Here is a 72089-nt window from a genome sequence, read left to right on the forward strand (position 1 = left end):
CATTTATAATTGTTAGGAGTTAAATTATAAATGGGCTTAAGCTTATGACTACACAGGATGGCTAAAAGTTGAGCTTTGCTCGTATTATTTTTTGATACTAAACTTCAAGTTAGCACTAAAATTTAAAAATAGCTCTATTTTCTTCCAATTTTCTTATTTTGGCAAAAATTCAAAAGTGTTATGGCAAGTACGATTTTTAAAATCTATTTTTATTACATCATTTTGGTCTATTTCTTAAACGTTTCTAAAAAAAAAAATTAAATTTTTTATTTTATGTCATTTTTTTTTTATATTTTCATTTTGAATTGTTTTGAATTTCTTTTTTTCTTTTCTTTCATTTTTCTTTTAGGAATGAAGCCAAAGATCTAGCGTTTCTATCCTACTAGAAAAGAAAAAAAAAATACATAGAAAAAATAAAAGAAAAAAAGGCAAGCGAGCATTTACAATTGTTAGCAGTGAAATTAAATGTAGGCTAAAGCTTATGAATACATAAGGAGGCCAAACGTTGAGCTTACCCAGTATTATTCTTTGATACTAAAATTTAGATTAGCACTAAGATTAAAAAAAATAAATATTTTCTTCCAATTTTTTTATTTTGGCAAAAATTCAAAAGTGTCATGGCAAGTAAGATTTTTAAAATTTATTTTTATTACATCATTTTGGTGCTTTTCTTAAAATTTTGTTTTTAAAATAAAATAAAATTTTTTATTTCTTATCTTTTTTTTTGGATATTTATTTTTGAATTATTTTGAAATTCTTTTTTGCTGTTCTTTAAGTTTTCTTTTAGGAACGAAGCCAAAGATATAGTATTTCAATCCTATCAGAAAAGAAAAAAAAAATAGGGAGAAAAGAAAAAGGAGAAAAAAATGAGACAAATAAAATAAAATAAAAATAAAAGGAGAAAAAATAAGAAAGGGAACAAAAAAATAACAAAGAAAAAAAAGGAAAGAAAACAAAAATAATTTTTCTTATTGTTTTTTTTTCTTTCTTTTTTTTTTCTACTTTTTTTTTTCCTCTTGTATGTCATTGTTGGAACAATTGTTGTTATCGAAGTGATACAATTTATAAGTTAGAAACGTATAGTAAAATTTCAATGTGGGACTAAAACAGAAAATACTTTTTTGTGCGGCAAAGGCACGCGAGCATTTACAATTGGTAGTAGTGAAATTAGATAGGCTAAAGCTTATGACTACACAGGGTGGCCAAAAGTTAAGCTTAGCCCATATTATTCTTTTATACTAAAATTTAAATTAGCTCTAAGATTAAAAAATAGCTTTATTTTCTTCCAATTTTCTTATTTTGATAAAAATTCAAAAGTTTTATGGCAGGTAAGATTTTTAAAATCTTTTTTTATTACAACATTTTGATGTTTTTCTTAAACTTTTTTTTTAAAAAATTATTTTTTTATTTCTTGGCTTTATTTTTGATATTTTCTTTCTGAATTGTTTTGGAATTCTTTTTTTCTTGTCTTTCACTTTTCTTTTAGGAATGAATCTAAAGATCTAGTGTTTCAGTCCTATCATAAAAGAAAAAAAAATAGAAAGAAAAGAAAATGGATAAAAAAATAGAAAAATGAATAAATAAATAATAAATAAATAAATAAATAAGAGAAAAGAAAGAAGAAAAGGAAAATAAAAAAAAAAAAAAGGAAAAAAAAAAAAAATCTTATATGTTACTATCAAAGAGATACAATTTATATGTTACTATCAAAGAGAAACATGTAGTAAAATTTCGATGTAGGACTAAAATAGAAAATACTTTTTGGTGCGGCAAAGGCACACGAGCATTTACAATTGTTAGCAGTGAAATTAGATTGTGCTAAAGCTTATGACCATACATGGAGGCCAAAAGTTGAGCTTAGCTCGTATTATTCTTTGAAACTAAAATTTAAATTAGCACTAGGATTAAAAAATAACTCCATTTTCTTTCAATTTTCTAATTTTGGAAAAAATTCAAAAGTGCTTTGGCTAGTAAGATTATTAAATTATGTTTTTATTACATCATTTTGATGCTTTTTGTAAACGTTTTTTAAAAAAAAAAAAATGAATTTTTTATTTTTTGTTTTTTTTTTATTTGGATATTTTCTTTTTGAATTGTTTTGAAGTTCTTTTTTTCTTTTCTTTCACTTTTCTTTTAGGAATGAAGCCAAAGATAAAGTGTTTCAATCCTATCAGAAAAGAAAAAAAAAATAAAGAGAAAAGAAAAGGGAGAAAAAAGCATGTGAGCACTTACAATTGTTAGTAGTGAAATTAGATATAGGCTAAGCTTATGACTACATAGGGAGGCCAAACATTGAGCTTACCCAATATTATTCTTTGATGCTAAAATTAAGATTAGCATTAAGATTAAGAAATACAACTATTTTCTTCCAATTTTCTTAATTTGGAAAAAATTCAATAGTGTTATGGAAAGTAACATTTTTAAAATTTATTTTTATTACATAATTTTGGTGGTTTTTTTAAACTTGTTTTTTTTAAAAAAAGTTAACTATTTATTTCTTTTCGTTTTTTTTGGATATTTATTTTTGAATTATTTTGAAATTCTTTTTTTCTTTTCTTTCACTTTTCTTTTTGGAATAAAGCCAAAGATCTAGTATTTCAATTCTATCAGAAAAGAAAAAAAAATAGAGAGAAAAGAAAAAGGAGAAAAAATGAGACAAATGAAAAGAAAAAAAAAAAAAAAGTAGAAAAAATAAAAAACGGAAAAAAAAATAACAAAGAAACAAAGGAAAGAAAACAAAAATAAATTTTCTTATGGTTTTTTTTTTTTTCCCCTCGTATGCCCTTGTTGGAACAATTGTAATTATCGAAGTGATACAATTTATATGTTAGAAACATATAGTAAAATTTCAATGTGGGACTAAAACAGAAATACTTTTTGGTGCGGCAAAGGCACGTGAGCATTTACAATTGTTAGCAATGAAATTAGATATGGGCTAAAGCTTATGACTACACAGGGTGGCCAAAAGTTGAGCTTAGCCCGTATTATTCTTTGATACTAACACTAAGATTATAAACTAGCTCTATTTTCTTCTAATTTTCTTATTTTGATAAAAATTCAGAACTGTTATGGAAAGAAATATTTTAAAATCTATTTTTATTACATCATTTTTGTGGTTTTCTTAAACTTTTTTTAAAAAAAATTATTTTTTATTTCTTGCCTTTTTCTTTGATATTTTCTTTTTGAATTGTTTTGAAATTCTTTTTTTTCTTGTCTTTCACTTTTCTTTTAAAATTGAATCTAATGGTCTAGTGTTTCAATCCTATCAAAAAATAAATAAAAAATAGAGAGAAAAGAAAATGGATATACAATGAGAAAAATGGACAAAAAAAAAAAAAAGAGAAAAGATAGAAGAAAAGGTAAAATAAAATAAAAGAGGAAAAAAAAAAAAAATTTCTTTTCTTGTTTTTTTTTCCGTAGTATGTCCTTGTTGGGATAATTGTTAATATCAAAGAGATACAATTTATATGTTAGAAACATATAGTAAAACTTTGATGTGGGACTAAAAAAGAAAATACGATTTGGTGCGCCAAGGAACACGAGCATGTACAATTGTTAGGAGTGAAATTAGATACACGCTAAATCTTATGACTAGACACGGTGGCCAAAAGTTGAGCTTAGCCCGTGTTATTCTTTGATACTACAATTTAAATTACCACTAAGATTAAAAAACCTCTGTTTTCTTCCAATTTTCTAATTTTTGTAAAAATTCAAAAGTGTTTTGGCTAGTAAGATTTTTAAAATCTATTTTTAATCCATCATTTTGTAGTTTTTCTTAAATGTTTTTTTAAAAAAATAATATTTTTTTTTTCTTGTTTTTTTTTTGTATATTTTCTTTTTGAATTGTTTTGAAATTCTTTTTTTCTTTTCTTTCACTTTTCTTTTAGGAATGAAGCCAAAGATCTAGTGTTTCAATCCTATCAAAAAAGAAAAAAAAATTAGAGAGAAAAGAAAAAGGAGAAAAAATGAGAAAAAAAAAAAAAACAAAAGAGAGAAACAAAGAAGAAAAGGAAAAAAGAAAAAAAGAAAAATAAAAGAAAAAGAAAAAAAAAAAATAATACATATATATATATATATATATATATATATATAATACTATTTATTTAAGTCAGGTTCTAGTTGGGTCTACATGGACCTAAATCCGGACCCAACTTGCTAGGTCTAATTTTTGGAGCCATACATGGGCCCAAGTCAGGTCTAGTCATCAAGGCGTCCCTACCCTTCATGGCCCATGTTCTCCCATATTGCTTTTCGAAAAGCATGGGATAATATATATATAATTTAAATATTAACACTATTCAGGTCGGGTTCGAGTCAGGTCTACATGGACGCAAACCCAACCAACCAGGTGTAACTTTTGGACCCATACATGGGCCCAAGTCAGGTCTAGTCACCAAGGGCGTCCCTACCCTTCATGTCCCATGGTCTCCCATATTGCTTTTCGAAAAGCATGCGATAATATATATATATATATAATTTAAATATTAACACTATTCAGGTCGGGTTCGAGTCGGGTCTACATGGACCCAAACCCAACCTACCAGGTCTAATTTTTGGGACCCATACATGGGCCCAAGTCAGGTCTAGTCACCGAAAGCATTCCTACCCTTGAAGCCCCATGTTCTCCCATATCGCTTTTCGAAACGCATGGGATATGAGCACCTCTAATTAAGGCCATGTTGGTGTGTGAATCGATGAGGATAATAAGCTTGAATCTTCCTATCACTGATCATGCGAAAGGGTAAGATGCAACCCCCTTACACTGAGAAGGTACATCAACTCACGAGTCTCAGTAATGGCTCCATCAGGTACCTCACCAAAGGCATTTGAGGAAGCCAGGTCTTTAGGACCACCAATGGGGAAGGGTACTGCACGTGTAAAGAAAGAGTCACCACCAAAAAGGCTTCGTGCTTGGCCGGGACTGTGGAAAACGACCTTCTTTCCAACAATCCTACTGAACTGAAGGCTTGAAACTACTACAATCACACATTTATCCCATGGCCAAGGGAAGTAAGCTGACAACCACCTGCAAACATAACGGACTGGGAACGCGGTCCTGAATTGACCCGGAATAGCCTCCTCCTCTTCAGTCGATTCACGCCCATTTGCAAGCTTCATCAGCTTCCCACGAGCAATCGCCCCCAAGCCCTGGTATATGCTCTACAAAACTAGCTGAGCTAGGGCATACTGACGCCCTTCGACCCAGGGAGAAAAAAATTGCAAAAGGATAAGACCAGGTAGGCTACAAAATACATGCAGTCTTTCTAAGGCCTTCACATTGGAAAAGGCCTTGCCACCAATGACACTGTAGTCCAGCTCCCCCTCATCCTTACAGGTCCCACGGATGAAAGATTGCCACTTTATGAAGGTCACATGGCTGTAATCTTCCTCTGAGCTGAAAAGTTAGTAGACCTCAAATAGTTCGCGAAGCCTGAGAGGTGGTGTTTTTCTATTCACCAGATAGTCGCCAAAATCACCCCATAACTAGGTACAAACTCGTCATAAATCTCTCCCAACATGAGCAAACCACCTGTGAAATGGAGGTTGAGAAGGGAGAACCGTGCCTCCCCATGATCAAAGAGCCAGGAGTTACTCACATAACTCTAATAACCCGTCGAGCACTGGTAGGCTGAGAGCAAAGAGCATGATTTAAGGCAATCCTCATGATGATGTAAGAAATTAAACGTCCAAAAACTGTATACCCTAAGGTATTGGTGCTCACCTTCAAACTTAAGGCCATGGGGAGACCAAACCAGGCCTTTACCCTTCATCATCCTCTTCCCAAGAGTGGGGAGGTCCACACAAGAACATAGTTGCGGTGAATGAAATAAAACATGGGCACACCATCACCCTCCATGACGGACCCTCCGTCCTTGGTCTCAGAAAGATGGAAGCGGGCACTTTCACCCATGAAAGTGACACTTAAAAGCCACTCTATCTCACAAGCCGGGGAAATATGCTTAAGCTATTGGCATCTCGCAAGAACAACTCCGATATAAGTATCGGTCCCCACTTCCTCAGGCGTAGGAAGATTTCCAATGTCAGGGACATCACCTACAAGAATTCAAACGAAAGTTCGTGTCATATTATGGATTTCATAAAAGACGTGACATTGACCAATGCTTACAAAATTTTTGCTGTAACTCCCCTAAAAATGGAGATATGTCAGTGTAAAAGGTTCTTGGCTAGCCCGTCACCCCGGAGTATTAAGAGGTAGTTATACTAGTGGGTCAAGCCCAACCAAGAAGTGCCCTAGAAGATCCCCCTTTTTAATCAAAGAAGCATAAAGAAATATGGAACAGCATGAAAACTATGTAAAAGCATATAAAAGCATGAAAAATCCTACAAAAAAGACAGAAAAGGGATCAAGACAGCTTACATCCCTCGGATGCTCGGGAAGTGCTTGCCATGGGACCCGGATTCTCCAAAGGCTCACTAAGCCCCTCAAAGGCTCTCCCCTATCTCTCTCTAAGGTGCTCTTGTTGGTGGTATAAATCTAAGGGGCTAGAAACACAACTTAAAAAATTCGATTATTTGAAACTATAGGGTTTTAATTACATGAATCTTTCAATACAAAACCATAATACATAAATTTCAACCCACAAACTTGGCTTATGTAATCTTTAATAATAATAATAATAATCAATAGGTCCCTTTATATGTCCCTTACACAAAATACAAATAAACTCAATACAATGTCCAAGTGCTCATAGTGCTTGTCTCTACAATGCATTACATGACATATACCTAAAATTCCTTATTCTTTAAAAAATTACATGTTCACTTCTTCTTCAATCTTCATCCTCATCAAATACCACAAAATTATACATTCACTATATACTTGATCATGATAAGCAAATATGATTTTAACTTGCATGGGTAAAACAACATGACAATAAAGCATATACTACAATGTTATAAGAATAATCATATTTTTCATATAGCATCAAATCCTCCAATCATGAATCATTCAATCATTATAAATACATTTAATAAGCATGCAAGCAAACATGGGGGCAAGCCATATGTCGAATCCCTTGTGCTCGAGTCACAAGCGGATCTTTTAAGAACTTAATTTATCTCATTGTCTAAGGCACAGGCGATAATAATAACTCAAGCAGATCAATCCAATAAGGAAAGCATATGATCACTTTAATTCAATTAATGGGGATCAAAACATGAGAGAGATAGGTATCAAAATAACCTTACAAAGATTGAGAGAAATATCACACAAAACAAGGCTGATATGGTGAAACTACTATATGTGGTCCAAGTGGCGCCACACAATCCTTTAAATGCGCAAAAGTAATGACAATAAATTATCTCATATTGCCCTTTAGCATTTACAGAAACATTAGTCCACTTAATCATTATTAGTTTCAAATAGTTCACTTAGCAATGATGAACAACTAGGGACATTTTTGTCATTTCTACCTAAGTTTCTTACACTTATCAAGTAACATAAATACCTCAAATTGTTCCTCATTAAGACCTAAAGAGTGCGCTTTTTATTTCTAACTCTGAACAAAGGCAATTAAAAAAAAAAAATTTATTTGTTATTTTAAAAAAGTAACTAAATAAAATTAAAATAAAAAAAATAATATCTTATATTAATTGAGATCATTTGACCTGCTTAGTTATTTTGTATGGATTCAACACCTTAAATAATACTTCGCCTTTGTTGATATTCTCAATTTTCAATGGAGGTAAATTAATTTTCACGAGTAAACTCCAATTCTCAACTTGACTTTAATTTGGTAAATTGAGATAAAAGGCACGTCACGACCTTCATTATTCTTTTAACATTCCACCTCAAAACCTACTCTAAAAGTACATTATGATCCTTTCCCTTTTACGTCAGCTAGAAATAAATTTGACACAACTAAACAAATGTGCAATGGTGGACATTGGGGACCAAATGTTTTTTTAATCCCTAAAATTCTAATGCAACATAGCTATTTCCTGTAATTAAATAACTCTCGTATCTAGAAATCTACGAGTGAAAAAGCCAAGAGCTTGTTTGGTCTAAAGGTGAAAATCATGAGTGAGTTGATTCTATAAAATTTTTGACCAGGACAATACTTTACCTTTTAATGATTGACATTCTACACAAGATGAAAAGCATTTCCCAAAGTAAAATCAACAACATTTTTGTTGTGCAATTGGTAAACTAAGATATTGTTGGGTTTGGTGATAGCTATATCACCAAACCCATATTTTTTTCTAATGAGTAGGGTATTATAGAAAATAAAAAATTGACTTTTTTAAGAAGCAAAAAAGTGATGTCTTTTTAAAAGAGTGAAGGAGGACATAATACCCATCATTTGATGGTCACCCCTTTGAGGATTATGGGAATGGATCTCCAATATAGAGATGAGTCTCCAAGGGAGCCTCTAAGAAATGGACGGTATTCCCATGAATTTTGGCCTGGTTAACTTCCACTATGGGAATGGATCTCTAGTGTGGAGATGAGTCTCCAATAGAGAGACATGACCTCTTTGAGAGGGATAGTATTCCCATGAGTTTTGGGTTGGTTAACTTCCACTTCTAGAGACAGGAAATCTCTATGTTATTCACAAGGTTATCTTTCTAATAGCGATATTGAGGTGGAAAAGATGATGTTGATCGACGGTATTGCTCGGTCTGGAGAGCTGGTTTAGAAGGGAAGATCAGTGATGGTCTTTTACCGATGTTTAGAGATACATATTATTTCTTATAACCCATAATTGTAATATTCATTATGATAGTGGGTTTTTAGTTGTCGAGGCTGTGGATGTAGCCTTACGGGGTGAACCACGTAAATCGTGTGTTGTTGTAGTATGCTTTTTATGTTTGCTTTATTTCTCGCACTCGATTTATAGTTGTATTTATCTACTTCGTATTTAGCCAATCATGTACATGATCTTGGTTGGGATCCCGGTATTTGGAATTCCCGGTTCTACAAGCTAGGGGTTCATGAGATCCCTACAATTTGTATCAAAGAAAAAGGTGTGCACGAGGCTAATGTTTGTACTAAGAAAAGGAGGAATGACAAAGTTTTATGCATACATGGTTTGAGGTGAATAAATATGAAAGCAAAGTGTATGTGAAAATTCCCAATGGAGGCAAGTGAGAAGAAATCAAGAAATATTCATGGTTTGAGGTGGAGAAATATGAAGGCAAAGTGTTTGTGAAAATTCTACAATGGAGGCAAGTATGAAGAAATCAAGAAATTTATTCAATGAATGTTGTCGAAGCAATTATGGTGATTTTCCTATCAAGGTGGAGATTGTTGGGTTTGGTGATAGCTAAATCACCATACCCATATTTTCTTCTAAATATTAGGATATTGTGGAAAATAAAATTTTGACTTTCTTGGGAAGTAAGAAAGTAAAATCTTTATGAGAGAGTGAAGGAGGACATAATACCAATCATTTGAGGGTTATCCCTTTGGGGATATGGGAATAGATCTCCAGTATGGAGATAAGTCTCCAAGAGAGAGACAACCTCTGAGAGAGGGGCAGTATTCCCATGAGTTTTGGATTGGTTAACTTCCATTTATAGAAAGAAAAAATCTCTATGTTGCTCTTAAGGTTGACCCCTTTGGGGATTATAGGAATGGATCTCTTGTATGGAGATGAGTCTCAAGAGAGAGACATGGCTTCTGAGAGAGGGGTCATATTCCAATGAGTTTTGGGTTGGTTAACTTCCACTTCTAGAAAGAGAAAATACATATGTTGCTCTCAATGTTATCTTTCCGATAGTGGTATTATGGTGGAAAATAAGATGTTAATCGACGGTGTTGCTCGGTTCGAAGATCGGCTTTAGAAGGGAAGTTCGATGATAGTCTTTTAACAATGTTTAGAGATAAGTATTATTTGTAACCCAACGGGGTGAACCACGTAAATCGTGTAATTTTGTAGTCTGCTTTTTATGTTTGTTTTATTTTCTGTACTCGATTTATAGTTATATTTATCTACTTCGCATTTAGACAATCATGTACACTATCTTAAGTAGAATCCCGGTGTTTAGGATTCCCGATTTCGCAAGCCTAAAGGTTCACGGGAACCCTAAAGATATGAGGCCCTATGTAACTCAGAATTTAAGAAATTCTATCTTTCTGCCCTAAAAGTTATATAACAAGGTACTCAATCGACAAAAATCTCTCTCTCTCTCTCTATAATATATATATATATATATATATATATATATATATATATATATATCAAAAAGTAAATTATGTACCTTTCCGGTTCATGTAAACATGAAGAGTGACATTACAATCTTGAGTCAGAGTGACATGACAATCTCAAGTCAATATGCGATGGATCACATGACCCTTTGATTTTATTTCTCCCTGAAAACGTTACTCATCACAAGTTACGATATTAATACATAGTTATATCACTTGAATCTCTAATTAAATAGTTATATCACTTGAATCTCTAATTAAAACACACTTAGAACTTGATTTGTCTAAAGCTGAAAAATGGGAGGCCGGTTCCTCAATCACACCATTAAAAAAGGGGAATCATAAACTTAACATATGAAAATTATGCATGGCTAGTATGTGACATAAACTCAGAGTTTATGTAATATGATGGGAGCTCCATGTTGTGGTTGTAAAGTAAGCTGCTGGCATGGGGCGTGTGTATATAATGGTGATAGATGGAAAGAGAATTTCATCAGCACCATGGCGAGAACCATCTTGGCCTCGATTAAGGCAAAGTTTTGTCCAATGCAGATTCTAGGTCCCCCTCCAAAGGGGAAGAAAGCAAATGGGTGTTTAGATGCTTTTGAAACTCCGTCGGAGAACCGGGTAGGTTGGAACTCATCTGCATCATCGCCCCAAAGTTCTCTGTCATGGTGGATCATGATTACAGGTAGGGCGAGCTCAACACCAGCAGGGAAATCTATGCCTCGAAGACTTATCCTTTTGTAGGTTTGCCGGAGAAGAAGGGGCCCTGGTGGGTAAAGCCTGAGAACCTCATTCAGGATCATGTTTACCTACAAAATTCATCTGTCCTTATGAGGGTTGCCATATAGAAGAAAATCAAATACTTTAACATGAAAGGATTACAACCGCAGTACCTTTTTAGGCCACACGGAGACTATGAAGAGAGAATAGCCAAGAGTGGGGCCGTTCTCCCTACAAATATAATTTTGGAGAGAGGAAAGATTATTCTTGAAGGGGCAAGAAAAGAAGAAGTGCTATGGAAATAGGTTGAATCCATTAATTGTTTGTGTAAAAAATTATAGAAAAGCCTCTATAAATAGAGTTGCTATGTTTAGAAATTGCAAGGTGAAAGGAAGTAGAAAATCATAGAGTATGTGTGGAATTGTAAAGAGCCTATGAGGTAAATCTCCATTCTCTCCTATAAGTTGTGGACATAGCCTCTCTCAATTTTGATGATGATCTGATAGTATCTTAATGCATGAATATAATTTTGAAGGGATCTTTCCTCCCCCAAATAGTAGGGAATTGTCTTCATTGTGTCGAACATCGTGCTGGGACCCATTGGCCCTCGGGACTCGGCCGAGTGACCTTTTGGCCCTAAAAATGAAATTTACAACATTGAAAATTTTAAAAAATAAAAAATATGTAGTAAAAGTAAATTGAATCTAAATACCTTTAAAAATTTAAAACAAGCTAAAAAATATTGAAAAATACATTTGAAAATGCCGATTTACAGTTTGAGATACGTCAAAATCTCCAAAAAACTGATGAAAATATAAAAATAGTGATTAGGAAAAAAAAAACATGCACCAATCTTTTCCAAATACAAAAAGATTGTAAAAGAATCATATATAAAAAGATCACAAAACAATTTCTAAATTTACTTCTTTTGTTAAATTTTTATATCCCCAAGTAGTACATGAAACTCGGGGAACTCGGTCTTGCTCGAGTCCTAGTGGACTTGGACGAGTCATGACACTCGTGTTGAGAGCTAAACTCTCCCGAAAGTGGTGCCCTGGCTCCCAATTTCTTTCTTTGCCATTTGGGACATATTAAACACCGAAAGCTCCATGAGATATTGTGTGCCTTTTCCTCCGCCCATAATCTATATGTTTGAACATATTAAAATTGGGGAAGTGATTTCATGTCACCAGTAATATAATGAAATTTATACTCACGCTCTCTTTATGAATTCAAAATCATTGTATTCTTTTTTAACATTGTTCGTTTAATGATATTGGACAATGTTTGTTACTTGGGCTAAAAGATACTTTCTTGGTGGTGTTTTCAAATTTTATTTTCTTTAAATAGTTTATTGGAATGAAAAGAGTGTAAATTTAAATATTGGAGTCAAACAAATGGCCTTAACCAGATTTTTAAAAATTGTTTCATTATATTACTATACAACCGTTCTATGAAATCACTTCCCATTAAAATGCCACGTGTGTTATCAAAGCAAAGTAAAAGTTTCCAAAAGCAATATCAGAGTTAACAATTTGACTAGTCAAGGAAATTTTCATAATTTGAGTAAAATAATTCCACTTCTCTTTTTTTTTTTGAATTAGCATGAAGTCCTTAAAAAATTTATGTAAGTTATATGGATTATTTTGAAAAAGAAAGGAATAAAAATGGGCTCATGAGTACTGTTTTTTAAAGAAGTATTTGAAAAATTGAGTTGGACAAAATGTAAAGGCATTCCAAGAAGACAAAAATATCATCGAGGGCATGAAGAAGAGGAAAGAGGAAGGAGGAAAATCAACCATTCTCATAGTTGGTGATGCCTTGAAAGAAAGAAATGCACAGCAGGAAAGCTCATGCTGCAGTTTGGATAAAGACTCTGTGTCCATGACGACACCATGCTTGCTTTTCGTACTGCAGAAAAATAATTATTGGTCGAACCTATTTTTGCCCAATGGGTACATCTGCTTGCAAAAAACAAAGTCATGGAATTTCTTTTGAAAGGTTGAATGATTTTTGGAAAATGTTTTTCAAAAACATTTTGGAAGAAGAGTTTTATAGTCACTAAAAAAGATCTCAAGGTTTCTTAATTAGAAAAAAGTTTTGAGAACTCGTGGGAAATGTATACTACAAAAGCCAAATTCATGAAAGAGCTCAAAGACTAATAAATGTTTGTGCATATCAATATAGTAGAGAGGAATTATATTTTCCCAACATTGTTGGATGCTCCCAAAGGGACAAATGCATACAAGCATGGAATTGTAAGAGGCTCTTGAGGTACATCTTAATATCTCTTTTATGGCCTCTGATTGTAGCATCTTTTGAATTTGATATTGATCTTAAGACCATAGCATCTCTCAAATTTGATGTTTATCTAATAGAATAATATGTTTGTGCATATCAATATAGTAGGTTTGTTTTGTTCAGTGCATGGATGTTCTTTTGATTAGACGTTTCTTCTACAAAATAGGTGGTGTTACTGTCATTGTCATGTTGAGAGCTAATCTCCACCAAAAGAGTGCCTAGCATCTAGTTTTTTTGTTTCCTTATTAAAATTAAGAAATAAACCTAAATCTCCTTGACGTATGGTGTGCCTCCTCTCATATTCCATTTGCTTTTAACAAAATCAAATTTCCTACATGCTATTTGAGTAAAGCCAATTTTTTCTAGCTATTCTACATGTCCAACAATTGGATTGGATTTCTCTCTTTTTTTTAATGCATTTTTCACGGTGCAAATTGAAGACTTGAGCATGATTTTTTCATGTACTTTCAAGGTACAAAATTGAAGATTTCTTTGTAGTTAGTCATAGGTTGTGCAGGTCATAGCCCGAAAATTCACAGTGCTAAAAGTACTCCATGAGCATATAATATTTTTCCATACTCATGCAATTTTCACTTTTCTTTATATCACTTATGGGACAATGTTAGGGAATTTATATCAAGTAGAGACTTATTATAGATGTTAATTAACATATATAAAGAAAGACCAGCAGTATATATACTGCAGGATATGATCGAAATTTCACCTCGACCACATTAGAATGTCGTTAATAGGCTAGGGTAGCCTTATAATTCTTGATTGAAAGGTGGGATGTAAGCCTTGTTTAGAGATGGTTTCCATGTTTTGCATTCAAAAAATACGATTTTCTTATGCTTTATTTTCATAATAAGGGGAAATGCTTTAATTCATTTTTTTGCCTTCAATTTGGAATTCATATTTTTTTAATACAATCATGGCATGCAAATTGATATATTTGATGAGCCTATTTTGTATCAGTTTTAATATGATATTTGTTTGGAATTGGAAAACTCGAACTATTTATATATATATTAGAGTTCTTGTCTCTACTTTAATATGGAAAATAAAGTAGGCCACCCAACCATTATCTTGAGCAAAAAAGTGAAAGGATCTAGCTTTCCAGATGAAATAAAACCAAAAGAAATTGGAGGTTTGGGGTACTTACAATTTTAAGGTGAGACAATTGTTCAAGTGTTGGCAAATAAGTGTATTGTGATCCAATGACTTGCATAACCTCATCTCTCGCCCTCTGCTGCCACGTGGGATGCATCGACAACACCACCATTGTCCAAGTCAATAGTGTAGATGTGGTCTCTTGTCCAGCAAAGTAGAAGAGTTTACACTCCTCTATAACATCATCCAGTGTCAGTTTACTTTTGTTATCATTGGTGTTGTTTGATTCTAATAATAATCCCAGCAAGTCATGGTTATAAAGAGTCCCACTTTTGATTTCCGTCTCTTTCTTTTGGATGAGTTCTTGGATGATGCCCCTAACCTTTTTGTGTATCTTCTTTCTTCGCATGTTTTTTTCTGTGGGCACAAACCTAAAAACGACTCGTGAGCCAAATGTTCCAAATAAAGAAAAGAAAGTAAACCATGCATTTTGTAGAGTTGTCAAGCCCCATTTTGTCTTCTTCTCCTCCTTAGTAGTAGACACTACAGATAAAATTGGAGCAAGAGTGGTGGCTATGCTCCTCTAAGAGCAGCTACACTCTGTTTTGCAGTAGGCTCAGGAAGGAGGGGGCTTAAGGGTTCTTTGGATGCTTCTAATTTTTTTCATTATTGAAAACAAAATAAAATAAGCTCCTTCCTCTCTCATTAATAGACACACATAAAATAAAAAGTGTACGGCACCGTGGTGAGAGAAAAATGAAGAGTAGTGCCTAGTATCAAATGACATTAGTGTGAGACATGTATGACCCTAGAGGTGGTATACAAACACACGCACACACATGTACACACACATACATAGAGTCATCATCATCATCCGAGCCTTATTCTAACTATTTGGGGTAAGCTACATGAATCTTTTTCTACCATTCTGCTCTATCAAGGGCCGTATCCTCAATCAGACCATAAGTCACCATATCTTTTCACACTGATTCTATCCATGTATTTTTGGGCCTTTCCCATACCCTTTAGAGCCTTCCACTTGACTCAAATCACCGTTCCTAACTGGTCCTTTCTAAATTGACTTTGCACATGACCAAGTCTATTTTCCCTCATTTTATCACCTATTGAAGTTACCCTTAAGTTCGCTCACATTTGTTCATTCTGAATCATAGCTACCGGAATCTCTTTGCCGACCATGAAATTATGGATTGGAAACCCGATTTGGCAATTTCGTTAAGGAATCTTCTTCAAAACCGTATCCCAGAGCCACAGAATCTCGATTCTTTAATTTAAGAATCTCCTTTTCAATACATCTTTAGAATTTAACCCATTATTTGTAGAAATTTGTTCCCAAATACATCGGATTGTGACTCCAGCAAAGATTGAATTTTCAGTCCACGTCGAATGATACATGATTCTACATGTAATGATTCATGTTTCGTTAGGATTTTGAATTTAGGATCTACAACGTGAGTACATCGGTTCATAGATGTAGGGAAGTGCGATTCAATCAATTAGGAATCTTGCTTCCATATCTTTTAAAAATATATACTCCTATTTTGTCTACATAATCCTATTTTGTCTATATAATAAAGTGAAAATTACAATTTGGAAATATATCTTTTAAATATAATTTTCCTAGTTGATTATTGGGCCCTAAGTTCAATAGTCAAGGCAATCACTTTAAAATTATTGGGCCCTAAGTTGGAGCCAGATATGGATTCTAAAGTCGACAAGGCTCAATGTATGGGACTTCTAACTGCATATAATTCAAATCTCAATTCCTAGTAGGGTTCAAATGCATTCATTCCATACTAATGTAATTTTCCATTTCAACCTGGCATGGATCTCATCTCCGTATACCTCAGAAATGCGATTCCAAAGATGTTCAAATCACTATTCTAAATATCTCTATTCAACATATGTAACAAACTCGATCCCATAGATGTTGGAATGTCGATTCCACATATCAATGAATCTTGACTCCTCGAGTGTTGATTTCAGGAGTTGGGAATCTCGATTCCAAGGAGGACGGAATCTCGATTCCAAATATGGATGAATTTCGAATCTATCTTGGTTGAGATGCGATTCCAGAAATTTGGGAATCTCGTTGCCCGCAATTCACATTGTATGGATGTCAATTCTTAAAACAAGAATCTTTTAGGTAGCCACGATTTTACGATTCCGCTTCCTAAAACGATTTGGGTTCCCAATCATTTCTGACATCTATGTTTTGAACTCTAATCCTTCCTTATTTTGCCATTCATTCATCTCAAGATCCTCATCTCAGCTGTACTCGTTCCATAGATTTATCATTTCTTGATAGCCCAACATTCCTTCTTTTAAAGTAAGAATGGCCTTATGGTTGTACTATAGAACTTTCCCCTTCAGTTTTATTTGTATGCGCTGATCACAAAAGACTCAAAAGCACATCTTGAGTTCGTCCATCTAGCTCTTATTCTATGAGTAACATCTTCCTCAATATCTCATTTGCCAAGGATTATCAACCCAAGATATCGAAAATAATTATTTTTTAGGTATGCATTAGCTTTCAATCTTAACTAATTCCTTGTTTCTACTCCTATTATTTCTAAACTTACAAATTCATATCTTTTTCCTTAGTCCTATTAATTTTAAAAGCTTTAGATTCTAAAGCTACACTTCAAAGTTCTGCATTTGCATTAACATTGTCTCTAGTCTGGTTAATCAAAACTATGCTATACCCAATCAACATACATTAGGGGACTTCATCCACAAATATTAGGGGACGTCATTCACGAATAACACACATCCTATAGATGATGCATTAATGAATATATGTGCACATACACTGACACATACAGGCGCATATATGGGGAGTGATTTTATTTCACCATGCCATTATTAATAAGGTGTAGTTTGTATAGAGCTTGGTTCTAAACAATCAAATTAGAGCCTACCTTCAAACAATGTTGAGAAATGTGATTTCAATACTGGAAACCATTGTGATAGCCTTAAAATATATTTTCATCTTTATTTATAAAGTTTAAAAAATAAAAAATAGTGTAGATGGACAAATCTACGAAAACTTGAAAATTGACCGTCCGAAAATGCATTACAAAATGCACTATTTCCAGAATTTGAAATCCATTTTTTTCTGTCCATGCATCTTGATTTTGTAACATTATGACCCTAAAAAATTCTACACACCCACTCTCCATCCGAACAATCATCTAAATAAAATAAAATTTAATTTGCATACTAGATATTGATAAAATGAGTCATTCTCTATCAATAAATCTAGACCATCCATTTGGTGAATATCAAGATCTAGACATTCACGAGCTTAAAATAAATTTTTTCTTTTGAGGCATTCTTCATTTAATGATAATAAAGCCATCAAAAATCTTGGAAAGGAAAAAAATTGCATCTAAGGTCTAGATTTAAGCATCACACCAAAATGGATGGTGTATGTTAATTAGGATAGAAAAGCACTTTCTAGAGTGTCTTTAACGTTTGCTTTTTTATGATTGTTTATTAGAATGAAAAAAGTGTGTATTTGAAAATTGGGCCAAATAGTCCTATCATGATTTTTTTTAAGATTGTTTCATTATATTAATATTGAACAATTTATACTATAATTTCAATGTAATATAATGAATACAGTCAATGCCAAAAAGTAAAGAAGAAAATTCAACCAAATAGGTCACTATAAGTCGCTCTTTAGCAATGATTCTGGATCGTCCATCTAAACGACATTGATAACTACGCCTTTAACAACTTCGAATCATTTTTTTCCAAAAGTGTTAATTTTAATATCTTTAAGACCATCTAAAAAAATTGGGATAGAAAAGAATCCCTCTAACGTACCATGAAATGGACCGTCTATGTATATTGGGTTTAAAGCATAATTTATATGGTAAATTTTCAAATCTTCTTTTTCTTTTTCTTTTTTTTGTTAAATTGTTTGTTATATTGAATTGAACGTAAATTAAAAAATTAAGATTAAAGAAGTTCTCCCAGCATGGTTTTTGAAGGTATGCTTGATTATATTACTGAAAAGCAATTGTACACTCCCCATCTATCTATATATATATATATATATATATATATATATATATATATATATATATATATATATATAGAGAGAGAGATGATTCTACTTATAAGGCTAGAGAGAGAGAGAGAGAGATGATTCTACTTATAAGGCTACATACATAAGCATTAGGAATGAATAAGAATAAGCAATCTAACGCACACCTGAATCCAGGAATATAAATTATACGAACAGCTTGGATGCATAGATCAGCCTGCTCTTGTTGAAGTTCAAAGATGCGCTTCCCTTCTTCGAAGCTGCTTCCAAATGCAGTCCGAGAAATGACGTCCACGGTAAGATTTTGCAACTCCGGTAAGACATCAATTTCAAAATTACCGTCCTCTCCCACTAGCTTCTCCCATCTCTCTACCATCTCCTTGCAACATCGAGCAAACTCTGGTAGCATACCCTGTTAAAAACATAGGAAGATGACACATGAGCCTGGGACATTTTTCTTGATAATTTCAGTGTATGAGGGTTCAAAAGGAAAAGTATACAATGAAATTATTTATCTTTGGTACAAGGTGGTCAAAATTAATTTAAATTATTAGATGTGAAACATAAAAATTTTATCAAACTTTGACACATCAAAGCTATTAAGTTCTACATCTTATGGTTATAAGCAATTATGACCTTTAGGGATAAAAGATAAATCGTCTCATTATATACAATCCCCATTCAAAAACTATTTTTGTGATGTGGTGAAAATTACTTTTTCCATGTTTGCATTGCAAAGGCTATATAGAAAAGATGTACTGTTGATGTTTCGTATTGGCAAAGAAGGGAAGCGAGGTGAAAAACAAACCTTGAGTTTCTCCATGTGAAAAGCTGGATTAATGATCCTTCGTTGTCTCGCCCATTTCTCCCCTTCCGCAAGCGCAAGGCCCTGTGCCAGTAGTATTACTAGTGGATTTACAGGTGGTTTAGCGAAGTGACCAAACTTGTCGGAGAGTATGTCCTTGATGAGCTCTGTGTCCATTATTATCACTCTTGGTGTCTCCCCAAACCATGTCACGCATATCTTTCCTGCACAATTTTACCATCCACTAACTCACCACACAAACACTTCAAAAAAAAAAAAAAGGAAAAGGAAAAGAAGAGAGAAGAAAAAAACGAGAGCAGCCTTAAACGATGTATTGAGAGAAGAAAGAAAAGCTTGTTGCGGTGGGGTACCATAATTTTGAACCGTTTCAAGAAAAAAGGGGAAGATCCTAGGGACAATCTGATGCGAATGGCCCATGGGCTTGGAAATGGCTTCTTGGTTAAGCTTATTGATTTCCTTGACATTTCCATACAGGAGCTTGTAAGGAGGTCCCCTAATCCCTTGCTTCTCCAACTGCTTTCCAAGAACTCTTGGTCTCCACCAAATTGCATACCCTACTTTCACAGTAAAAACCCATGAAATGAAAACAACACAACAACAGATAAGTAAAGCAGCCTCCATTCGTTGTTCAGTGAGAGTTGTTCTTCCTCGACCACACATAACATCATTTTATGTGCTTTGGATAAGGAGTGGCGTCCAAGACATGAATTCTTTGATAGGAACATACACGACTTCCAGTTTCACATGGTTTTGACTCCGTCCAAAGCGTTGTTTTTTCCTACTCCTTTCCTTGAAGCAAGCCGCTAAAAGAGGAAAGTGGCCTGCTATTTCGCCCCCATGTCGTACATGCTAATGCATCTTAGCTTAATTCAAAAAAATATGTCGGCATGCAATGCATGTGAGCTTAATTCAAAAAAATATTTGATGGGTACTATATACTACGAGACCTTTTATCTTTATCACAATCAAGCCACACGAGACCTTTTATCTTTATCACAAGCAGGTCACAATGGCTATTAGATGGTTTACGGTGGTGTGTCACCAAATTTAAGAAATTTTATTTTAAAAAGAGGCCATTTACTTTTAACACTAAGAACTCACAATCACTCTTTGCATGTTCAATATTCAAAAAATAAATTTTTAAACTTTATGGCACCCGAAACCATTTAATTTAAAATCTAGTGGTCGTTGACAATTGTGACCTCCTTGTTGCAATGATAATTGGTCTCATATTATGCAATCCCAATATTAATCATGTTAACAATCAACAAAAAAAAAGTAGAATAAATTAACAACGTGTGGGGAGGGCCGGTGTCATCATGAAAGAGCTAGGGGCAGCATTAAAAAATGTGGCCCGACAGCTAGACCCCTTTAGCCCAGAGGCTGAAATTGGCCCTATAAGCAAAGGGCTTCTTAAGCCTAGTCTGGCCCAAGCGGGACTTGAACCGGCTTTATAGGCATGAGGGCTAGCTCGGTTACGGTTTGCCTGGCCAGGCCTATATAACCTATAATACCAAATACAACAAAGTTAGTATTCACAAAATTGTCATCAAGATATAGACAAAAGAGAAGGTTTATTAAAGCCTAGTCAGAAATCTAAACCCTAGAAAGGGAACAAAATTCAAGTCAAGATATGATAATTAGCACCAATGTTTAAAAGAACAAATTAGCGACCTAGATCGTCGGTCCTAAAAACTCGTTTGGATCGGCCGTCTGGATCGGTAAATCAGTCGGATCGGCCCAAACCAATTTTAAAATATTTTAAAAAAAATCATTAAAATTTTGTAAAAATTTATCTTTTAGCTTAAAAAAAGTTTAAAAAAATAGGGGTATTGCACTATAAATTTTTATTTTTTTACAAAAAAATTGTAAACAGAACCGGTTCATATCTAATTATTTGCTGTCTATTATATTGATTTTAGAGTGAAAGTGAAGATTAAAATACAACTCATTGTAATAAAGCCTACTGAAAAATCTAAACATTCGGATCGGCCCAAATCAACCTTAAAACATTTTTAAAAAATCCTTAAAATTTGGTTAAAATCTACATTTTAGCTTTTCAAAAAAAGAAAAAGAACAGGGTATTGCACTATGGGTTTTTATGTTTTTACCAAATTTTGTAAATGTCGAGAACCGGTTCATATCTAGTTATTTGTTGTCCATTATATTTATTTTAGAGTGGAAATGAAGATTAAAATACAACTCATTGTAATAAAGCCAAGTGAGACCATAAAAAGGGAACAAATTTTAACATAATTGAGTCAGGATATGATAATTAGCACCAATGTTTCTAAAACCATATTAGTGACCTAGATCGTTCATCCTGAAAACTGGTTTGGATCGGCCGTCTGGATCGGCGAATCAGTCTGATCAGCCCAAATCAACTTTAAATTTTTTTGAAACAATTATTAAAATTTTGTAAAAATCTATTTTTTTAGCTTTTCAAAAAAAAAACAAAAAGTAGGGGTATTGTATTATGGATTTTCATTATTTTACCAAAAATATGTAAACACTAAGTACCAGCTTCATATCTAAGTATTTGTTGTTCATTATATTCATTGTAGAGTGAAAGTGAAGATTAAAATGCAACTCATTATAATAAATGGATCTCTTTATCTCAATTTTTCATTTTACTTTTTTGTATTCTTATAATCTGCAGTACTAGTCGCGTTCATGAAGATAAAAGGTATTACCTACTCATTTCTCTTTTTTTTTCTTAACATGAAAATTAATTTATAGAACTAATTATTTATTTTAATTTATATATATATTTATTGTTATATTACTCTAGACGTGTCATATTTAAGTTATCTCTAAAAGTATCGTATTTAATTTTTCTTTCTAGAGGCATTTTTGCTCTCAATTTACACTTGCATGATGTGGTATTTAATTTTTCTTTCTAGAGTCATTTTTGCTCTTAATTTACACTTGAAAAATGCCTCTCTTCAATTGAAATATGCTCTCAAAATTATATTCATTTGAAAAATGCCTCTCTTCAATTGAAATATGCTCTCAAAATTATTCAAAATACATTGTTCGCAAGTCCTTATTTGTTGCTTTAAATGTAGGAGAAATGTTGTTTTTAGTGCATGGTCTCTGTTGGAAACCACGGTAAATCCCTTCTCATAAGCATCTGCGTGAAATTCACCACTTTCGTTTCCATAATTTTCGTTTCGTAAATGAGAAGTTCCTATTTGATAAAGCCGAGAAAGATCCCACATCAAAGATGTGGGATGGCCTAGGGGCCGCAAGTCCTTATGAAATGGGTTAAAACTTTGGGATTGTAAATAATGAGACTATTTACCTTTGGTAGAGTCTGATAAATATAATGGAATATGAATTCAGTGGGAGTGTAGTCTTTCATGGAACATACTAAGCAAATAACATTTACTTATACTGGACTGATTATATTTGCTGATACTGAATTGATTATATGTGCTGATACTGAACTGATTATCTAGGGATAGAATTAAGCCAGTTGGTTGCTGATACTTATCTGGGGATAGAAAACTATCTAATAAGGGTTTTAATAAGTCATCGGTTAGGAAAAACTTAAATTATCTGGGGATAGAAAACTATCTAATAGGAGTTTTAATAAGTCATCCCTTGATGAGGTCGGAGTTCCTGTATGAATAAGCCGAATGGATGAACTAAGTCAGTCAGTTCCGATAAGGGTTTTAGTCATTCCTTGATGAGGTCGAAGTTCTCGAATGAGTGAGCCGTATGGATGAGGTCGGAGTTCTCGAATGAGTAAGCCGAATTGATGAGGTTAGAGTTCCCGAATGAGTGAGTCGAGGGACAAGTTATGCTCGAATGAGTGAGCTGAGGGACTGCCCGAATGAGTGAGCCGAGGGACTGAACGACATATACCAAATGAGTGAGCCGAGGGACATGTTGTGCCCGAATGAGTGAGTTGAGGAACTACCCGAATGAGTGAGCCGAGGGACATGTTGTGCCCGAATGAGTGAGTTGAGGAACTACCCGAATGAGTGAGCCGGGGACATGTTGTGCCCGAATGAGTGAGTTGAGGAACTACTCGAATGAGTGAGCCAAGGGATTGCACGATATGCATATATGATAGTCGTTTTGAGAAAGCTAACCACCTTTCGGGATAAATCATTTTGAGAAAGCAAACCACGTTTCATTGCGAAGCTTATGCATGTGAAAGAGATACCCTTACGTGCCATATAAGATGTGGTCGCATCAGAGACTTTAGTGACCAACTAATGAGCCCATCTATGGATTGTGGTTTGAGAAAACAAGTGTCGACTGTAGCCCACAGTTGAAGGTGGAGTGCCCCAATGTTTATTTATTTAATTTTTAGACCATATGAATCATTTTCCCATAGAATGAATTTAATTATGTTTTTTTTAACGATATATGATTTTTAGAATTGGTATTTGAATTTTTTAGATCTCTGTATATTTTATTTATCAAATTTAGATTTATAAAAGATTGATTTAATTATTTAAATTGAGCCTTAAGAATTTATAAAAATTATACAATATTTTAATTAATTTGATTATTACATGGGATGCCTGTTTGAATACATTTTTCAACGCCTTGGTCCCTGATGCGGAATAAAGAGGAAGCAGGTCAATAAAGCCTACAAAACAATGAAATCTCGACAGTCTCAGAATTGCTCCAAAGCTGGTCAAGATCTTCATCAGCACTCTAAAAATCCACCTGCCAAGTTTCATCGTGATCAGACATGTTTAATGCAGCGAACACAAAGAAACAATTTTGGAAAAATTGGCCTCGAACACCTTGAAATGAACCCCGTAAAATACCGAAGAGTTATGAGTAAAATATCGAAAAGGGGTAGGCCGCACACTATCCCCGTGTGGCCACCTTGCACCAAAACATGATTAAAGTGGTAATTTTTACAATCACGGGCAGTGACTTTCAGGGCCCATATCTCACTTGAACAGAATCAGATCGTGCTCAAATTTGGTGAGCGTGTTCGTTTTGTCAGACGAGCATTTTGATATATAGTACGCCACGTGACTATGCCCGAGCAAGGAGACAAAATAGAAAGAAGTTGCTGATCCGTGAAGAAAATTATAAAAACTTCAGCAGCAACATGCCTCACTCAGGCAACGAAATCATGGTACTCATGTACCCGATCGACACGAAACGAATTACATTATGTGCGTAAGGTCTGTGACTACCTCTCGTCTGAATCTCAAGTATGACGAACGGTTGGATTTCACACATGAAGGCGTCGAAGCTGCTGTAAATTCCGGCCATCTTTTATGATTCTAGCCCAAAATTCAAGACGACAAAATCTTCATTTGGACACGAAATCAAGTTGCATTTGTTGCAATGTGATCGGGACGGCATGCTCAGTGTGATTCAGCGAAGAAAATGAAAAAAGACATCAAGGAACGAGCACTTTATCGATCCAAAGTTTTGAAGATTTAAGCAAATTTCAAGTCTCATGATCATGGCTAAAAAACATGATTCATGGCTCAAAGTTGGTATCAAAACGATCACCATTTCGAGCCCTACATGAAAACAATCATCTTTCGATCAAATAGGTATCGGAACAACCCCGGATCAGTCATGAAAGATCACACAAGTTCTCGGGCAGCAACAATGACTGTTCTAGAATTCCACATAGTGTTAGGCAAAGACAAAACAGTCTTGTGCACTCATTTTTAGAATTTCTTTTAATTCAATTAAATTGTAATTATATTCAATTTTAGGTAGTTTTTAAGCATCCACCCATGTTTGGGCCCAATTCTATATAAACATGCAAAGCCAAATTGTAAAGGACATTCGGTTCATTTCACAGAAGCATCTTTAAAGTTTCAATTTCTTCTTGAATTTGTGGGTACGTCTAGGAGAGAGAGATGAGACAGAAGAAAAGGGTCGATACCCTTTGGTAAGGTAACTTTCTCTCTCCTCTTCCTTTTCTTCTTCTTACCTCCCCTCTTTCTCTCTCCTCTTCCTTCTCTTCCTCCCACCTCCCCTCTTTCTCTCTCTTCTTCTTTCTCTTTCTCTCACCTCCCCGCTTTTCTCATCCTATCTCTCTTTCTCTCTCTTCTTCTCATCCCTCTCTCTTTCTCTCTCTTCTTCTAGTCCCTATCTCTCTTTTTCTCTCTTTTTCTTATCTCTATCTCTCTTTCTCTCTCTTCTTTTCCTAACACGGTCGGCGATGCTCAGCGCCATCTAGGTCCCATCCTCTATTCCCTTCTTTTAATACAGCCGGCGAAGTGCAGCACTGACTATGTCCTCTTTCTCTCCACTGTCTCGCACAGTCAATGAAGCTCAGTGCCGGCTGTGTTTTCTCTCTCTTCTCTGTCTAGCATAGTCAGTGAAGCTCAGCGTCGATTGCATCTTCTCTCTTTTCTCTGTCTAGCATAGTTGGCGAAGCTCAACGCCGACTGCATATTCTCCCTCTTCTTTGTCTAACGCAGCCGGTGAAGCTCAGCGTCGACTATATTCTCTCTGTCTTCTTTATCTAACACAGCCGGCAACGCTCAACGCCGATTGTATCCTCTTCCTCATCTCTGTCCACCACAGCCGGTGGCGCTCAACGCCGACTGTGTCCTCTTCCTCGTCTTTGCCTAATACAGCTGGCTACGCCTAGCGCTGTCTGTGTTCTTCTCTCTTCTCCTCATTTTTTTCTTTTTCTCTTCTTCTTTCTATTCTCTTCTTCTTCTTTTATCTTACTTTATATTCTTTCTTTATGATTTTCATTCTTTCTGTTATTCTTTCATTTGATTAAGATGGGTTGAGATTAGCTTATCGTGGTAATCTTGTCGTTTAGCCGTAATATTGTTGGGTTAGAATTAAAATAGTTTTTTTGAAAATTTTTATACTTTCCTTTAAAATATATTTTAGAAGGCCAACAAAATTAAAATATTAGGGTGGGGGTTCCAAGACACTCTCGCCCAGTGCTACGTTTGAAGTGGACAATCGATTCTTGGGGGGCAAGGAAGCAATTTGTTTTTAGACAAAATAAAAGCACCGATTCGGTCCAAGTGCTTGATGCCCAAGGCATTGAAAAAAAGAGACCTACACAAAGGTGTCATGAAATAAATGCCCACTCCTAATATTAAAATAATAGAAGAATTGAAAGCATTTAGTCCTACACCCCATAATTGGAAAGTAACAAATAGGAAAGGCTGTTTAATGGATGGTGCACAAAACGGACAAGACAACGAGTCCAGTAGGAAAAACAAACGGTAGATATACTATGGTCCAATGGACTATAGTTTATAATTCTCTAAACGCTCTTAAAAGTAGGGGTGGCAACGGCGGGATCCATACCGCATAGTATTCCGTTTAGGTTTTGGACCTAGACCCAATCTTTCGGGGCCAAAAATTGGACCCATACATGTACCCATTGAGTCTCAAGTCTGATCAGGTCCATTGCCACCTGGAAAATATGAGCTATGTTTTTTTTTTTTTTGTCCTTTTTTTTACCATCATATATCCATATTATTGGCAATAAGGTCACAATCACCCATCATTAGATTTCAAACCATTTAATTTGTCATTTAATAGCTAAAGATGACTACAAGCTCTTATTGTATACGATCTTTAATACACCTAAACGAATAGAGTTTAAAGTAAAGTATTTTATCTTCAACCGATTATGGATTCAGGTCGGGTTCGGCTGGACCCAACCAAAACCCAAATAGTGTTCAAGTCGAGGTTTTGGACCCCAACCCAACCTATCGGGATCTACGGAATTTTTTTAAATTTAATAGCCTTCCTTTTTTACTTTCTTCTTATTTTTGGATTATTTTGCACTTAAGAAAAACAAAACGACTAAACAAAGTTTTCTATGAGAGAGTTATAGAGAGTTATAGGCTCGTACGGCACTCGATGTCTATAAATACTTCTTCTTCCTTATTTGAGTGAAGCAAGCAAAATTCAAAATAAAAAACAAAGCTATATGCAGATGGAAGTGAGTGCTAAGCTACTACTGTGTTTTCAAATTAGTGTTGCCCTTTTGGTGTCATGGGTGGCTCTCAAAATAGGGTATGCCCTATGGTGGAGGCCTACAACCCTCCAAAAGTACTTGGAAAAGCAAGGGGTTAGGGGTCACCCTTACAAGCCCCTGTTTGGGGACCTAAAGGAGAACAATAGACTTTTTGAAGAAGCCATTTCCAAGCCTATGGATCTTTCTCATAGGATTGTTCCCCGGATATTTCCTTATTTCATCAAAATGGTGGAGAATTACGGTAACCCACATTCTCAACTTTCCTCTTAGTTTTCTAATATTTAAAGATTTTTTTTTTTTTCTTTTTGGGTAATTCAGTGGGGTAGGCATATCTCTGCTTATTTTTTCAAGTAGATTAGGAGTTAGCTTTTTGAAAATGTTAGTAGGGTGGTGTTAGTGATGAGCACAAAAACCACAATACAGTGATTAGGATGTGGGGATGCTACGGCCGCGACCTCAGCTCTTTTTTCATAGTTAAGGCTTTGTTCACAAAGAGCTTCAACTATACCCATCATCTTTTTTTTTTTATGGTGTAGTTGGCATGTAGATGCATCCGTAGCTGTAGAGGTAAAGTGCATCTTCAAATTTTATCATGGTATATATTTTTGATAAAAAATGTTATTAGGTTTATCTCAAAATCTATTTTTATATTTAATTATAAAATTTTAAATTTCAAAAAAGGTTAAAATCAAATAGATCTATAAACATATGAAAATCATGAAAATGAACAATGTAGAAAATATATTGTAAAATATACTATTTATGAGACTTGAAATCTTTTTTTTTTTCATGGACATACATCTCGATGTCGATAGGATCAATCAAAGGGTTTTTCAACATTAAAACTACATTTTCCGATGGATTTTTGAGGTGCATCCGTAGTTCTACATTATAAGGTTGCATCCTTATATAAACTTTTTCCTTTTTCTTAACATATTTGAAGTTCAATGAATAAATTTAGCATGAAAATTGTTCAAAAGATAGGAACATTAAAAACATGGTGTCAGAAGCGATTTTCTGAAGTGGGGCTAATTTGCGTTGATGCGAGATAATTTATTTCTAGTTTTAAATTTATAGGACTTATTTTTTCATGATAATTAGAAAATGGAAATAGGGAACTTGAGAGCTATTTTTGAACCGCTCTCAGGCCTAATCTCGGGTTCGGGCTGGGCGCCAATATTATTTAACAAGGCAGGCCAAATTGGCATGTAAAGGGCCCGGCTGGCCCGATAAGCCCGAACATGCGACCAGACCCAACAAGCCCAGCCTAGCCCATTTAGAATTTTTTTTATAAATATTCACTCTTTAAAATTTTCTTGTTTGCCGTAAGCCAAAATAAAATAAAATAAATAGATGTTAAAAATATATTTTTGAAAATTTAAAACTCATTCTCTTTCTCTAGAAACCCAATCTATTTTTTTCTCTCTAAGATCTCATTCTCTCTAGCTAAAAAGCCAACATCTCTTTCTCAAAACCTAATCTCTCTTTATCTCTCTAAAAATCATTTTTCTCTTTAGAAATCTAATCTCTTTTCTCTCTATAAAAACCTATTCTCTCTAGAAATCCAATCTCTCTATTTAAAACCTGTTCTTTTTCTAAAAACTCAATCTTTCTTTCTATCTCTCAAAACTCAATCCTCTATCTAAAAACTCAAATCTCTCTCTCTAAAAACCCACTCTCTCTTACTATTTCTAAAAGCCCATTCTCCCTCTAAGAACCTAATATCTCTCAAAAAACTTATGCTCCTCCCTCTAAAAACCCAATATTTCATTCTCTTTCTAAACACCCAATCCCTCTTTCTCTCTCTATAAACCCATACTCTCTCTAGAATCCGAATCTCTCTTTCTCTCTCTAAAAACCAAATCTCTCCATCTCTAAAACTCTCTCTAGGAACCAATCTCTCTTTCTCTCTAAAAAATATTCTAGCCTATATATATATATTTTTTTTGGCTTACTGCCATGAAGAGTGAGGTAAAAAAAAAACAAAAGAGAAACAAAAAGAAAAAAAAGGCTTCTTAATGGGCCGGCCCTGGACAGGCCAATAGAGTCTTAAAGGGCCTGGCGGACTTCACTGCTACATTCTAGGCCGGCCTGAACAGTTTAGGGTTTTACCTGGCGTTGGGCCTGGCGCGCACCAGCCCGTTGACAGCCTAGTCCGAAGCATCTCATTTACGTTTCTATTTTGACTATCTTCATTCAATTTCGCCATTCAAGTTTCTGCTGGCTTAGTTAATGTATAGACAATGTACAATGGTTACCACCTGAGTTTGTCCAATGATAAAACATGCCCAAAAATTCAGAAAAGAGGAAAATGAATTTTTTTAAAAAAATATTAAAAATTGCAAATACTACAATAAGTAATAGAAACATATTTAAAAGTCAATAATATATGAAAAGAGTTCATAAAAGATGGTTTATTGAAATTTTTGCTTAATACTTCAGAAAAATAAAATAAAAATAAGAGAAAAAGAAAAAATTGGATCGCATGTTCCCAAATCATCGTGAAGCCACAAAAATCATATAAAAATATATTTCTAAATTATATATTAGTGATTTTTAAAAATTTTAATTATTTTACAAGACTTCGCCGAGTACACAGTCTCGCCCAAGTTGCTTGAGTGGCCCTAAGATTTAAATACATAAATTTTTTTAAAACATTCCTATAAAGTAGTCCCATAGAGATTGTAATGTGAGTGCTTTTTGTCGTAGTCCCCAATTTTATTTTTTTATTTTTAAATATTAAATTATTTTTAAAATCTACTGTGTATATATATATATATATATTAAGTTTATTTAGTTTTATTTTTCATTTATTACTTTTATTTCGTTTTTCATATTTTTTCAATTTTTTAAATTTTCCTAGGGCTTTGGTCCCATAAACTCGGGCCGGGGCGTGGGCGGAGTCCGAGGTCTAGGAGATTTCATGAGCACTGATTTTTAAGAAGGGAAAGTTGGTCTTTAGAATTCACCTTGACCATGGGCCGAGTTGCTCGGCCAAGCCTCTGAACTCTTGGACAAATCATGGCAAAACTTTTTTGGATTCAAAGCCTCAAGAAGGCATGGGAGCTCTTTAATTTGGATTCAAAGCCTCAAGAAGGCATGGGAGCTCTTTAATTTGGACTAAATTTTCAGTATTTATAAAAAAAGGATGATATAAGGCTGTAACAGTGGAGAGTGGGTTTGCAGGTAAAATTTGCTTATCGTGGTTTGGTCTGGTCCCGCTGGTCATAGTGACAGAACCAGAGCTGGTAAAAGAGATTCTCTCAAACAAATATGGTCACTTCGAGAAGCCAACTCCAGACCAATTAATCAAGCTATTGGCATTGGGGCTGGCAGCAGAACAAGGAGAGAAATGGGCCAGACATAGAAGGATCATTAATCCTGCTTTCCATTTGGAAAAACTTAAGGTTCGTTTCCCCTTTATCCTCTCCCCCTCGAGGCTACAAGTGAGAGTGAGGTTTTGTTTTCCTTTACGTTAGCAGCGTTTAAAAAATCGACTCAGCCGAGGCACTAGGACCTTGGGCGAGAGAAGTCATTTGGCCGAGTCCAAATAAGAGAGTGAAAGAGGTTTTGTTTTGTGGAGAGAGGAAGAGGCTATTTTTCTTGTTTTGAGTTCGGCATGTTCACATTACAGGGCATGAGACCACAATTTACTCAAAGTTGCAAGGAGATGATAGAAAGATGGGAGAAGTTGGTAGGAGAAGAGGAGCACGGGGAGATAGACGTGCTCCCCGAGCTCCAAAACTTAACTGCAGATGTCATCTCAAGAACGGCTTTTGGGAGCAGCTTAGAAGACGGGAAGCATATATTTGAACTTCAACGAGAGCAAGCTGCTCTTCTCATCGAAGCTGCTCGAAGCTTTTACATTCCCGGCTACAGGTCATCACTCTCTCTCTCTCTCTTTACATCTACATTCCCTACTTCAAGCCTTCTTTTTTTTTTTGCTCTTTTTAACAAAGTTAACTTGTTATCTTATCCATTTCCTTCCTCAGATGTAAAATCCTCTTGCACATTGTAGACCACATCATATCCCCCACTACAAAATACAAATAAATCCCTGCAACTATAACTTTAACAAAAATAACTCAAACAGAACACAATTATAATATATACAGTTTTCACAAATCAAATTAACATGAAACAATCGGCTCTTGTTAACTCTCACCTCAAAACTTCCAACTCTTGCTTTGCCAAAGAGTCAGTGGCCTCATTATTCTCTCTATAAACATGTTCAAAACTAACCTCACTGTCTCATACAAATCCATCCCTTCCCTCCATAAACACTACCATTTCCATGGCACACTTGCCTCCTTCCTACACCAATGAATAGCATCCATCGAATCACCTTCAATTTCTATTTCCTTCCCATTTCCTTCGCATAAACCATCCCTTGCTTCAATGCTATCCATGAAGCTTCATTTGCAGTTAAAATCCCAGCTGGTCCTGAAAATTGCATTGACACTTACCCTTCATGATTGTGAATCAATCCACCTATCGCAACTTGACGATGGTTGCCAAAACTACTGCCATCGAAATTTAGCTTAACAAATCCTATACAAGGTGGAGATCATTGCTCAGCTCTCTGTCATAGGCTTTGTCATTGAACAAATCTCCCCCACTTTGTACATTAACCAATCAGCTACTTTGCCTCATCACTTTCAAAATGATATCACTAAGTTCCAAACTCCTATTCTCAGACACACTCCTAATTATTTCATACCATATTTTCCAAATCACGGCACATCTCATGACAATCACATTATTAGATGACTAGTGGATAAATTAATCGACTCCAAATGACTAAAAGTATTCTCTGTTTTCCATAGTAGAGGCATTTGTACCTCCACAACTTGGAAAGCCCCTTCCCATACCCTTATGCTATATTTGCATGTCAAAAAGATATGATCACCAATTTCTTCATCTTCTTTACTCAACATGCATACATTTGTGAGGATTTTACCTCTTTTTCTCAACACATCAACCGTCAACAATCTCCGCATTAAACAATCCAAATAAAACATTGGATTTTTAAAGGTATGGGACCCCATACTTTTGATGGCTTAGAATCCCTACACGTTACTTTACCATAAAATAGCAAAGCATACACATATTTGAAAGAAAAACCTCCTTCACTGGATAGCTCCCAAACAACCACTTATCTTCATTTAGACAATACTAATGTCCATGTAACCATGCAGACATTGCATATCCTGAGTTAGGATAATATCAGTCTACCTGCTATACCAACATCTAATATCCCACAACATTTTTTGGCCATGACCAGATACAATATCACTAATTGTGGCACTCTTGGAACATATCTTTTGAAAAAGCTCCTAAACAAAATCTTCTCATACCATCTTCAAACTCCTTTGCCGCATCAGTTGGCATCCAAAATAGGGACATATAAATACGATAACATTGATTTCAGCAATGTTAATATACGCCCCAAGTATAAGAACTTCAATTTCCATGCACCCAAGGTATATTGAAATCTTTGTACGACCGGAGCCCAAATATATCTTGGTGCTCTAGCATCGAACAGGGGCTTTCCCAAGTATTTAATGGGAAACATATCCACATCACAACCAGTTATTCCAGCAAACATTTTCACACACCCCTCATCACGAGCTATACCAATCATCTTAGTTTTTCCCCCTATTAATCTTCAGACTTTATATGCCAATGATACATTAATTTTTTGCGATACAAAGGTGCAGGAATTGATTAATCTAAGGAGATTCCTTAGAAGCAAAGGCCTCTTTCTTTAAGAGGCCAATTTTACTTTTGGGTTTCTGCTACCAGTCTTGGAAGTGTCGACATGTTAAGAGTGTGGGAGAGAGATTTGCTGCCTCCATTATCTCCAAAATTCAAATCATTATTTTGTTTAAGATACATAAATTTTGAAATTTATAATAATCATTATTCTGGACATTTACAGCAAGGTCTAAATTTTCAAGTTTTTTATTCTAATTTTACCCTTAATTTTAAATTTAAACTCTCGAGCAATCAAAAATAAGAAAACAAAAATTACTTGGGTAATTTCGAAGTCCAACTCTCAAACTTCTCTAACATTTTTTTTTTTGTTGTGTTTTAGGAGGTTCGAGAGTTGGACTGCCCAAACACTTGGTTCTTTTAATTTTTAAATTGTTAGAAAACCATATAGTAAATTGAAAATAAGAAATTAGAAAGTTTACAGTTCCTCAAAAAAAAAAAAAAATAAATAAATAAATTAGAGAACTCAATCGGTCCAAGGTGGGCTGAGCCTTATAGACCTAAGGAAAGAAAATAAAAAAAATAAGGCAAAAAGAAGGGTCAGGTTGAGCTGGCCCGAAGCCCAGCCTGGCCAGGTCCAACACGCAAGCCCAGTGGTGGTGCAGTCCTTACGAAACTTTTAGGAAAAATTCTTTGGCCCTAGTTATTCAGAGCCAGGACAATTGGGCTAGGCCACCAGGCGCATAGTAGGCCCTAAGCAATCCATCTTAATCATTTTCTGTGGATTTGTATTTTTGTAGTATATTTTCTGTACTTATGATATGCTTTTCATATTCCTTGAAGAAGAAAGCCAACAAGAGTTTTAAGTTAAAGCCAACAAGAGTTTTAAGTTGTTTCATACTTTTTTACTCCATATCATACAAATATAGTTATTTTTTGTATATATCAAAGGTGAAAACAAAGGAAATTGAAGATTTAATGAACATTGGTTATGTTACTGGTTAATCTAGGTTTTTGCCAACAAAGAAAAACATCAGGAGAAAGAAAATTGATAAAAAGGTCAGAGGCATCCTAAAAGGCATCATCCAAAGGAAAGAGGAGGCAATCAACAGTGGAACCTATAATAGCCATGACTTGTTGGGCTTATTGTTGGAGTCCAATAGGACCAACGACCACAAAAACCGAATGACAATGGAAGATGTAGTGGAGGAGTGCAAGCTCTTTTATTTTGCAGGCCATGAGACCACATCTATGCTATTGACTTGGACAATGGTGGTTTTGTCGAAGCATCCGACGTGGCAAGAGAGGGCAAGGGATGAGGTCTTGCAGCTAGTTGGATCATCCACACCACCAACTCTAGACCAGCTAAGCCATCTTAAAATTGTAAGTAACATAATTTTATTTGGTTTTTAAATGAATTAACAAGAGTTTAAAACATCACTGGTTGGAATTGAAATCGCCCGATTCGAATTGGATCTAATTGTTGAGGATCCAGTTCTAGGGAACGCTCAATTGCCAGGTCCCTTGAGTCTTTTTATTTCTTTATTTTTTTGTTTACTGTATCGGTACACTTGCCAACTCCATTCCAGTTACCTGAGTGGTACCGGGGGAATCCGAACCAATCTTCAATGATCAGTGTCTGATTCGTTCTTTTAAACCCTGGCTTAAACTAAAGAAGAAAGACAGTTAAGCATATATATATATTTGGCATAATAGATAGGTTTATACAGAGAAAAAGGGTCAAAAGAATTTGATCACCTCAGCCTGGTATTCAATTATATAATAAATACTGAGATCAAGATAGTAACTCTCTATTTCTATAGAAAGAGTTAGAAAATTCCCTTGCACTTAGGCTTGAAACATACAATGTCAATGCCACTCTACTGCATATAGTCTACCAAAGCCTGAGGTTGAGGGAGCCCCACTTTCTTACAAGTCACTCTCATTGTATATGTTGAATTAAGGTTTTATTCAATGACTTCTTAATATCTATTTCTTAATCTTATTTTGTGAAGTTCTAAAATACAAATTTGGTGACTTCCCAGGTAAATATGATTCTCCATGAGGTTCTTAGGCTCTATCCACCAATTCTGCTTATTGTTAGAGAAACCTATAAGAAGATAAACGCAGGAGGCTTGGATTTTCCTCCAGGCATCCAGTTGGCCCTACCAACTATCATAATTCATCATGACCGCGATCTTTGGGGTGATGATGCCAAGGAATTCAAGCCTGAGAGGTTCTCTGATGGGGTGTCAAATGCTGCTAAACATCCATTGGCCTTCTTTCCCTTCGGATGGGGACCGAGGACTTGCATCGGCCAAAACTTTGCCTTAATCGAGGCCAAAATAGCACTAACCATGATCCTACAACACTTCTCCTTCCACCTCTCTCCCTCGTATACGCATGCACCCTATGCTCAAATTACTATGCAACCTCAACATGGAGCTCCCATCATCTTACATAAGCTCTGAGTTTCCTCTCATCTTTCTTCGTTTGATGCTTGTACTTGCTTGATTTTACTTTAAGCCAGCTATATTATGTTGAATAGGAGGGGATTAAGTTCATGTTTGTTTGTGTTCTTTTGGCATTGTAAGTGGTTGAGGCGAGACCAAAATCTCTAGAAACATCAAATATTCAAGCCACTAGTTCGAGTTTTTTTTTTTTTTTTTTTTTTTTGAGAGATACAAGCAATCATTTTTATTTAAATTTTGAATGGGGTTCAATTTTAGATCTCATACCCGCCCCACACTTTTTTTTTTGGGGAGGGGGGGTGGGGTTCGAGGTTGCAAATTTCACACCACTTTCTAGTATGAAACGGCAGTTTGAAAGTAACACATTCGAAATTGCTTTCCCTCTTATTTTAAAAAAAGAGGCCGGTTCAATGTTGGTAACATCGAACCTGTTTACGTGCCACATGTGACAAGACCTTGGACAAAATCTCATCCGATTTGTGAGCTTGTGGGGATCAATAGAGATTGTGGGGATCGGTCAAATTACGTATCTAAAACAAGTATTAATCTTGAAAGATCAATATCTTTTTAAAACCACTGACAACTCCAGCTGAGTTTTGCACCAAAATAGTTTTTAGAAGCCACGTCTATCATCTCAACTTAGAAAAATTGAATTAAAATGGAAAATCAATAATCAAAGGAAAAGAAAGAAACATACTTATTTGAGAACCTCAAATTCCAGAATTGAGGACTTGAATCAGATTGTTCTTCTTGCCCACCCGTACTTTGTTGGTAGTTTTGCTGAGAACTTTGAGTTGTATGCCTTTTTGCTATGGAAAATTAGATGATTTTGCTAGGGATTTTTAGATATAGGGTTGCTTATTCCTAGAGGGGAAAATTCAAGGTTTTAGGGAAATTTTGGATTTTTAGAGCTATGGAAATTAGGGTTTCTAATTTTAGGTGATAATATTTTCTAAGATTTTTGGATGCCGAATTTCTAAGGGGATGTTTTGAGATATTTTTAGGGATTTTATGGGGATCTTTCTAAAGAGTTTGGATCTTCTAGTATTTTCTAAGGATTTAAATGATTTTTTTATGGGAGGTTTGTGGGGAATTGTTATAGGCCTGGGTTCCACTAAGGTGCTTCGTCCAGTTCCAACACATATTAGATTGACAATTTAGAGTTTCCCAATGGTTTTGTTAGGATTAGAGTGGGTACGTTGATTTCCAAAAGACTATGGACTACATGTACAGGTGTATGTGGCTCATTAGCCTAGTTTGCTCCTAAGGCTCAAAACTATAGGTTTCTAAGAACTCTTTCAGCCAAAATTTTATGGGGGTGTCTATAGTTGCCCCTCTTTGGCCATTCACCTAGGAAAGCGGGTGAATGACACAAAAATAGACAACTTAAGACATGATGGAAGAAAACATAGGGAAATCCTTTGAAATACCAGATACCTTGGGAAAAATAGGACACTCATGGAGAGGATCCATAAGACATCAATGGGAATTGTGTTGTTTCTGGGGCAATTATATTTTATTGAGAGGTCTCCAACAGATGCGGTGATACTTATAGACACCCCATTTTAAATCTGGTAAATTATGTGGCTTTTTTAATCCTTAGGACCACATTATCCTAGTAGACCCAATTTAATTATCCAAAACTACCCAAATCATATCCCAATTTGAAGTAGAGCCCAAGAGCTTTCCAACGGTCTAAGAATCGCTTGAATCTGAGCTACGGATAAAAAAATATAACAAATGATAATTTAGTCCCTGTGAGACCTAATTGCTTAACGGGGAACAACTCTTCTTCCACATCTCAACATGCACAAGAACTGGGAATTGAAGACTTTTTTGCTGACTTAGATTTGAAGGTATGCACAATCGGCTTTAACACAACCAAGATTGCTCATCCACTTCAAGTCCTAGTGCCAAAAAACGAATAGGCACAGGGTGACCAGCTAACCACCCTATGCATCCAGTCCCCAACATTTATCTTGTGAGTCCCATAAGGGACACCTCTTGTGCTATTTCAAAAACCTTTAAAAAATCAAAACATAATAAAATTGATAATAATGAAAAAGAATTTTAAAAAATAGGGAACACTCAAGATAGCCCGATAACGATGCACGATACCCGAGATGACGAATTGGATGACCACGACGAATATCAAGAGAGCCAAGAGTCTGAAGAAATCTATCAACCTAAGGAACTCACTTGCCATGTTGAGCAATTCAAGAAGAAGTTCGATGGTGACCCAACGACTATCATCGAAAAGACGATCGACATTAACCTAAGAACTAAAAAGGACCTAAGGTTAACCAAGATTGGAACCTCTCTATCTCTTGAGGAGCTGGAAAATATGATTTCATTCTCAAAGAATATTGCGATGTCTTCGCCTGATCATACAATGATATGCCAGGACTAGATCCCACATTGGTGCAACATCACCTCATATTCAACGAAGGGAAAAAGCCTGTAAGGTAGAAACTCCGACGTTAGAAGACCCACTTTGAGCTCAAAATTAAAGAAGAAATCGACAAGCTGCTCAAAACAATGTTCATTACCCCTGTCGATTACTTAGAATGGTTGGCCAACATAGTGGTCGTACCGAAGAAAGACGGGAGGATCCGAGTGTGTGTTGACTACAGAGACCTCAACACGCCATGCCCAAAGGACAATTTTCCATTATCAAACATAGATGCCTTGATCGACAACACTGCGAGGCATGAGATGTTATCATTTATGGACATGTTTTCAAGTTACAACCAGATCTTCATGATAGAAGAAGACCGGACCAAGACTTCGTTCATAACGCAATGGAAAACTTACTGTTACAAAGTCATGCCCTTCGGCCTAAAAAATGTAGAGGTAACTTATTAGTGGGCAATGACTAGCATCTTCTATGACTTAATGCACACCATCATGGAAGACTATGTCGATGACATTCTGGTCAAGTCAAAGACCAGGCCTGATCATCTCACCAACTAAAGAACCATTTGCGAAAGGCTCCGGAAACATCAGCTCAAACTCAATCTGCAAAAATATGCCTGGGGTTGAATCCTCCAAATTACTAGACATTATAGTAAGCCAAAGAGGCATTGAGGTGGACCCGTCCAAAATACGAGTCATCACTGAAATTCCCTCTCCCCAGAACATCAGAGAAATTCGGGGGCTGCAAGGTCTTATACAAGCCATAAGGCATTTCATCTCACAACTAGCAGCCAAGTGCGTGCTGTTTAATAGACTACTCAAGAAAGATATCCCATTCATATGGGATAATGAGTGCTATGAAGCATTTGATCAAATCAAGAAGTACCTCACTAAACCTCTCATCCTTAATCCTTCTAGTCCAGACAAACCCATGTTCCTATACATGTTAGTGAGAGACAAGACCATGGGGCAATGTTAGGACAATACAATGGTTGTGGTAAAGAACAAACGATGTACTTCATCAGCAAGATTATGGTGAACTATGAGACAAGATACACTGATGTGGAGAGGCATTGCTTGACGCTTGTGTGGGCCATACAGAAGTTAAGACACTATGTCTTATTTCATTCAGTCAAGCTCATCTAAAAAATGGACCCACTCAAGTACCTATTGGAGAGACCAGTCCTGAACGGACGTTTGGCGAAGTGGAGAATGTTATTGAGCGAGTTTGAGATCAAATATGTTACTCAAAAATTAATCAAAGGACAAGCCATTGCTGACCACTTAGCTGAATACTCACTGCCAGATAACACTCCCGGTAACACGGATCTCCTTGATGAGAACCTCTTCACAATTGACAAATCAATTTGGGATCTATACTTCGATGGTGTAAAGAATGAATATGAATAGGGTATAGGAGTCATACTATACTCACCCGAGAAGATTTTAATGCCAACAACCATCAAATTGAATTTCTCATGTACCAATAACATTGTTGAATATGAAGCCTTGATAGCCGAGCTTGAGAACGTTATGTGAATGAAAATCAAACAAATACGAATAATTGGTGACTCCTTACTCGTCATAAACCAAGTTCAAGAGATTTGGAAGGTGAAAGAAGGAAAGCTCAAGCCCTATCAAGAATAGGTGGAAAAGATGATCCCATCTTTCAAGAAAGTCACCTTTCAACATGTAACTAGAGAAAATAATTGATTGGCCAACGCCCTTGTGACCCTTGCTTCAATGGTTGATATTCCTCTAAAAATAGCCACGCTACCATTCTATATCAGGACCAACCATGAACCTTCCCCACCAAGGATCGAATAAGAAATAGAGCAAGAAAATGAGAACGATGGGGAAGTGTCTCTTATGGCTTTATATGCGCTAGTTAAGGCAAAACCATGGTTCCACGATGTTTTGTCCTTGCTGAAAGATGAGTTACAGCTTGAAGGAGCCATAAAAAAGGATAAAGAAGCCCTTCGAAGGTTTTCTATGAGATTCTTAGTAAGAGGTGATCTCCCGTTCAAAAAGTCCTTCAATGGCATCATTCTATAGTGTCTTGATCAGTCAGAAATCGACCAAGTACTGACAGAGTTACACATTGAAAGAGGTCATTCTAGCACAGCCGCCTTAGCTCAGAAAATCAGGCACCAACCACCATGGCTGAAGATTGTTGGAAGTGGAAGTTCATAAAGAGGTGTCCCAAATGTCATCTTTATGGAGACCTCATCCATGCACCGTCCGTACCATTCAACTGAACACCGCTTGTATTGCCCTTTGCCATGTGGGATCTTGATATCATCGGAATGATCTCACTGAAAGCCTCAAACGACCACTATTTTATATTAACGGCTACATAGTACTTCACCAAATGGGTAGAGGCCGCATCATTTGTCAAAATTGAGGGACAACATGTTGCCCGTTTCATAAAGAACAATATTGTATTCAGGTTCGGTATTCCTGAGTCAATCATTGCTGACAATGGATCTAATATCAAAAATGAAAAAGTCTCTAAAGTGTGTAAAAAGTTTGGGATAACTCATAAATTCTCCACACCTTACTATCCTCAAGGAAATGGACAAGCAGAGGTTACAAATAAAAGACTTCTCAAAATTATAGACGAAATAATAGCAAGTGGTAAAGATTGGCACGAAAAGCTAAATGACGTGCTATGGACCTACCAGACAACTGAGAAGACTCCTACTAGCATGACCTCGCACTCATTGGTGTATGGTATGGAAGCAATATTACCCATTGAAGTTGAGATATCTTCTCTCCAAGTGCTTATTCATAAATATTCAGATGAGGAACAAAAGATCGAAAGATGAATAGCTGCCCTTGGTAATTTGTATGAAAGACGACTACGAGCAACACAAATTATTATTGCTTACCAGGGTAGAATCGAGAGGGCATACCAAAGTAAAGTTGTTCCTCGACAATTTAGGAAAGGGGACATGGTACTCAAGAAAATCTTCCACATTCCTGCAAACCCGCACCCTTTGGGCAAGTTCAAACCTAATTGGGAGGGGTCATTCGTGGTCACCCGACTGCACGTAGGCAATTCTTACAAGATCAAGAATCAGGAGGAGTGCGAGCTCAACGTACCCATCAATGCAATATATCTCAGAAAATACTACTGGTAATAAGCTCAAAAGAGTGATGAAAACCTGTAAAGGCATCTCAAAAAAAAAATAAAAAATGGACATGGTGAAAACTTGAAAGGGCATCACGAGTAAACAAAAAAAAAAAAAATCTCCAAGAAGGGGCTTTTGATTAAAAAACACTCGAGTACAAATAAGTACTAGCAAGTTCCAGCAATATGGTACAAGCCGACCCTGAGGACGAAGACTGCTTCTAAACCCTGCAGGCTCCCAACATAACCAATTCAGAAAGATGCGGGAGCATGATATGAATGGAAAACCGAAGTGACTTCCATGAATCCTAAAAGAACATTGGGACATCTCCAAGATGGACGCTCAACAAGAATCCAAAGAACTCTTCATGGACTTGCGAAACACATGATGAAAGCTCCAAAGGTAAAAAGACAACTTCGAGACTTTTGAGTTCACACGATCCCACAAGGAAATTTTTTTATCATCTTTGGGTAAAATAAAATAAAGAAAATGATCAACAAAGGGGTCACATGTGGCAAAATTGTAAGGCCCCGTCCCTTTTAAAAGCGCTTTTTCAATATGATTATTAAAACCCTCAATTTTCAAAACGTTTTTAGAAAGGACTTCCTCCATCACTACAAGAAGTTAAACTGTTAGTTGATCAGGCCTCGTTTTCGAAGCCAACTTCCTACGCCTATTATGAAGGTTTGAAACTAGCCAGGCACTGCTTGGTGGTATGAGTATAACTACCAACTACCACATATTGGAGATGGGTGAACCTCGCCAATGACGATATTGGCTAGTCTGGGAGTTTTTTTCTCTCGACTGGATCGCTTGAGGCAAAATGAGGCAAGCTTATTCCCTTGTGTGTGTATGATGTTCCAAAGTGCAATTCAGAAAAATGTCAAACTCATGCGATGTAAAAGAGCCTAGACAGGATAAATATCAAACTCGTGTGACGTAAAAGAGCCAAGACAGGAAAAATATCAAACTCATATGGCATTAAAAGAGCCGAGACAAGAAAAAAATGTCAAACTCATGCGACGTTAAAGAGTCGAGACAGGAAAAACGTTAAACTCGTACGACGTTAAAGAGTCGAGACAAGAAAGACGTCAAACTCGTGCGATGTAAAAGAGTCGAGGCAGATATCGTCTACCCCTGTATGATGTGAAAGGTCGGGGTGCGAGGTTCATTCATGGTATAACCACCCTAATTCAATGGAAAGACATCAAAATCATGCAACGTAAAAGAGCCGAGGCAGGTACCGTCTATCCCCGTATGACATGAAAGGTCGGGTGTGTTCAGGGCACAACCACCCTGTTTAATGGAAAGACATCAAACTCGTACGACATAAAGAGTCGAGACATGTACTGTCTACTCCCATATGATGTGAAAAGTCGGGTGCATCCAGGGCACAACCACCCTGTTTCAATGGAAAGACATCAAACGCGTGCGACATAAAAGTGTCGAGGTAAATATCGTCTACCCCCGTAGGACATGAAAGGTCCGGTGTATTCAGGGCACAACCACCCTGTTTCAATGGAAAGACGTCAAACTCGTGCGACGTAAAAGGGCCGAGGCAGGTACCATCTATCCCTGTATGACGTGAAAGGTCGGGTGTATTCAGGGCACCACCACCTTGTTTAATGGAAAGACGTCAAACTTGTGCGACGTAAAAGAGCCTAGACAGGTATCGTCTAGCCCCGTATGACATGAAAGGTCGGGTGTATCTAGGGCACAACCACCCTGTTTCACAAGAAAAATGTCAAACTCGTGCGATGTAAAAGAGCCAAGACAGAGACCGTCCAGCCCCATATGACGTGAAAGGTTGGGTGTATCTAGGGCACAACCACCATGTTCAATGAAAAAACATCAAACTCGTGTGACATAAAAGAGCGGAAGCAGGTACCGTTTATCCCCATATGACGTGAAAGGTCGGGTGTATCCAAGGCACAACCACCCTGTTCAATGGAAAAAACCTCAAATTCGTGTGAAGTAAAAGAGTCAAGGCAGGTACCGTCTATCCTCGTATGACGTGAAAGATTGGGTGTATCCAGGATGCAACCACCCTATTCGATGGATTACGTCTATCCCTGTATTGACGTAAAAGGGTCGGGTGTAAGGTCCATTGCTGCATGACGCTAAACTGCTTGGAGGGCTCTATGGTTGCAGGAGTTAAAACTGCTAACCAACAGTTTTTTTCGAAATATCTTTCTTTTTGCAAAATTTTAACTGTATATCTTGTGTTTTCCAAAACTTTAATTTCTTTGTTAAAATCGTAACATGTCCTTGCTCCGGGTTTTATTTCAAATTTCCCCCTACTTTCAAAAAAATTCTAAAAAAATCTTAAAAAAATGAAGGAGCTTGGACACCCGTATATTATGATTACCGCGTTGCAGCCTCATCTCTCACTTTGGATTCAGCCAGACAAGTCTCTTCTTATAGAAAGCCTTTTCCTATAGACAGCCTTAGGAAACCCTAAGGAGATCAAAGAAAACGCCAGAGTTAAAAATTCAAACAAAAAAAACCCCTGAAGTTAAGTGGCATGACTAGAAATCCAACTCGCGTTTTAAGCTTGTGTAACTCACTCACATCTCACGCCAAAAACCCTAGGAGGAAAAATGCCCTAGGTGGGTGAACTCCGTGAGCGCAATGACTTGGAGGGATAGTTGGTGTGCCCCTTGACCACGTGACCTCAAGAATAAATTTAAAATGTCTGCTTTATCTTTGACATTCACTTGCCCCTCGAAGGACAAGGAACGCCAAAGTGTCTACTTCTTTGCCACTCACCTGTCCCTTGAAGGACAGGGAGTGCCAAAGAGGGGCAACTGTAGACACTCCATTTTAAATCTGGTAAATTCTATGGTTTTCTGAACCCTTAAGATCAAATTATCCGAGTATACCCAATTTAATTGTCCAAAAACTACCCAAATCCTATCTCAATTTGAAGTAGATTTCAAGATCTTTCCAACGGTCTAAGAATCGCCTGAATCGGACCTACAGATAAAAAGATATAATAAATAACAATTTAGTCCCCTGTAAAACCCAATTGTCAGGCCGTGGGCCTGGCTGTAACGGGCCCGACAAACCGACAGGCCCAGAAGCGGATTGATGATGCAGTCAACGCATCTGATGATGTAGTAAACTTGTTTTCTTTAAATAGATAAGGCTAAAACTTTAAGATAAATCCAAAAAATTTCAAAAAAACTCCAAAAAATTTGGAAAAAATCACCAATTGAATCTTATAAATATCCCCTCTCCCTAACCCAAAAGGATAGAAAAAAAGAGACCAAAAGAAAACCTTAAAAATTCCCAAAATTAGAAAAATAACCCAAAAATACCAAAAAGAAAAGAAAAACCCTTATAAAATACTTAAAATTTAGAACAAATCTCCAAAATTCCTAAAAAATTAGAAAAAATATCTCAGAAATAATATTAAACCTCTAGAGATCATAAAACCCTTAGAAAACAAGAAAATTCTCCTCTAGACTCAGAAAGACTAACAACGTTAGAAAAATATCTGAATTAAAAACCCTAGAGAAGATAGAAACCCTAACCTCCTGAAGTCTTAACCCCCAAGACTGAGAAAACCTAGACCTAGAGCATAAAAATCCTAGATCAAAACTAGAATTATGAAACAACAACCGTAGATTTAACCTTTTACACCAGAGATCTGCTGGTCAACATCCGAATTAGAGAGGCAAAGATGATCGGTTCTGATACGGGTGAGCCCTTGAAGTCTCGAAAATCCCGGGTCATCCGGTCCGATTTGGTATTATTTATTTCTCTCTCTGTTTTCTTCTTTTTACTATTTTGCGTCTTTTATTTATTTTTAATGTGTTAACTTCTCTTAAAAATCGTATTTTAATGCTATGGATCATGCTGGCTCTGCCACAGATCTGAGAGTAGATCTGAGAGTAGATTTGAATTCGACTTGTCTTACTTTCTCTACCACTTTATTTCCATCTTTTTAATTATTTTAAGGTGTTAGAATTTGAGAGATCTTCATCGGAAGATCTGTCAGATTTTCTTCGTAAACAATACGACTTGGGACTGCAGGTAAACATATTGGACTTTAAACCTTTATTTTTGGGTTTTAATTAATATAAGGTGTTAAAACTCGAGAGATCTTCATCAGAAGATCTAACACATTTTCATCTTAAACAATACTACTTGGGACTGCAGGTACACATATTGGGCTTTAAACCTTTATTTTGGGCATTGGTTTCTGATTAAATTGCAAATGTCTTGGATATAGTGATCTGGTAGGGAAAATCTGGCCAATTGAATTTCTCTTCATCGTTAAATCTATGGGCTGAGTTCCACCAGTTTTAGGATGAGTTTTTTGGGGCTATGGGTTTTGCTTCGAATTCTTTTTTAAAGTGGGAGATTTTCCACTTTTTTTCCCAATCAATTCTCAACATATCTTTCCATAATATATTGGTGACGGAACATCATTTCAGTCAACTCCTTTGTTTTCATAATACATTGTTAAAATCATGTAAACAGGGAGAAAATTTTTGAAACAGGCACTAGGTTTTAGGCCAAAGTTCTAACCAAAGACACTAAAATTTTGGAAAACTCATATAATCTGCAACTTTTTAAGATAGGGAGATTTCAAAATATATTGGTTGGTAGATTACGCTCATACTACCATGAAGCATTTTTTTTAGAAATTTTTTTATTGAATTTGGAATCTGAAAAAGAAACTGAAATTCTTTGTTTAGAACTTCGTTTTTTCTAAAAATTATTTTGAAAAACTGAACGAGCATGGCATGCACATATTGTGAACCAGGCTGATGTGCTTCTGACCGAACCTATACTCGTGGAAACAATCCCAAAACTTCACAAAATTTGGGCTTGGTGGGTTTAGCAATGTCCATGCGTCGTGGGAGTGGTCTAGCCACGCATTATGAGTCTATGCAAGATAATCTTTCTAATGCGCATATCTCGAGCGGTTTTATGTTTTCGTCTTTACATTCATCACTCCAAAACACAAAATTGCAAAGCCTCACTCCCAACTGCTAAAGAATAACGCATATATTTCATGGCACATGCCAAATGGGTTGCATGTATTATAGTTGGGGGGTAAAGGTTCCTCGGTCATTCTAAAGCATATATAAAGACTTATACTAGTATTTTCTTGTGATTTCTCCTTTTACCGGAACTATACATACTTTCCTTGATATTTTCTAAGACATATATAAAGAGCTGCATCATTTAATAAATACACTCATAATATTGATTGTCATAGAGTCATAGTAATGTACATTTTTCTTCATGTGCCCTTCACCTTCTAGGAGTTCTAAATTTTTATTTTCTTTCCATAATGTCCATTTCTACTTGTATGCATCTCAAATTGGCTCATTGATATTTGCTTTTGAAAATTACACTTGAAAATCAATTTCATGGGCCTCCCTACAACCATGGATTTTCATTTTCCTTTATGTAAAACAAGGAAATCAAGATCGATTCCATTACCCCCAAATAATTAAAAAAAAAACAAGAAGGAAATTTATCAGAACAATAACACAATCTATAAACCTGAAAATTTTTTTTAAGAAAAAAAAAAAAAAGAATCAGAAAAATAACGGAATCTAGAAAACTGAAAAATTAGGACGACGCACATGATGTGTACAGTATACGACATCCATGGCCCAAATTCTCAAAACCAAAGGTTAAGCCTGCCACCATCTTCCCACGAAATGCGCACCATTCATTATGGACATTTGGGACAGGTAGCCCCCCTACCCTTATATGCGCCTGGCGGGTTCGCAGGTTTGCCAATGCATCTGCCCTGGTAAGGTTTATTTTGACCATCGCCGCATGGCTTATTGTCTGTGTCGAATGTTTTATAGAATACAGGTTCTCCATTATTGGCAAGAACCCTTTTGACCACCCTTCCCAACTGAGTTTCGCCCACTTCTTCTTGTTCTTGTATGAAGCATTGTGATGTTGCAGGGGAGGAATTGTTGGTACATTGGGTGCTTATTTTAAGGGAAGTTGTGGTCGTATTGCACACGAGAGGAACACCGAACAGCAGTAAAGTCACAAGAGAATGCATGTTTTTCACCATTTTTCTCTTTTTCTTTTGCTCTTTTTAACTCTCCAAGCAGATGAACTTGGTCAGCTTGTTTATTGTTACGTTACTTCATATAATGTTTGCATCTTGTTCGCACAATGGCCGCCCTTATCTAAAAGTGCGACCCGCCCATGTGGTTCCACCTTTTCTCTCTTCGATAATTTGCTGTCACTTATTTTCTTTTTCTTCCTTTTTTTTTTTTTTTTTATGTGTCGGTGGATGGTCCATGGCCCTACTTTTCTGCATTGTGTATTTGTTGTGTGTCATTAGCGAATTTGTGGTGGGCATTTGGGTTCTTTACTCCAAGTATTGCTGGGGCATGAGATATTATGTTCCGAGAAAGGTTTCTATACTTTTCTTATAGTATAGAAGATCTATGCTTCCCCTACCATTCAGCTGTCCAGTTTTGATCTAGAGAGCCACGCACCGTTTGATTTTAGATTCGATGTCTCAAAGTATTTTATTTTAATTTTTTTTTATATATATAAATTGTATGAATATGAAATTTGGTACATTCCATCTTCTCATTAGGGCGCACTTATAAAAAATACTAAAAATAATTTTTGATAAAATAAAATGACCAAAATACCCCTTCGATATTTCAAGGATATTTTGGTGATTTTATTTTATTTGAAATTTTAGTTTATTTTTTTCGCTAGTACGAGTTTAATAGAAGATTGGACGTCCAAAATTTGGTGTCAAAATAATTTGTAGAAAAAAATTAAAAAAATATTAGTGTAGAGACGTGACATTGTGATTGGGGCAATCTTAACCTTCCATTCAGAATGGACGGTTGGATAAGGGGAAGTATCTAAGTTTTAAGCTAGAGGGGAAGCATAGAAAGCTTGCCCTTACGTTCCTGGGAGTAGAATGCCTATTTACTTTTCGAGGTGAAATTTAATCTAGAATAAATTTTATGACCCTAAATTTTGGCGTTGTAACCTCTTCATCAATAGATTAACTTTAATAAAAAGAAGTTCGTAACTATACCCTCTTTGGACTTAGAAAAAACAAAAAACAAGTCTCGAGATGGAATAGAGACCACCCAATTTTTAGATCTAATTGTTAGAAAACTCAAACTTCAATTATTATTATTTTTAGGGAAAATATCTCCTTATTCCTTATTTTTTAATTCTATATTTCATGAAACCCAATGATTGAAAATATTACTTATAAGAAAAATGCCTCTATCTTTTCTATCTTACAACCAGCTCGACCCCTTTGACCATGAATATTTGACCCAAAAAAACACTAAAATGACACCCTTTTCAATTTTTTTCTTTTCTGTTAACGTTCACTCTCTCAAATCACGGTCGCTCTCTCCACTCCATCTGTCTCGAAAATCCCGGGTCATCCGGTCCAATTTGGTATTATTTATTTCTCTCTCTGTCTTCTTCTTTTTACTGTTTTGCGTCTTTTATTTATTTTTGATGTGTTAACTTGTCTTAAAAATCATATCTTAATGCTATGGATCATGCTGGCTCTGCTACAGATCTGAGAGTAGATCTGCTCATTTCTGGGCAAATCTGTCATCAGATTTGAATTCGACTTGTCTTACTTTCTCTACCACTTTATTTACATCTTTTTAATTATTTTAAAGTGTTAGAATTTGAGAGATCTTCATCGGAAGATCTGTCAGATTTTCTTCGTAAACAATACTACTTGGGACTGCAGGTAAACATATTGGACTTTAAACCTTTATTTTTGGGTTTTAATTAATATAAAGTGTTAAAATTCGAGAGATCTTCATAAGAAGATCTAACATATTTTCATCTTAAACAATACTACTTGGGACTGCAGGTAAACATATTGGGCTTTAAACCTTTATTTTGGGCATTGGTTTCTGATTAAATTGCAAATGTCTTGGATATAGTGATCTGGTAGGGAAAATCTGGCCAATTGAATTTCTCTTCATCGTTAAATCTATGGGCTGAGTTCCACCAGTTTTAGGATGAGTTTTTTGGGGCTATGGGTTTTGCTTTGAATTCTTTTTTAAAATGGGAGATTTTCCACTTTTTTTCCCAATCAATTCTCAACATATCTTTCCATAATATATTGGTGACGGAACATCATTTCAGTCAACTCCTTTGTTTTCATAATACATTGTTAAAATCATGTAAACAGGGAGAAAATTTTTGAAACAGGCACTAGGTTTTAGGCCAAAGTTCTAACCAAAGACACTAAAATTTTGGAAAACTCATATAATCTGCAACTTTTTAAGATAGGGAGATTTCAAAATATATTGGTTGGTAGATTACGCTCATACTACCATGAAGCATTTTTTTTAGAAATTTTTTTATTGAATTTGGAATCTGAAAAAGAAACTGAAATTCTTTGTTTAGAACTTCGTTTTTTCTAAAAATTATTTTGAAAAACTGAACGAGCATGGCATGCACAGATTGTGAACCAGGCTGATGTGCTTCTGACCGAACCTATACTCGTGGAAACAATCCCAAAACTTCACAAAATTTGGGCTTGGTGGGTTTAGCAATGTCCATGCGTCGTGGGAGTGGTCTAGCCACGCATTATGAGTCTATGCAAGATAATCTTTCTAATGCGCATATCTCGAGCGGTTTTATGTTTTCGTCTTTACATTCATCACTCCAAAACACAAAATTGCAAAGCCTCACTCCCAACTGCTAAAGAATAATGCATATATTTCATGGCACATGCCAAATGGGTTGCATGTATTATAGTTGGGGGGTAAAGGTTCCTCGGTCATTCTAAAGCATATATAAAGACTTATACTAGTATTTTCTTGTGATTTCTCCTTTTACCGGAACTATACATACTTTCCTTGATATTTTCTAAGACATATATAAAGAGCTGCATCATTTAATAAATACACTCATAATATTGATTGTCATAGAGTCATAGTAATGTACATTTTTCTTCATGTGCCCTTCACCTTCTAGGAGTTCTAAATTTTTATTTTCTTTCCATAATGTCCATTTCTACTTGTATGCATCTCAAATTGGCTCATTGATATTTGCTTTTGAAAATTACACTTGAAAATCAATTTCATGGGCCTCCCTACAACCATGGATTTTCATTTTCCTTTATGTAAAACAAGGAAATCAAGATCGATTGCATTACCCCCAAATAATTAAAGAAAAAACAAGAAGGAAATTTATCAGAACAATAACACAATCTATAAACCTGAATTTTAAAAAAAAAAAAAAAAAAAAGAATCAGAAAAATAATGGAATCTAGAAAACTGAAAAATTAGGACGACGCACATGATGTGTACAGTATACGACATCCATGGCCCATATTCTCAAAACCAAAGGTTAAGCCTGCCACCATCTTCCCACGAAATGCGCACCATTCATTATGTACATTTGGGATAGGTAGCCCCCCTACCCTTATATGCGCCTGGCTAGTTCGCACGTTTGCCAATGCATCTGCCCGGGTAAGGTTTATTTTGACCATCGCCGCATGGCATATTGTCTGCGTCGAATGTTTAATAAAATATAGGAACTCCATTATTGGCAAGAACCCTTTTGACCACCCTTCCCAACTGAGTTTCGCCCACTTCTTCTTGTTCTTGTATGAAGCATTGTGATGTTGCAGGGGAGGAATTGTTGGTACATTGGGTGCTCATTTTAAGGGAAGTTGTGGTCACATTGCACACGAGAGGAACACTGAACAGCAGTAAAGTCACAAGAGAATGCAAGTTTTTCACCATTTTTCTCTTTTCTTTTGCTCTCTTTTAACTCTCCAAGCAGATGAACTTGGTCAGCTTATTTATTGTTACGTTACTTCATATAATGTTTGCATCTTGTTCGCACAATGGCCGCCCTTATCTAAAAGTGCGACCCGCCCATGTGGTTCCACCTTTTCTCTCTTCGATAATTTGCTGTCACTTATTTTCTTTTTTTTCCTTTTTTTTTTTTTATGTGTCGGTGGATGGTCCATGGCCCTACTTTTCTGCATTGTGTATTTGTTGTGTGTCATTAGCGAATTTGTGGTGGGCATTTGGGTTCTTTACTCCAAGTATTGCTGCGGCATGAGATATTATGTTCCGAAAAAGGTTTCTATACTTTTCCTACAGCATTGAAGATCTATGCTTCCCCTACCATCCCGCTGTCCAGTTTTGATCTAGAGAGCCACTCACCGTTTGATTTTAGATTCGATGTCTCAAAGTATTTTATTTTAAATTTTTTTTATATATATAAATTGTATGAATATGAAATTTAGTACATGCCATCTTCTCATTAGGGCGCACTTATAAAAAATACTAAAAATAATTTTTCGATAAAATATAATGACCAAAATACCCCTTCGATATTTCAAGGATATTTTGGTGATTTTATTTTATTGGAAGTTTTAGTTTATTTTTTTCGCTAGTACGAGTTTAATAGAAGATTGGACGTCCAAAATTTGGTGTCAAAATAATTTATAGAAAAAAATTAAAAAAATATTAGTGTAGAGACGTGACATTGTGATTGGGGCAATCTTAACCTTCCATTCAGAATGGACGGTTGGATTAGGGGAAGTATATAAGTTTTATGCTATAGGGGAAGCATAGAAAGCTTGCCCTTATGTTCCTGAGAGTAGAATGCCTATTTACTTTTCGAGGTGAAATTTAATCTAGAATAAATTTTATGACCCTAAATTTTGGCGTTGTAACCTCTCCATCAATAGATTAACTTTAATAAAAAGAAGTTCGTAACTATACCCTCTTTGGACTTAGAAAAAAAAAAAAGAAGTCTCGAGATTGAATAGAGGCCACCCAATTTTTAGATCTAATGGTTAGAAAACTCAAACTTCAATTATTATTATTTTTAGGGAAAATATCTCCTTATTCCTTTTTTTTTACTTCTATATTTCATGAAACCCAATGATTGAAATTAATACTTATAAGAAAAATGCCTCTATCTTTTCTATCTTACAACCAACTCGACCCCTTTGACCATGAATATTTGACCCAAAGAAACACTAAAATGACACCCTTTTCAATTTTTTTTCTTTTTTGTTAACGTTCTCTCTCTCAAATCACGGTCGCTCGCTCCACTCCATCTCCTCTCTATATCATTTCTCTCTCCTCTGTCTAAAAATTATCTCCCCTCTCTACATCGACTCTCCTCTACATCGACTTTCCTTGCATAGACATCAAAGTATGAAACTTGCCATACCAGTTTGGCATAACTTTCTTTGAAGAGGGGAATTTTCAGAGAGAGGAGAGAGAGACGATGTAGGGAGGGGACTTCTCTACAACTTTGGGTTTTAGAGAGAGATGGAGTAGAGAGAGAGACTATTTGAAAGAAAAAAAAATGTTAATGAAAAAGCAAAAACTTTTGGAGAGGGTGTCATTTTAGTGTTTTTTTGGGTAAAAAATTCATGGTCAAAGGGGTCCAGGGGGTTGTAAGATAGAAAAGATGGAGACCTTTGCTTACAAGTAATATTTTCAATCCTTTGACCTCATGAGATATAGAAGTAAAAATAGAGGATAAGGAGATATTTTTCTCTTTTTTTATCCTTTTTTTAGAATAATCAGGTTTCCAATATTTGAGATTTCTGAAAGAGATCTTGTGACTGAGGAAGTAGACGTAAAATATGCTCTTGAGGGAGAATAATATATGTACTGTATAGATATACCTTAGGAATTGGTACATCCAACCACCATTTTTTCCTCCCAATGGATGGTGAACAAGAACCATCAATTCAAAGAGGCTTTCAGCTGGATCAGTGGGTCATCTTGTTTGAGGAGGAGGACCAATCGATGGAGTTTTGAGCTTGGTGTATGTCATGTGATTTCTCCATTAGAAATAAAGAGAAACTACATGTGGATCCAAAATAATTTACGAAATTCTTGTCCAGCCCAAAACTTCCCAATTTCATGTCTGGGTCCTTCTTTTTCATTCCAATACCCCTGATTTATTTTTAGTGTATTTAAAGTCCGATAATTTAAAATTGAGAATCCATTATTACAAAATTCCTCCTTTGATACGTTTTTCTTAGCAAATGTCTAAGTTTTCTTTTGTCTTAATAAAGTTTTATAGAATGGAACTTGAGACAGTGTTATAAACACCCAACTACTACTGCCTTGAACCAAGCCCGATTCTTAAATGTCTGAGTTCTATTTGTTAAAATTCTGAATCCTCTAGAGAAATCTCTGTGTATCGATTAATTGTCAAGAATATACAAAGTCCTATATACATATACGACTAATCAGTTATTGATAATGACAAACTAATCTAGTCTTATCAAGAGAGATATCTACATCAAATACAATATAATTACAATTAAAATACCCTCAACTATATCTATCTCTACACTCGCCCTCAAACTAAGGTTGGATAAACATTATCAGTTTGTCAACGAGATACTCATGACGAGTACGAGTCGTTGCGTTGGTCAAGATATATGCAAGTTGTTCTTGGAAGGTACTATATGGAAGTGTAACTTCTCTGGCCAGAAATGTTTCACGAATAAAATGACAATCAACTTCTATATGCTTTGTGAGGTTATGAAAACTAGATGATGCAATACGTATGACGCTCATATTATCAGCATACAATAGTGTAAGAGTTCGATGAGGAATATTGAAGTTCGGTAAAAGGTCTCTCAACCAAGTAATTTCACTACAAGCTGAGGTCATTACTTGGTACTCGGCTTCTGCAGAAGATTTAGACATAATTTGTTGTTTCTTACATTTCCATGATATGAGAAAATCTCCAAGAAAAATACCCCACCTTGTGGTTGAGCATCTAGTATCAGCTCGTAACTGGAGAGAAGAGTTGGAAAAGAATAATAGACCTCTATAGTATGTATCTCGTAGATAACGAATGATACGATGGACAATAGAGAGGTGGATGCGACGAAAATCAACAATAAATTGACTAACAACCTGAACTGCGTGAGAAATATCTAGACGAGTCACAGTGAGATAAAGTAGACTCCCAACCAATTGTCTATAAAGAGTAAGACCCTGAAGTTTGTCTCCATCATCCTTTCTATATTTTACATTCACCTCCATTTGTATATCCACTCGTTTCTCATGAGATAAGTTGGTCAGTTTGATCAAGTATTTGGTGTACTTATTCTGATTAACTATGTATCTATTAGGGGAATAATGAATCTCCAGCCCAAGAAAGTAAGTTAACAGACCCAAATATTTCATTTTGAATGATTGCCTGATAAGCTATTTCAAGTGTCTGATATTATCTAGGTTGTCTCATGTGATGAGAATATCATTAACATATAAGAGAAGAATTGTTATTTCTGAAGAACAACGATGAGTAAATAGCGAATAGTCATGAGCACTTTGTTTCAAGCCACATGCAGAACGACCTGTCGATATCGTTCAAACCAAGCTCTTGGAGCTTGTTTTAAACTATACAAGGATTTTTTCAAATGACATACCATAAATTTATCATTGCAATAACCAAGAGGAGGTCGCATATATACTGTCTCTTTCAAATGTTCATACAAAAATGCGTTTTTCACATCCATTTGAGATATAGTCCATTGACGGTTCGTACAGTAGTCAATTTAGCAACAGAAGCAAACATTTCATCATAGTTTATGCCATACTCCTGTTTGTAACCTTGAGCAACTAATCGTGTTTTATATCGTTCGATCCTTCTATCAGATCTAAGCTTCACAGAAAAGACCCATTTACTGTCAATAATAGATGTGTGAGGAGGACACAGAATAAGATCTCAAGTATCAGTTTCCAACAAGCCACTGATTTTTGCATCCATTGTCTCTTTTCAACAAGGCATAGTCAAGGCTTACTGATAAGAGGAAGGAATATCCACTGAATCTAAATGGGTAAATAATAATATAGGAAGTAAACAGAGATCTAGGTCTTTAGAAGGAACCTCAATAGTATCAAGAGAAGAAAACAAAGCTCTAGGTTACAGTGAAAAGTCAAAATCATCAAGTGAGAAGCCATATCGATCAGGTGGGTTAAGTACACGTGAAGAATGTTGTAACTAAGTAGAGCTATCAATAGGAGTAGGAAAAGAATCACTTACAGGTAGAGCGGAGGTTTGATCTTGCTCTGGTTTGTGAGATGAAGTGTGTGTGGATTGGTGTTGTTGGCCTTGCTGTTGAGGCGCTAAAAGGTGTGATGGTTTATCAGTGCAGAAATATGGAAAGAAAGGAGTAGATAACCCTGATGATTTTGGAATAGAAGAATAATAAAAGATGTTTTTCAAAAAGACAATATTGCGAGAAATACATATACGACGAGATGTTGGATCATAACATAGAAACCCCTTTTGGTCAGGACAATAACCTACAAAAACACAAGTGACTGCTTAAACAGAAAATTTTGTTCGTTCATGCTGAGGAAGATGAACGAAACATACACACTAAAAAACATATAAGAGAGAATAATCAAGATGAACATGAAATAATGAATAATATGGAGATTGTTTATGCAAAATCAAGGATGGGAGGTGATTTATGAGATAAATAGTTGTTGATGCAGCTTCAACCCAAAAACTACGAGGCATACGAGAGTCATATATAAGGGTCCTCACAACTTCTAAGATATGGTGGTTTTTCCTTTCAACTATGCCATTCTGTTGTGGAGTATATGGACAAGTTTTTTGTGAATGAATACCCTATGTTTTCAAAAAGTCTTGAAAATGATTTGATAAATATTCCCCCCCGGAGTTTGACCATAAGAGTTTTACTTTGGTATTAAACTGAGTTGCAATCATTGATAAAGACGTTTTAAAATTGGAGAACACTTTTGATTTATGGCGCATAAAGTATATCCAGGTGTATCATGTACAATCAGCAATGAACAAAACAAAATACTTATATCCCATTATGGATAAAGTTGGAGCAAGACCCCACACATCACTATGAATGAGATGAAAATGTACAGTTGTTTTATCTACTCGAGTCGGAAAAGGCAAACTGGTGCTTTTATGCAAAGAACAACTAATACAAGATTTATTGGTAAAATTCAAATCCAATGCTTTATTAGGCAATAAACCAGAACGAAACAAAGTATCTAATTTATTTGTATTCGGATGACCAAGTCTCCGACGCCACATTTGTCATTATTTATTGAAAACAAAAAAATCAGAATTCGATGGAGAAAATAAAGAAGCATCATGGTTTGGTTTCTCAAACTCCAAGGCAAATAAATGGCAAATTCTATACGCCTTCCATATTACTCTCCCAATGCGTTGGTCTTGTATTAGACAACTGTCACGAGAAAATTGAACATTGTAACCATCATCAACTAATTGGCCTACAGAGATTAGATTAACAGTTAATTTAAAAACAAAGAGGACATTACGTAAAGAACAAGGTGTACCACAAGAGATAGAAAGTGAAAGACTATCAGTATCAATAATATTCAGTTTCTTCCCATTAGCGGTGAAAATCTGACTATTACCTTGATATGGTTTAGTAGATGTTGGACTTGTGTGCACTCTAGTCATATGATTAGAGACACCTGAGTAAATAAACCAAAGGGGATTTACACTAGGGGATAGGTGAGAGTTCATACCAGACAAGCCCATAGCTGAGAAAGCAGAAGAGATAGCTGTAGATACAAAGTTTTGTACCAACTATCAAATATCATCTGATGTCTAGGACATTGTCACATTTGGGTCATGAATAGTGTTGGATGGAGGGGTCTCTACCTTTAGTCCCTTGGAAGCATCATTAGCAGCTTGATATGCCCTGTAAAAAGGTTTTCGTGTATCGAATGCCCGATTGCCTCGCAGAGGAGGATATCAACATTATGCGATAATATGCCTAGCACGTTTACAATAATTACAAATTTTGTTCGTCTTACACTGGGATGCTATATGACCATATTCTTTACACTCATAACATTGCAGCAAAGATGAGTCTTTTTGTGATGATGTTCCTCTAGCCCTTTGAGCTACAAGTACAGACTCTATATTTTTCTTTCCCTCGATGATGACTTGTGTCGTGATTCTTATCTCCTCACTAAGTAATTCACCGAGAATGACATCCATATCAACTAATATTTCGTGATTCAAAATATTAGCTCGAACAATCTCATAGTCTGGGCGCAACTCCATCAAAAACTGCATCACCTTCCTATCACAATTTATCTTCATCAAGATCTTAATGCCACAAGCACTAGTGAGAGCCTTCAAGTTGATAGATTCATATTCTATCCACAATTTCATGAAACCAGTATAATATTCCTGAATGGTTTTCTCCCTTTAGCTATAAGAAAACATATCATACTCGATTTGGAAGCATCTTGCAAGATTTGATTGCTGATAAATGTTTTCCAAATATTCCTACATTTCTTTCGCAGTACGGAAGCCTCTCATTGGCCCTCCAATATCTAAATCTACAGAGCCGATAATTTTTGCATTGTTGATCTTCCATTGTTGGATATCTTTAGTATTGGGTGTAGCCGGTTAGGGTTCATCTTTAGTATTGGGTGTAGCGGGTTCAGGTTCAGTGCCATCAATAAAACTCCACAAACCTTTCTCTTCAACAAAAAATTGAAAATAGAACGCCAATAGGGATAGTTTTTCCCATCAAGTTTTATAGCCAATACATCTCCTTTTTCAGAAGCGATGTGTAAGTTGTATAAGAACTCACAGACGTGATCAAGAATTTGGGTCTAATAAATAAAAAGAGTTTTGATATAATATGGTCCCTATGGACCACCGCCCTTTTTTTAAAAAAAAATAAAATAAAATAAAATGCAAATCCACTCCAATCTCTCTCTACTTTTTCTCTGAGTCTTCTCTCTAAGAGCCAAGTTTCCCAAGCCTCAGAGAGGCCCTCGAAAACCAAAGTTTGTCAATTAACCTTGAGAATAGAAATCCTGCGATTATTCGTAAACAAATAAGGCACGGTTGCTACTAGATGTCAAGGTGCTAGTGATTTCAGTACCTAGAGAGAGAGAACGAGAGAATATCAATGGAAACTAAATAAGGAAACTTGGAAGAAGCACCCTCTTTTGCAAAGCATGTATCAATGGGCATGCAAATTTTGGAAGGCAAGTGTTCACAGTGGTTCGTGCTAAGCAAATTGCTTATCAAATCAACTGGTGGTCACGCGCCAAGGAAGCAGCTAGGGATTGTAACTCTCTCTCTACGTCAAGCTCTGATCCAAGGCTCATGAGAAGAGCAACAACCACTCTCTATGGAAGCAGCAGCCTCACAGGCAATTGCAAATTTGGTACCACGCAGGGTAAGAATGGCTAAGGAAAACGCAGTCACCATGGAAACACCAATGGCAAACTTCTCGATGAGATCATCCTCTGTTAGGTCAGAATCTCAGTGCTAAAGACTGAACCATTGTCATAGATAGAGAGGACCACGAGCCCATATGAGATGGCTCTGATACCATCTTAAAATTTTGAATCCTCTAGAGAAATCTCTATGTATCGATTAATTGTCAAGAATATACAAAGTCCCACATACATATACGGATAATAAGTTATCAATAATGACAAACTAATCTTGTCTTATCAAGAGAGATATCTACATCATATACAAGATAACTACAATTAAAATATCATCAACTATCTCTATCTCTATCTCAACACTATTGCTAATGATACTGATGAACACATCGCAAATTGGGTTGGCGAGAGCATGAGGAAGTGGCTTTTAATGTAGCCTTCCTTCCATTTTTGATACTATTTGAACGGGTCAATATTATGTTATTCAATTCGTCGTGGTGACCTTGGCATTTGTTCGATGATTACATTAAGTGGTCCGTTCAAACTGGTCTTCTTTTTTGTTTTTGGTTTTTTGGAGTTGATTAATACAACAGGAACTTTTGAAAACACAATATTTATTACCACGATGTAACTACTGTGATTGAAAACATAATGTCTGCTGCAACGATATAACATCCATGATTATGTTATTTACAATTATGTTATCTGCAATTTTTTAAGAGAGGGAGATTTCAAAACATATTGGTTGGCAGATTAGGCCCATGCTACCATGAAGCATTTTTCTGAAAAAAAAAAATTGAATTTGAAATCTGAGAAAGAAATTGGAACTCTTTGCTCAGAACTTCATTTTTTCTGGAAATTATTTTGGAAAACCTGTTTCCTGAATGAGCATGGCAAAATTAAAAAAACAAAAAATTGAAGCATAAAATGTTAACTAATTTGGTTTATGTACCAGTGAACTCGAAGATGAGGCCTATAGACCATGAAAATGAAAAAGGAAACAGCAATGCAATTAATCTTTATAATTTTGTCCAATTCTCCGAAGAGGTTATTGAGTATACCAATATTGAGGTCCACCACCACAAATGATGCCGACGTTGATGACATGTGGCTATGTGACAGCAGTTCTCATGGGGACATGTTGTTTGTGATTCTTAACCTATATATTTATTCTAATGACTCGACTATGACTTGTAATTCTTAATTTTAGGAAAATTATCCGAAATATACCTTAATTTTTGACAAATTAGAAAAAACCCTTCAACTTTCATAAACCTTGTCCACACCCTTTTTCTCAATTTTGGCATTTAAAATACTTTGAGATATCACAACATTTAAAATACCACATAAAATGGGATAGTCATTACGGTACTTAAAATACCATAATGTTAGGGCTTTACAGTAATACGACTATTGTGAAGGCTATTTTGCTACAAAAAAAGGCCAAAAAAAGGGTGTGGGTTAGGTTTATGAAAGTTTAGGGATTTTTTTTTCCAATTAGGCGAAAATAAAGTTATATTTCTGATAATTTCCCTTAATTTTAAAATTTCTCTCTTTTACAACTAATTCTGGATCATAAACTAATTTAATTATTTATATTAGTTTACAATAATTCCATGCGGAAATTTAGAGTAAAATACCGCTAGATCTAATTCATTTCCTTCTCCAATAAATGTTTTTATTATAAATTGAAATCTAAAATAAGAAATGTAATTAGCTACATAAATTATCTCTTGGAAATACCATTATTTATTTAAATTTAAGAGGAAACTTATCAAATTGTATTGAAATAAAATATATAATATTTTACATTAGTTTCAATATAATTTCATAAATCTATCAAGATACTCATTATTATGCGTTTGAATAGTTAACAATGGTTGATAAATTTTGATAGGACCGGACAAAGAAGGGTATTCAAGAGTCGGGGTGTTTGTCGTTAAGATGAGAGAGGATTTAAGAATGAGTTATTTACGTATGGCTCTTAAAAAAGATACGAAAATACGGGATGCTCCCCTTGTAGCTAATAATTATCAACAATGTCGGTTAACACGCCAAAATTACCCCTTAGACCGAATTTTAATTTTTGTATTTTTCTTTTTGTTTTTTCTTTAGTAGGGCAGTGCCGCAAGTTTTAGGGGCACGACCCAAGCAGTTCGAGGTTAGAATCCTCAGACTGCCTATTAGACCAAGGGTACCTCAATATTTGAGCGGTCCGATGACCCCATCACCATTTGTTTCCAGAACAAGAATATCGAGTAGTCCGAGGGCCCATCCTCGGACCACTAGTTTTCACACAGAATAAGAAATAAAGTGTTTTCCGAGGACTCTAACCTCAGAAGACTAGTTTCCTCAAATAATAAGTGCGGGCTGAGGATCGAAACCTCATACCTGTACATACAAAAAACAATCTACGAAAACAAGAAAAAGAAACAAACACAAAAGAAAGAAACAATCAACCACAATGCAAAGATATACGTGGTTCGGCAACGTGCCTACATCCATGGGTGATAAGAGATTCTTTACTGGCAATGGAGAATAGGATTACAATAGCTCTCTTCCTCACGCCTCTATGTTCTCTCTGATTACAGAGCAATCTGTATTTTTTCCCTTAACCCTTAACCCTCATCGCTACAATATATATAGAGTCCTGAAACAATTACCAAAATACCCATGTACGGATAAATACCTATGTACGGATATATATTGAGTCCCAGTTAGATGGTACAAATTACTAAAATATCTTTGTACGCATATTTGAGATTTTCCTCGAGGGCTGCCGCCCTCGAACCCCCGCAAGGTTGAGTCAACCGAGTCTACCTACGCCGGACACTCCTCCGGGCCTTCGCCCTTCCAGGCTTTTAACAACCCTCTGGAGTTATCCCTTTGACTCTAGCTTGGCAAATCTACTTTTTCATAATACAATACATCAATCCTCAACAATCTCCACCTTGGCTTGAATTATGTCGAGCCACCTTGAAGATGTCTTCATCCCCGTACCTCCATAAAGGTACGCAACTGCACCCCTATCTGACATGGAGTGCTTCCCTCACTCTCAACAATGAGTGACATTAAGTAAATCCAAGCAAAGCTTGAACTTCTCTGTAGTGATCGGTTTTGTAAGTATATCTGCAGGGATGTCTTATGTATGAATTTTCTTTAGGTGAATAATTCTTTCTGACACAAGCTCACTGATATTGTGATATCTCACATCAATGTGTTTTGTCCTTGTATGAAACACTTAATTATTTGCAAGATTTATGGCGCTCTGACCATCATAATGCAGCAAAGTATCATCTTGCTCTACCCCCAACTCACGAGCCAAACCAGTCAACCAGATCGCCTCTTTTGCAGCCTCAACTGCTGCCATGTACGCTGCCTCTATCCTAGACAAGGCAATCGTGTATTAAAGCATTGCCTTCCATGAAATAGGTCCACCTGTTAGTACGAAGACATACCCTATAGTAGATCTCTATTTGTTTAAATCACCAGCATAGTCAGAATCGACATATCCCACTAGTTCTATAGAGCTTCTCTTCCTGCTGGACATAATTCCGAGATCTGACGTTCTGCTTATATATTTGAAAATCTACTTAATAACATTTTTGTGCTCCCTGTCAAGATTACTCATGTATTGACTAACAATAGTTACAGCATGAGATAAATCTGGTCTATTGCAAACCATAGCATACATGAGGCTTCCGACTGCGCTTGCATAAGGCACTAGAGACATCTACTTTATCTCCTCATCTGTAGTGGGACATTGCCGTTCAGATAACTTGAAATGACTCGCCAATAGAGTGCTAACTGACTTGGCCTTTTCCATGTTGAAACGCCCTAGCACCTTTTCAACATACCTTTTCTGCATTACCCAGAGTTTACCTGTACTTATATCTCTATGAATCTCCATACCATTTATCTTATTAGCAGCTCCTAGATCCTTCATATCAAACTCAAAACTTAATATAGACTTAAGAGAGGTTATGTTATAAGCATTCTTGGCAGCGATGAACATGTCATCAACAGAAAGCATCAGGAGAATAAGAGAATTATCATTAAGAACTTTAAAATAAATACAACAATCATACTCACTTCTTTAATAGCCAATCTGCACTATGAAAGAGTCGAAGCACTTGTACCACTGCCTGGGAGATTGCTTAAGACCATAAAGCGATCTCTTGAGCAAGCAAACGTGATCTTCATTTCCATGTACTTTGAAGCCTTCAGGTTGCTCCATAAAGATTTGGTCATCCAAATCACCATGAAGAAATGTTGTCTTTACATCAAGTTGTTCTAACTCCAAATCAAACATGGCTACTAAATCAGGTAATAGCCTTATTGAAGTGTGCTTGACAACCGAGGAGAACATTTCATTGTAGTTCACTCCGTCCTTTTAAGCATAGCCCTTAGCTATGAGCCTAGCCTTGAATCTCTCACATTCTTTTTCTGTTGCTGTCTCTTTCTTCCGAAAGATCCAATTGTACCCAATCACTTTCCTTCCCTTGAGCCTCTTAGCAAGCTCCTAAGTCTTGTTCTTTTTCAGAGACTCTATCTCCTCCATATGGTTGTCATCCATTTATCACTTTCTGCATCACTTAGAGCTTCTTTGAAGGAGTCGATTTCCTTAGTACCAACAGTTAGAGCAAAGGCTACCTTGTCCTCAAAGCCGTATCTCACAGAGGCTTTGTGAATACGTTTCTTTATGCCTTATGTCAAACCGTAGGGTTCACCATGTGATTATTGTTATTCCAGTATGTTGCTTGATGATTCTTTCCTTTCTAATGTTTTAGACTCTTCTAGCCCCACTTGGACTGTCGATCTTTCTCCATCACTTTCATCTACTTGCACTTTGTCATCTCGCATGTTGATTGACTTCACCATGTGAGATTCATCAACTACAACATCCTTACTAAGCATGTGAAGTAGGATCTCAAAGCTTGAATCCCTTCACTCCCTTCTCAAAACTGAGAAAGGTGCATTGCTTAGACTTAGAGTCTAATTTGGAATGCTGCCCACTTTGCACATGGACATAGGCTGGACATCCAAAGATCCTCATCATAGAGTAATCTATCGGCTTTCATGTCCACATTTCCTCTAGAATTTCGTGATCAATCGCTGTAGATGGTGACCTATTATCGATGAAACATGTCACGTTAACTGCTTCTCTCCATAAACGTTTCTTCAAATTTCCATTCAATCTCATACTGCGAGCCTTTTCCAAAATAGTCATATTCATCCTCTCAGCCACACTATTTTGCTGAGGAGTTTCTGGTGTGGTAAAGTGACGTACAATCCCCTCTTCTTTACACAATTCTTGAAATTCTCTAGACTTGTACTCCCCTCCATTATCTGATCTTAAGCATTTCAGTCTATTTTATGTCTTCCTTTTTGCCTCTGTTTTCCATTGTTTAAACTTCGTGAATGCTTTACTTTTGTGTTTCATGAATTAGACCCAGACCTTTCTTGAGTAATCATCAATGAAGGTAACGAAGTATTCTGCCCTACCTTTAGATTTGATTGGTGAAGGCCCCCATACATCTGTGTCTACATAGTTTAGTATATTCTTGCTCGTATGAACTACAGTTCTGAATCTAATTTTGCACTGTTTACCGAAAACACAGTACTTATAGACATCCAGTTTACAGGCACTGACACCCTTCAGCAATTTCTTTTTATGAAGTTCCAGCATACCTCGTTCACTCATATGCCCTAAACATATATGCCACAATTTTGTGTCATCTGTGTTGGACTCTACGTCTGTGGTTATAGAAGCTCCACCTGTACCTATATTCCCTATGAACTTGTATAGGTTCCCAGCCATCTGACCTTTCATTACAACCATATATCCCTTACGAACCTTGAGGACTCCACCTGTTGTTGTATACTTGCAACCATTCGAGTTAAGGACCCTCAAGGATATTAAGTTTTCTTTAATTGTGGGACATGCCTCACATCTGATAATATTCGTACTATCCCATCAAACATCTTGATTTTGATAGTTCCTATTCCAATGGTTTTGCATACCGCATCATTTCCCATTAGAACAGACCCACCACTATATGATTTGCAGGTTTTGAATCAGTTTCTATTTGGACACATATGGAAAGAACAACCAGAATCTACAATCTAAGAATCAGTAAATTGAATCTTATCTGAAGATATAGAAAGAAGATCTCCATCATCTCTGTCAAGGCTATCGGCACGCTAGCTTTAAAAGACGTTTTCCTGTTTCGATCCTCTTTATATCCTCCTCTTTTTTTGGGCAGTTTATCTTCATATAACCTTCCTTTTTATAGTACTGGCAAATAAACTTGCCATTCCCCTTCGATTTTGACCGACTTTTGCTTCCAAACCTCCTTTAATTTAATCTGCCCCTTTCATGACTCTCATTGTGTTTTTCAAAGAAACATTCTCCTTAAGATTTAATACTGCTAGTCTTTTTCCTTGTCTCGCTCGATATAAGAGTAACAGTGACTTCGTCTGTCTCAAGAGTCTCCTTCCCGTACAGTAGAGTCGTAACCAGGTGATCGTATGATTCTGAAAGTGAAACCAACAAAAGTAAGGCCTTGTCTTCATCCTCGATTTCGACCTCAATGCTTGCTAACTGACTTATGATCTGGTTGAACTCGCTGAGATATTCAAGTAGATCTGTCCCTTCTTCCATCTGAAGAGAATACAATTGTTTCTTTAAGAACAACTTATTCGTCAAAGATTTCGTCATGTAGATACTCTCGAGTTTTATCCAAACCTTCGGAGCAGTTTTAAGGTCCACCACATAACGCAGGGCGTCATCTGATAGATTTAGACGAATCGCACTTACAGCCTTTTCCTCCATCTCTTGCCACTCTTCATCGTCCAGCTTTACTGGTTTCTTCGATTTCCCTAGCAAAGCCTTAGCCAGACCTTGCTGTATCAGAAGATCCTTCATCTTTCGTTGTCAAAGAGTGAAGTTGTTCTTTCCATTGAACCTCTTAATGTCATATTTGACGCTTGAGCACTTTCCTGTCATTGTGGTAACAAACCCGAGAATGCGGAATAACATTGTAGGCTCTGATAGTAATTTGTAGAAATGAAAAACAATCCACGAAAACAAGAAAGAAAAAACAAACACAAAAGAAAGAGACAACCAACTACAATACAAAGATATACGTGGTTCGACAACGTGCCTACTTCCACGGGAGATGAGAGCTTCTTTATTGACAATGGAGAATAGAGTTACAATAGCTCTCTTCCTCATGCCTCTATATTCCCTCTGATTACAAAGTCATCTGCGTTTTTTCCCTTAACCCTTAACTCTCATCACTACAATATATATAAAGTCATGTACAAATTACCAAAATACCCATGTACGAATATATATCGAGTTCTAGATAGATGGTACAAATTACAAAAATATCCTTGTACGGATATTTGAGATTTTCCTCAAGGGTAGCCGCCCCCGAAACCCTGCAGGGGCCGAGTCAACTGAGTCTACCTGCACCGGACACTCCTCCGGGCTTTCGGCCCTTCTGGCTTTTAACAGCCCTCAGGGTTGTCCCTTTGACTCTACCTTGACAGATCTATTTTATCATAATACAAGACGTCAACCCTCAACAATACCGTCCAACGAAACTTTAAAACCTCAAACGTGTTTTATTTTTACCCTTTCTTTCTTGTCGTCTCTCTCAACCCTCTACCTCTCCAAACCCTCAAGCCTTGAGTGTTATTGCGGCGAGATTCTGGCAGTAGAAGCAGCACAACTACTGTTATTCCAGAGATTCTGACCACGAGGTATGCTTTTATCATATTTGTCAATATTTATAAATTTGTGAAACTTGAATAATAGGTTTTGAACTTAGTGTTTTTCAAGATGGAATTGCATTGTTGTATGTTGGATTTCATTTTAAAGGTGTTGTTCTAGGGTTTCTATAACATATAATATCATCTCAAAAAATTACCGAAAATATCTGGATATCATATAGAAAATGATTTTATCCATGAAATTCGTTTTCTTGACATATATTGGTTTATTTTATTTTATAGTTTTTTGTTTATAAATCAAACCGAAGATGGATTCCATTGCCATATGCAAGATCTGTGTTTTGAAGGCGATATCGTAGATGCATTTTACTAGGACATGGGATATACTAGCTTTTGTGCAATAATTGAAAATGCAATTTATTGTAGTTCCACCCTTATGTTGGTGTTAGGGTGTCTTTTGATTGAGACCACCTCACATTGACTCTACAAGACCCTCGTTTGAGTGATAAGAATAGCCACGAATGGAGTTAGATTGGTGTGTCGTTGTGGTGGGTTTTTTGAGCGAAATATAAATGATAGGAAAAATTATTTTAGGGATGGAAATGTAAAAGTCACATTGTATAGGGGAGATCGCTCATTGGAGTGATTGAAGGCACATATGGCGACTATTGCACACTGCGATCCAAGTAATTTGACATGAGCAAAGATAAATAATCAATATTTAATGTGATACTAATCAATAATGGGTATTATTTTTTTAATCATATGAAATGGAATTTTTAAAAAAACTTTTAATCATCTTGATACATTATTATAATATTAAATTTAATTAATAATTATAGATGCATCCAAATAGGGAAAGGTCCCCGTAGTCACGTATTTTTGTAATAAATGAAAGCACATAATGAAACACCCTTGATTTTTTTTAAAACTTAAAAAATACTAATTATAAATATTTTTAGTAATAACCAAAAATATTTATTATAATATTAATTTATAATTATGCATTGATAACCAAATATTATATTTTTATTTTCATTATAAATTATGTTATGTTTATTTTTTCTTATAGATGTAAATAAGATTTTTGTCACTATTTCACTTTGCAACCTAAAAAATTAGATTTTTTGAGAAATTATAGTATTTTTTAAAAATATTTCTATTCTGCAAGTGTTTTCTAATATGTTCTATATGCGAAATATTTTTTAAAATCTTATAATACATAAGTGGTTTTTACTATTATTAAATTATTTTGATGTAATATTATAATACTATATTAGTAGTATTATAATTGATAATTATACAGAGTACAGACATCGAGATAGGAAAACGTCTTAGTATTCACCTATTTTTACAAACTAATGAAAGTTCATAATTCACCACTCCTAAATTCTTTTTGAAACTAAAATAACACTATTTTTTGAAATTTATAGTGATTTTTTAAAGGTTTTTTGGGACAAAAATTATCGATTCTCCAATCTGATCTACCGATTCTCCGATTTGATCCACCGATTTCCTGATCCGACACGGTATGGGTGTGAACCAGTGGTTTAAAAAACGGATCGGTGCCCCGGATCGGGCACTCCAAAAAGCCATCCGGATCGGGAATTGGCCGACTCGGTAAGATTAAGCTTTAAAAAAAATCCAAAAAATTATTAAAATTCATTATAAATTTTGTCTTTTTGGAATCCAATAAGAAATGATGGTGTTACATTGTTAACTTTCATTTTTTTCATCAAATTGTGAATATTGAGATGTTTTTTCCCTGTATAAACTTATGTTAACTAAGAAATTGAAACTCTTTGTTCAGAACTTCCTTTTTCCTGGAAATTATTTTGGAAAACCTGTTACCTGAACGAGCATGACAGACGCAAATTATGAACTAAGCTAATGTGCTTTTGATCGAACCTATACTTGTGGGAACAGTCCCAAAACTTCACAAAATTTGGGCTTGATGGGTTTAGCCAGTGTTTTAAAAAACGGATCGGGCATCTTAAAAACCCATCCGAATTGGTGAATCGGAAGGTTCGAATAGAAAATTGACCGAATCGATCGGATTCGGCAATAAAAACTCCAAAACAATGATTAAAAATCATTATAAATGTTGTTTTTTAGGAATCCAATTTCAAATAGATTCATTGCTCCCTTCTGGAATACGATTAATCCGGCATGGGCCACGTGAGCCCCAAGTAATTTTCCAGACAAATTGATAAGTCGGGCATTCCCGGCCCACCAAGCATGAACGTATGTTAAGTTAACATTAATATAGTATTGTTTTAATTATATTATATTATTATTATAATCTAGATATATGTATAACTATTAATTATAATATAGTATTATAACATTACATCAAAATAATTTAAAAATATTAGAAAACACTTCCATATAATTTAAAAATACTTTCAATGTATATAAAAATAATTATATTGATATTAAGTTATTAACATAAATAAACAACAATTTTATATAATTATGTTAATTTTATATGTCATTAAAGATTAACTATATGCACTTTATGTTTGGATATTATAAGAAAGAAATAAATATAATTAATCTTAAAAATATTAAATCTTAAAATAAATAAATATAATTAATCTTAAAAAGAATTATAGACCATTTCATTTCATAGATATCCTTTTATAAGAGAGATCTATTTATAGAGCATTTAATTTATATATCATTGTACATATGAGAGAGAGAGAGAGAGAGAGAGAGCACGCTATTTATAAAAAGGTTTAAGAAGTGGTGTGCACTACAAAGGGTGTGCGTTGAATTATCCCACATCGAAGCTTTAAATGTGAATTCATTGTTATAAAAAGTTTGTGGCGTGTGCACCTTAATGTGATTGCGTAATTGGGACATGTTTGACAGGCAACTAATAAATACAGGAAACGTAGTAAATATCTAATTTATGATGTCATAACCGATTCATGACATCATCAAATCCGACTTTAGATGTCATCCAGTTTTTTCAAAAAAACTGGTCGGATCCCATTTTTATGGGATTGACAATTTTTAAAATACTGAGTTTAGCAATATCATGCATCGTGGGAGGGCCAAGCAAAGCACCGCGAGTCTATGGAAGATAATCTTTCTAATGCGCATATGTCGAGGTGTTTTATGTTTTCATCTTTACATTCATCACTCCAAAGCACAAAATTGCAAAGGCACACTCCCAAATCCTAAAGAATAATACATTTATTGCGTGGCACATGGCAAATGGGTGGAATGTATTATAATTAGGGCACAAAATTGCAATGGCACACTCCCAAATGCTAAAGAATAATACATGTAGGGTGTGGTTTAACTTTAAACAATCCATTTAAGATGCACCTTCAAACTTTATCATAACATATAATCTTGATATAAAATATTCTTAAGATTATCTCATAATCTATTTTCATATCTAATTATAAAATTTTAAACTCTAAAAAAGATTAAAATCAAGTAGATCTATAAATATATAAAAATCTTGAAAATTGACATTCTGGATAATGTGTTGTAAGATGCACCATTTTTTGCACTCAAAAACTTTTTTTTTTTCATAGTTATTCATCTCGATGTCGAGATGGTCAATTAAAGGGTTTTTCAATAATAAAACAACCTTTTTCGATAGATTTTTGAGGTGCGTCCGTAGTTCTACATTTTAAGGTTGCAACCTTATATAAACTGTTTCTATACAATTATTGCGTGGCACATGACCAATGGGTTGCATGTATTATAGTTAGGGGGTAAAGGTTCCTAAGTCATTTTAAAGCATATACAATGAATTACACTAATCTTGTCTTCTGATTTCTCCTTTTACCCGAATTTTACATAATTTTCTTCATGTTTTCTAGGACATATATAAAGAGCTATATTATTTAATAAATACACTCATAATATTCAATTTCATGGACTCAAAGTTATGTACAATTTTCTTCATGTGCCCTTCAACCTTCTAGGAGTTCTAATTCTGTCTTTTATTTCCATAATGTTCATTTCTACTTGTATATTTTCTCAAATTCGCTAATTGATATTTGCTTTTGAAAATTACACTTGAAAATCAATATTATTTTCCAACACTATAAATATTTCTTGGTTGGGTGTTATGGGAGGAAGTAAATGGACAATGTTAAGAGTATGGGAGACAAAAAAAGTACACAAGAATTTATGTGGTTCAGACGATTGGGCCTACATCCACGAAGGGAGAATTAATCTATATTATTATTATGGCCCTTCTATGGCTCCTTTGTACAGATTCATAGAATTGTACATGATAACATTCTATATTGAAGAGTCTACAATAAAAAACAGTGATCAACCTGATTAAGGGAAATCAACATGATTTAGGAAAGCTGGTTGATATGCAGATATCACTAGGATACACCAGGTTGTCTCAACACTCCCCCTCAAGTTGAACGAGCCCAACTTGTCAAGAGCACAGATGAATTTTTCCTTGCCAACCTCTTTAGTGAAGATATCTGCAAGTTGATTTTCACCGTTAGCATGAGGAGTATAAATCGTCTTGCCTTGAACCTTCTCCCTAACAAAATGTCAGTCACTTCAATATGTCTAGTTCTTTCATAAAAAACAAGATTAGTTGCAATATGTATCGCAGCTTGGTTATCACAAACTAATGGTATTGGCTTGGCTAACTTAAACCTACGTCATTGAGAAAGGATTTTAACCAAATTAGTTCACAAGTTGTGGACGCCATGATACGATATTCTGCCTCAACACTGGATCTAGAGACAACATTTTGCTTTTTACTTTTCCATGTGACAATATTTCCACCAACAAAAGTGTAGAAACCTGTGGTAGATTTTCTATCTGAAGGGTTACCAGCCTAATCTGCAGCACAACAACAAATTTTGTTTTCATGCCCATTGTTTTTCATTCAAATTCCATGACCAGGGAAGATTTTAAATATCTTAGAATTCTACCAATGGCCTGCATGTGAGAAGATCTGGGGGTATGCATGAACTGACTAACCATGCTCACAGCATAGGTGATATCTGATCTGGTAATAGTAAAGTAAATTACTTTTTCAACAATTCGCTGATATTTTTCAACATCTTGAAGAGGTTTACTATCCTCGATAGAGATCTTGTTGTTTACCTCAACTGGAGTATCAATAGGTTTAGTTCCAATTTTACCAATTTCTTTTAAGAGATCTATGGTATATTTCATTTGTAAAAGAAAAAATTCTTTCTTAGAATAAGCAACTTTTATACCAAAGAAATACCTTAATTTTCCTAAATTTTTAATATCAAAAACATTGCCGAGATATTTCTTTAGTTGATCAATCCCTTGTATGTAGCTCCAAGTGACTATAATGTCATCAACATATACCAATACAACAACAATTCTAACGGAATTCCTTATAATAAACATAGAAGAACCAGCAGCACTTCTAGTAAAACTATTATTTAATAAGGCACTGCTTAACTTGGCATACTAGGCCCTAAGAGAATGTTTTAAGTCATATATTGCTTTCTTTAGTTTGCACACGAAATATACATTTTTTCTAGGGTGTCCGTGAGATATTTCAATATACACCTCTTCTTCTAAATAACCTTGAAGAAAAGCATTTTTAACATCGAGTTGGAACAAGGGTCAATTTTGATTTGTGGCAATTAAAAGAAGAACTCAAACAAAATTGATTTTGGCTACAGGTGCGAAAGTTTCTTTATAGTCTTCACTATAAGTTTGTGTAAACCCTTTTGCAACCAACTTAGCTTTGTGCCTCTCAATTGTACCATCAATCTTGTACTTGATTTTATAATCCCATTTATTTCCAACCACTTTCTTTCCAATGGGTAACTTGACAAGTTCCCAATTATGGTTCTTGTCAAGGGCCTGAAGTTCTTCTTCCATATTTTTTTTCTAAACGAACTTGGGAATAGCCTCTTGGAAGTTAGCCTGTTCCTTATTGGAAGAAAAAAAGTTAAGATAAGAAAAGTAATTTTGAAAGATATGAGAATAATCAACAAATTGTTCATTAGGATAGGCGGAAGCATTATAGGTATAAAAATCATGAAACTTACTTGGGAGACAAGAGGTACATTGAGGTCGACTAATGGAAGGGGGTGGCACATGAGAGTCAATTTGGTGAGGTTCAGCTTGAGGTTCTTCTTCATGAGGAACTTCAACTGTTTTTCCTCCATTCTTATTTTCATCATTTTTATCAGTATCGAAATTATCAATAGTGATGTTGGGCAAAACCATATGTGTCTCCCCCTAACCAAAT

At 35.5% G+C, this 72089-nt stretch overlaps 2 protein-coding genes and 1 long non-coding RNA gene across 8 annotated transcripts; 1 reads left to right on the top strand and 2 right to left on the bottom strand.

The window, feature by feature from the left end:
• Window positions 1-4451: 4451 nt before the first annotated feature.
• Window positions 4452-6568, bottom strand: LOC148781636 (uncharacterized). Its single transcript, XR_016057842.1, has 2 exons — window positions 5723-6568; window positions 4452-5629 (listed from the first exon to the last, which is right to left on the bottom strand). It is a non-coding gene; the product is annotated as an uncharacterized LOC148781636 (long non-coding RNA).
• A 3720-nt stretch (window positions 6569-10288) lies between these two features.
• On the bottom strand, window positions 10289-19846 carry LOC18425984 (cytochrome P450 CYP72A616). Of its 5 annotated transcripts, none has more exons than XM_088869837.1 (5): window positions 19557-19846; window positions 19189-19409; window positions 18548-18792; window positions 14361-14739; window positions 10289-10957 (listed from the first exon to the last, which is right to left on the bottom strand). In XM_088869837.1, exons 1-5 carry the CDS (start codon window positions 19825-19827, stop codon window positions 10874-10876), a joined length of 1200 nt encoding a protein of 399 aa, XP_088725963.1. In that variant the 5' UTR covers window positions 19828-19846; the 3' UTR covers window positions 10289-10873. The 5 variants fall into 5 exon arrangements, with proteins under 5 accessions (XP_088725963.1, XP_006830579.3, XP_088725964.1 ...); XM_006830516.4 differs by having other exon boundaries at window positions 10289-10986; XM_088869838.1 differs by having other exon boundaries at window positions 10289-10999.
• A 7232-nt stretch (window positions 19847-27078) lies between these two features.
• LOC18425983 (cytochrome P450 CYP72A616) lies at window positions 27079-35520 on the top strand. 2 transcript variants are annotated; one of them, XM_011622050.3, is made up of 5 exons: window positions 27079-27404; window positions 30350-30570; window positions 30798-31042; window positions 33889-34261; window positions 34924-35520. In XM_011622050.3, exons 1-5 carry the CDS (start codon window positions 27116-27118, stop codon window positions 35347-35349), a joined length of 1554 nt encoding a protein of 517 aa, XP_011620352.2. In that variant the 5' UTR covers window positions 27079-27115; the 3' UTR covers window positions 35350-35520. The 2 variants fall into 2 exon arrangements, with proteins under 2 accessions (XP_011620352.2, XP_020517901.1); XM_020662242.2 differs by lacking the exon at window positions 27079-27404 and adding an exon at window positions 30121-30260.
• Window positions 35521-72089: the final 36569 nt, after the last annotated feature.

Source organism: Amborella trichopoda, chromosome 6 (assembly GCF_054954075.1).
Source record: "Amborella trichopoda isolate Santa Cruz 75 chromosome 6, AtrichopodaSantaCruz75HAP2 v2.0, whole genome shotgun sequence".
NCBI lineage: Eukaryota > Viridiplantae > Streptophyta > Magnoliopsida > Amborellales > Amborellaceae > Amborella > Amborella trichopoda.

What these genes read in the sequence shown, in the direction of transcription:
- LOC18425984 (XM_006830516.4), bottom strand. Translation starts at nt 19,827, where the DNA reads ATGGAGGCTGCTTTACTTATCTGTTGTTGTGTTGTTTTCATTTCATGG. An exon ending in TTCACATGGAGAAACTCAAG is followed by an intron (nt 18,793 to 19,188) that starts GTTTGTTTTTCA and finishes TGTTTTTAACAG; the next exon opens with GGTATGCTACCAGAGTTTGC. An exon ending in ATTTATATTCCTGGATTCAG is followed by an intron (nt 14,740 to 18,547) that starts GTGTGCGTTAGA and finishes AGTCGTTTTTAG; the next exon opens with GTTTGTGCCCACAGAAAAAA.
- LOC18425983 (XM_011622050.3), top strand. Translation starts at nt 27,116, where the DNA reads ATGCAGATGGAAGTGAGTGCTAAGCTACTACTGTGTTTTCAAATTAGT. An exon ending in CAAAATGGTGGAGAATTACG is followed by an intron (nt 27,405 to 30,349) that starts GTAACCCACATT and finishes GTGGGTTTGCAG; the next exon opens with GTAAAATTTGCTTATCGTGG. An exon ending in TTTTACATTCCCGGCTACAG is followed by an intron (nt 31,043 to 33,888) that starts GTCATCACTCTC and finishes TGGTTAATCTAG; the next exon opens with GTTTTTGCCAACAAAGAAAA.